Source organism: Oncorhynchus masou, chromosome 12 (genome assembly GCF_036934945.1).
Source record: "Oncorhynchus masou masou isolate Uvic2021 chromosome 12, UVic_Omas_1.1, whole genome shotgun sequence".
NCBI classification, from domain to species: Eukaryota; Metazoa; Chordata; class Actinopteri; order Salmoniformes; family Salmonidae; genus Oncorhynchus; species Oncorhynchus masou.
In genome coordinates, this window is record NC_088223.1 from 2,060,482 (window position 1) to 2,132,570 (window position 72,089).

Here is a 72,089-nt window from a genome sequence, read left to right on the forward strand (position 1 = left end):
ATGTTGGTCACTGTTAAGGAAGCAGAGGGTGACTGAGTAGTCAACTAGGGCTGTATGTATGTTGGTCACTGTTAAGGAAGCAGAGGGTGACTGAGTAGTCAACTAGGGCTGTATGTATGTTGGTCACTGTTAAGGAAGCAGAGGGTGACTGAGTAGTCAACTAGGGCTGTATGTATGTTGGTCACTGTTAAGGAAGCAGAGGGTGACTGAGTAGTCAACTAGGGCTGTATGTATGTTGGTCACTGTTAAGGAAGCAGAGGGTGACTGAGTAGTCAACTAGGGCTGTATGTATGTTGGTCACTGTTAAGGAAGCAGAGGGTGACTGAGTAGTCAACTAGGGCTGTATGTATGTTGGTCACTGTTAAGGAAGCAGAGGGTGACTGAGTAGTCAACTAGGGCTGTATGTATGTTGGTCACTGTTAAGGAAGCAGAGGGTGACTGAGTAGTCAACTAGGGCTGTATGTATGTTGGTCACTGTTAAGGAAGCAGAGGGTGACTGAGTAGTCAACTAGGGCTGTATGTATGTTGGTCACTGTTAAGGAAGCAGAGGGTGACTGAGTAGTCAACTAGGGCTGTATGTATGTTGGTCACTGTTAAGGAAGCAGAGGGTGACTGAGTAGTCAACTAGGGCTGTATGTATGTTGGTCACTGTTAAGGAAGCAGAGGGTGACTGAGTAGTCAACTAGGGCTGTATGTATGTTGGTCACTGTTAAGGAAGCAGAGGGTGACTGAGTAGTCAACTAGGGCTGTATGTATGTTGGTCACTGTTAAGGAAGCAGAGGGTGACTGAGTAGTCAACTAGGGCTGTATGTATGTTGGTCACTGTTAAGGAAGCAGAGGGTGACTGAGTAGTCAACTAGGGCTGTATGTATGTTGGTCACTGTTAAGGAAGCAGAGGGTGACTGAGTAGTCAACTAGGGCTGTATGTATGTTGGTCACTGTTAAGGAAGCAGAGGGTGACTGAGTAGTCAACTAGGGCTGTATGTATGTTGGTCACTGTTAAGGAAGCAGAGGGTGACTGAGTAGTCAACTAGAGCTGTATGTATGTTGGTCACTGTTAAGGAAGCAGAGGGTGACTGAGTAGTCAACTAGGGCTGTATGTATGTTGGTCACTGTTAAGGAAGCAGAGGGTGACTGAGTAGTCAACTAGGGCTGTATGTATGTTGGTCACTGTTAAGGAAGCAGAGGGTGACTGAGTAATCAACTAGGGCTGTATGTATGTTGGTCACTGTTAAGGAAGCAGAGGGTGACTGAGTAGTCAACTAGGGCTGTATGTATGTTGGTCACTGTTAAGGAAGCAGAGGGTGACTGAGTAGTCAACTAGGGCTGTATGTATGTTGGTCACTGTTAAGGAAGCAAAGGGTGACTGAGTAGTCAACTAGGGCTGTATGTATGTTGGTCACTGTTAAGGAAGCAGAGGGTGACTGAGTAGTCAACTAGGGCTGTATGTATGTTGGTCACTGTTAAGGAAGCAGAGGGTGACTGAGTAGTCAACTAGGGCTGTATGTATATTGGTCACTGTTAAGGAAGCAGAGGGTGACTGAGTAATCAACTAGAGCTGTATGTATGTTGGTCACTGTTAAGGAAGCAGAGGGTGACTGAGTAGTCAACTAGGGCTGTATGTATGTTGGTCACTGTTAAGGAAGCAGAGGGTGACTGAGTAGTCAACTAGGGCTGTATGTATGTTGGTCACTGTTAAGGAAGCAGAGGGTGACTGAGTAGTCAACTAGGGCTGTATGTATGTTGGTCACTGTTAAGGAAGCAGAGGGTGACTGAGTAGTCAACTAGGGCTGTATGTATGTTGGTCACTGTTAAGGAAGCAGAGGGTGACTGAGTAGTCAACTAGGGCTGTATGTATGTTGGTCACTGTTAAGGAAGCAGAGGGTGACTGAGTAGTCAACTAGGGCTGTATGTATGTTGGTCACTGTTAAGGAAGCAGAGGGTGACTGAGTAGTCAACTAGGGCTGTATGTATGTTGGTCACTGTTAAGGAAGCAGAGGGTGACTGAGTAGTCAACTAGGGCTGTATGTATGTTGGTCACTGTTAAGGAAGCAGAGGGTGACTGAGTAGTCAACTAGGGCTGTATGTATGTTGGTCACTGTTAAGGAAGTAGTGAACGCGGTGACTGAGTAGTTGTGCTTGTTTTGTGGCTTCATGCCCGTCTATGGAAATCACCCAGTGTAGGATGAAGTGTGTAGCTGGTTCTGGGTACTTCATAGTGATCTAAAGAAGTAGCCCAGTGTAGGGTGGAGTGTGTAGCTGGTTCTGTGTACTTCATAGTGGTCTAAAGAAGTAGCCCAGTGTAGGGTGGAGTGTGGAGCTGGTTCTGTGTACTTCATAGTGGTCTAAAGAAGTAGCCCAGTGTAGGGTGGAGTGTGGAGCTGGTTCTGGGTACTTCATAGTGGTCTAAAGAAGTAGCCCAGTGTAGGGTGGAGTGTGTAGCTGGTTCTGTGTACTTCTTAGTGGTCTAAAGAAGTAGCCCAGCGTAGGGTGGAGTGTGGAGCTGGTTCTGTGTACTTCATAGTGGTCTAAAGAAGTAGCCCAGTGTAGGGTGGAGTGTGGAGCTGGTTCTGTGTACTTCATAGTGGTCTAAAGAAGTAGCCCAGTGTAGGGGTAAGTGTGTTACTTCTGTATATTATTGAGGTCAAGAAGAAGAGGCTGAGTGTGTTGCCTACGTGCTGTTGGTTTTGTTCTTCGTTGTGGTTGGAGGAACTACTGTGGAGGGTGTGCGAGTGTACCATTGGTGTTTCTGGTTCTGTTTGTCCTTCACGGCGGTCCATAGGGCTCTGAGGAAGTACTGTATTTGTCCTTTACCATCAGCCCTCCAGAACTCTCAGTCCTTCTTCAGAAGCAGCTTCAGACGTTAAAGCCCTGAGACTGAAGAACTGTGGTTAACGGGAGAGCAGAAAGCAGGATGGAGTTAATGAGAGAGTAGAAAGCAGGATGGAGTTAATGAGAGAGTAGAAAGCAGGATGGAGTTAATGAGAGAGTAGAAAGCAGGATGGAGTTAATGAGAGAGTAGAAAGCAGGATGGAGTTAATGAGAGAGTAGAAAGCAGGATGGAGTTAATGAGAGAGCAGAAAGCAGGATGGAGTTAATGAGAGAGCAGAAAGCAGGATGGAGTTAATGAGAGAGTAGAAAGCAGGATGGAGTTAATGAGAGAGTAGAAAGCAGGATGGAGTTAATGAGAGAGCAGAAAGCAGGATGGAGTTAATGAGAGAGTAGAAAGCAGGATGTGGTTAACGAGAGAGCAGATAGCAGGATGGAGTTAATGAGAGAGCAGAAAGCAGGATGGAGTTAATGAGAGAGCAGATAGCAGGATGGAGTTAATGAGAGAGCAGAAAGCAGGATGGAGTTAATGAGAGAGCAGAAAGCAGGATGGAGTTAATGAGAGAGCAGATAGCAGGATGGAGTTAATGAGAGAGCAGAAAGCAGGATGGAGTTAATGAGAGCAGAAAGCAGGATGGAGTTAATGAGAGAGCAGATAGCAGGATGGAGCAGAAAGCAGGATGGAGTTAATGAGAGAGCAGATAGCAGGATGGAGTTAATGAGAGAGCAGAAAGCAGGATGGAGTTAATGAGAGAGCAGATAGCAGGATGGAGTTAATGAGAGAGCAGAAAGCAGGATGGAGTTAATGAGAGAGCAGAAAGCAGGATGGAGTTAATGAGAGAGCAGAAAGCAGGATGGAGTTAATGAGAGAGCAGAAAGCAGGATGGAGTTAATGAGAGAGCAGATAGCAGGATGGAGTTAATGAGAGAGCAGAAAGCAGGATGTGGTTAACGAGAGAGCAGAAAGCAGGATGTGGTTAACGAGAGAGCAGAAAGCAGGATGGAGTTAATGAGAGAGCAGAAAGCAGGATGTGGTTAACGGGAGAGCAGAAAGCAGGATGGAGTTAATGAGAGAGCAGAAAGCAGGATGGAGTTAATGAGAGAGCAGAAAGCAGGATGTGGTTAACGGGAGAGCAGAAAGCAGGATGGAGTTAATGAGAGAGCAGAAAGCAGGATGTGGTTAACGGGAGAGCAGAAAGCAGGATGGAGTTAATGAGAGAGCAGAAAGCAGGATGGAGCAGAAAGCAGGATGTGGTTAACGAGAGAGCAGAAAGCAGGATGGAGTTAATGAGAGAGCAGAAAGCAGGATGTGGTTAACGGGAGAGCAGAAAGCAGGATGGAGTTAATGAGAGAGCAGAAAGCAGGATGTGGTTAACGGGAGAGCAGAAAGCAGGATGGAGTTAATGAGAGAGCAGAAAGCAGGATGTGGTTAACGGGAGAGCAGAAAGCAGGATGGAGTTAATGAGAGAGCAGAAAGCAGGATGGAGTTAATGAGAGAGTAGATAGCAGGATGGAGTTAATGAGAGAGCAGAAAGCAGGATGGAGTTAATGAGAGAGCAGAAAGCAGGATGGAGTTAATGAGAGAGCAGAAAGCAGGATGTGGTTAATGAGAGAGCAGAAAGCAGGATGGAGTTAATGAGAGAGCAGATAGCAGGATGTGGTTAACGAGAGAGCAGAAAGCAGGATGTGGTTAACGAGAGAGCAGAAAGCAGGATGTGGTTAACGAGAGAGCAGAAAGCAGGATGGAGTTAATGAGAGAGCAGAAAGCAGGATGGAGTTAATGAGAGAGTAGAAAGCAGGATGGAGTTAATGAGAGAGCAGAAAGCAGGATGGAGTTAATGAGAGAGCAGATAGCAGGATGAAGCAGAAAGCAGGATGGAGTTAATGAGAGAGCAGAAAGCAGGATGTGGTTAACGAGAGAGCAGAAAGCAGGATGGAGTTAATGAGAGAGTAGAAAGCAGGATGGAGTTAATGAGAGAGCAGAAAGCAGGATGGAGTTAATGAGAGAGCAGAAAGCAGGATGGAGTTAATGAGAGAGCAGAAAGCAGGATGTGGTTAATGAGAGAGCAGAAAGCAGGATGTGGTTAACGAGAGAGCAGAAAGCAGGATGGAGTTAATGAGAGAGCAGAAAGCAGGATGTGGTTACTGAGAGAGCAGAAAGCAGGATGGAGTTAATGAGAGAGCAGATAGCAGGATGTGGTTAACGAGAGAGCAGAAAGCAGGATGGAGCAGAAAGCAGGATGTGGTTAACGAGAGAGCAGAAAGCAGGATGTGGTTAATGAGAGAGCAGAAAGCAGGATGGAGTTAATGAGAGAGCAGATAGCAGGATGTGGTTAACGAGAGAGCAGAAAGCAGGATGTGGTTAACGAGAGAGCAGAAAGCAGGATGTGGTTAACGAGAGAGCAGAAAGCAGGATGGAGTTAATGAGAGAGCAGAAAGCAGGATGGAGTTAATGAGAGAGTAGAAAGCAGGATGGAGTTAATGAGAGAGCAGAAAGCAGGATGGAGTTAATGAGAGAGCAGATAGCAGGATGAAGCAGAAAGCAGGATGGAGTTAATGAGAGAGCAGAAAGCAGGATGTGGTTAACGAGAGAGCAGAAAGCAGGATGGAGTTAATGAGAGAGTAGAAAGCAGGATGGAGTTAATGAGAGAGCAGAAAGCAGGATGGAGTTAATGAGAGAGCAGAAAGCAGGATGGAGTTAATGAGAGAGCAGAAAGCAGGATGTGGTTAATGAGAGAGCAGAAAGCAGGATGTGGTTAACGAGAGAGCAGAAAGCAGGATGGAGTTAATGAGAGAGCAGAAAGCAGGATGTGGTTAATGAGAGAGCAGAAAGCAGGATGGAGTTAATGAGAGAGCAGATAGCAGGATGTGGTTAACGAGAGAGCAGAAAGCAGGATGGAGCAGAAAGCAGGATGTGGTTAACGAGAGAGCAGAAAGCAGGATGGAGCAGAAAGCAGGATGTGGTTAACGAGAGAGCAGAAAGCAGGATGGAGTTAATGAGAGAGCAGAAAGCAGGATGGAGTTAATGAGAGAGCAGAAAGCAGGATGTGGTTAATGAGAGAGCAGAAAGCAGGATGGAGTTAATGAGAGAGCAGAAAGCAGGATGTGGTTAACGAGAGAGCAGAAAGCAGGATGGAGTTAATGAGAGAGCAGAAAGCAGGATGGAGTTAATGAGAGAGCAGAAAGCAGGATGGAGTTAACGAGAGAGCAGAAAGCAGGATGGAGTTAATGAGAGAGCAGAAAGCAGGATGGAGTTAATGAGAGAGCAGAAAGCAGGATGGAGTTAATGAGAGAGCAGAAAGCAGGATGTGGTTAATGAGAGAGCAGAAAGCAGGATGTGGTTAACGAGAGAGCAGAAAGCAGGATGGAGTTAATGAGAGAGCAGATAGCAGGATGGAGATAATGAGAGAGCAGAAAGCAGTGTGGAGCAGATAGCAGGATGGAGTTAATGAGAGAGCAGAAAGCAGGATGGAGTTAAGGAGAGAGCAGAATGCAGGATGGAGTTAATGAGAGAGCAGAAAGCAGTGTGGAGCAGATAGCAGGATGGAGTTAATGAGAGAGCAGAAAGCAGGATGGAGTTAATGAGAGAGCAGAAAGCAGGATGGAGCAGAAAGCAGGATGGAGTTAATGAGAGAGCAGAAAGCAGGATGGAGTTAATGAGAGAGCAGAAAGCAGTGTGGAGCAGATAGCAGGATGGAGTTAATGAGAGAGCAGAAAGCAGGATGTGGTTAACAGGATGATATTTATAATCTACACCTCCATTTGGATGATAGATGTAATCTACAGGATGATATATATAATCTACACCTCCATTAGGATGATAGATGTAATCTACAGGATGATATATATAATCTACGCCTCCATTAGGATGATAGATGTAATCTACAGGCATGATAGATGTAATCTACAGGATGATAGATGTAATCTACAGGATGATATATATAATCTACAGGCATGATAGATGTAATCTACAGGATGATATATATAATCTACAGGATGATAAATGTAATCTACAGGATGATAGATGTAATCTACAGGATGATAGATGTAATCTACAGGATGATAGATGTAATCTACACCTCCATTAGGATGATAGATGTAATCTACAGGATGATATATATAATCTACACCTCCATTAGGATGATAGATGTAATCTCCTACACTCCAACACTCAGACATCATTTACAGATCGATGGGGGAAGACTCAAACACTCAGACATCATTTACAGATAGCCAGGGGCACAATCAATCCCTATCTCAGTCTGCTGTTCCCACATGCTTCAAGAGGGCCACCATTGTTCCTGTTCCCAAGAAAGCTAAGGTAACTGAGCTAAACGACTACCGCCCCGTAGCACTCACTTCCATCATCATGAAGTGCTTTGAGACACTAGTCAAGGACCATATCACCTCCACCCTACCTGACACCCTAGACCCACTCCAATTTGCTTACTGCTCAAATAGGTCCACAGACGATGCAATCTCAACCACACTGCCCTAACCCATCTGGACAAGAGGAATACCTACGTGAGAATGCTGTTCATCGACTACAGCTCGGCATTTAACACCATAGTACCCTCCAAGCTCGTCATCAAGCCTGAGACCCTGGGTCTCGACCCCGCCCTGTGTAACTGGGTACTGGACTTCCTGACGGGCCGCCCCCAGGTGGTGAGGGTAGGCAACACATCTCCACCCCGCTGATCCTCAACACTGGGGCCCCACAAGGGTGCGTTCTGAGCCCTCTCCTGTACTCCCTGTTCACCCACGTGGCCACGCACGCCTCCAACTCAATCATCAAGTTTGCGGACGACACAACAGTGGTAGGCTTGATTACCAACAACGACGAGACGGCCTACAGGGAGGAGGTGAGGACCAACACTCCAGCACTCAGACATAATTTACAGACAGCCAGTGGAACACTCAGACATCATTTACAGACAGCCAGGGGAACACTCAGACATCATTTACAGACAGCCAGGGGAACACTCAGACATCATTTACAGACAGCCAGGGGAACACTCAGACATCATTTACAGACAGCCAGGGGAACACTCAGACATCATTTACAGATAGCCAGGGGAACACTCCAACACTCAGACATCATTTACAGACAGCCAGGGGAACACTCAGACATCATTTACAGACAGCCAGGGGAACACTCAGACATAATTTACAGATAGCCAGGGGAACACTCCAACACTCAGTCAGGAAGTTAAAGCTTAGTCGCAAATGGGTCTTCCAAATGGACAATGACCCCAAGCATACTTCCAAGTTGTGGTATATGGCTTAAGGACAACAAAGTCAAGCTATTGGAGTGGCCATCACAAAGCCCCGACCTCAATCCTATAGAACATTTGTGGGCAGAACTGAGGAAGCGTGTGCGAGCAAGGAGGCCTACAAACCTGACTCAGTTCCACCAGCTCTGTCAGGAGGAATGGGCCAAAATTCACCCATAGGAAGCTTGTGGAAGGCTACCCGAAACGTTTGACCTAAGTTAAACAATTTTAAGGCAATGCTACCAAATACTAATTGAGTGTATGTAAACTTCTGACCCCCTGGGAATGTGATGAAAGAAATAAAATCTGAAATAAATAATTCTCTCTGCTATTAGTCTGACATTTCACATTCTTAAAATAAAGTGGTGATCCTAACTGACCTAATACAGGGAATTTTTACTAGGATTAAATGTCAGGAATTGTGAAAAACGGAGTTTAAATGTATTTGGCTAAGGTGTATGTAAACTTCCGGCTTAAACTGTATAGAAACACATAGAGACACCAATCAACATCTATTCAGGTTGATAATAGTTATATTATAAATAAAGGTTAGAATCATCATCATCACCAGCGACCATAAGAGCAGTATGATTGAAGTACATCATCGAGGCTTTTCTCCTCATCCTCTCATCCTCATCTCTACTCTCCCCTCTCCTCCCCTCTCCTCCTCTCCTCCTTCTCTACTCTCCTCCTCTCCTCCTCCTCTCCTCCTTCTCTCCTCCTCCTCTCCTCATCTCTCCTCCTCTCCTCCTTTTCTCCTCTTCCTCTCCCATCTCTCCTCTTCTTCTATTCTTCCTGTCCTCCTCCTTTCCTCATCCTTCTCTGCTCTCTCTTCTACTCTCCACCTACTCTTCTCCTTCTCATCTCCTCCTTCTCCTCTCCTCCTTCTCCCTGTCCTCCTTCTCTCCCCATATCTCCCCCTTTCTCCTCCTCCTCTTTCTTCTCTCCTCCTTCTCTCCTCCTTCCCTCCTCTACTTTCCTACTCTCCTCTCCTTCTCCCCTCCTTCTCTGCTCCACCTCTCCTTCATCTCCTTCTCTCCTCCTCCCCTCCATCTCTACTCTCCTCCTCTCCTTCTCCCCTCCTTCTCTACTCTCCTCCTCTCCTCTCCTGTCATCCTTCTCTCCTCCTCTTGTCCTTTCCTCATATTTCTCTCATCCTCCTCTCCACCTACCCTTCTTCTCATCTCCTCTTCTCCTCCTTCTCTACTCCTCCTCTCCTCCTCCCCAACCCAATCTTTCTCTCCTTTCCTCCTCCCCTCCTCTTTCTATTTTCCTCCTCTCCTCCATCTTCTCTCCCAGTCTCTTCTCTTCCTGTCCTTCTTCTCTCCTCCTCTTCTCCTTTCCTCATCATTCTCTCCTCCTCTCCTCCTTCTCTCTGTACTTCTCTCCTCCTCTTCAGCTCCTCTTCTCCTTCTCTCCTCCAGTCCTCCTTCTCCCTTGTCCTCTCCTCTCTTTCTCTCCTCTTCCTGTCTTCCTCCTCTCCTCCTCCATCTCTCATCCTCCTCTCCTCCACTCCTACTTCTCTACTCTCCTTCTCTCCCCCATCTCTCCCTTCTTCCTTCTCATCTCCTCTTTTCCTCATCTCCTCCTCCACTCCTCCTTCTCTCCTCATATCCTCCTTCTCTTCTCTGTCTCCCTGTCCTCCTTTTCTCCTCCTTGTTCTCTCCGTGTCTCTCCTGTTCCTGTCCTCCTTCTCTCCATTCCTCTTCCTCTCCTCCTCTGTCTCTCCTCATCCTCTCCTCCGTTCCTCCTTCTCTCCCATCTCTCCTCCTCTTCCTCTCCTCCTCCTTCTTCTCCTCTTATCCTTCTCTCCGTCTCCTATTCTCCTCGTGTTCTCTTCCTCTCCTCCTTCTCTCATCCTCCTCTCCACTTTCTCTCATTTTCTTCTCCTCCTCCTTCTCTCATCTCTTTTTCTTCTTCTCTCTTCCTCTCCTCCTCTCCTCCTTTCCTCCTCCTCTCCTCTTTCTCTCCTCCTCTCTTCCTTTCTCTCTCTCTCCATCCAACTCCACATGTAGATAGTTAATTTATTCTCGGTCACATCGCTCCCTTGTTTCTGGTACAAGAAACCCTTCAGGCTAAGAGTTCTCACAGAGACAAATTTGAAACAGCTTTATAAAATAGTACACACGTCTTCAATTCATTAAAGGTGCACTATGCAGGAATCGCTCTGCCATTTCCTGGTTGCTAAAATTCTAATAGTTCTCATAATTTCAGTTTGTGTCAAAACAAGCGAGTATAGTGTAGAGAATCATTGTACCATCTAAACTGCTGTGAAATATATATTTTCCGTAACAAAAAATATAGTATTTTCATCTGTTTGAAGCTGGTGGACAAAACCTAAAGTAAAAGATACAAAAACTAAACTGAAGAACGGGAAGCATAGAAACAGAGCACATTAGAACAGATAAGATAGAACACATAGAACATACCACTTCTTAGATTTGCTTTCAATGAGAATGACAGATCTATAACTCACATTTCTATGTGCATTTGTTCAGGTCGCCCAAAAAGTTACATAGCTTTAAATACTATTTCTCAACATGGTTAATCCTAGGAAATTGCTACGGTAAATATTGATACTCTTTGGCAGTCAGGCATGGTTACCGGCTGCCGTTCCAAAGTTAATGTGATCGATTCACTGCAGCAGCTCCCTAAGAATCATTAGAAATTCAAATTAGGCTACGCTAACTAAATCTCTAGCTAGCAGCATATAGAAGGTAGTTATATCTCCAGGACATGCACTATCTATCTCCACCACCCAGAAAGAGACACTTTATTCATGCTACAAATTGAGTCTGAGACTACCAATAATATCCCAGCCTGAGAAGTAAGTACCTTTTAATCCTATGGCACGGTAACATTCCCTGGTTCCAGACCCTTGGTCTCTTCTGTGATGCAGAGAATGCTTCCCAAATGGAACTCTGTTCCCTAGATTAAACACATTCCATGGAGAGTTTTCACTCCACTCCTTTAAATTATTGATTGAAATTTGTATATAGGGAATAGGGGGCCGTATGACCATGGCCCATAGACACTATAATAATAATATAATAATAATATATCCCATTTAGCAGACGCTTTTGTCCAAAGCGACTTACAAGTCGGCTGGGGCCACTACTTTTTACATATGGGTGGTCCCAGCGGGAATCGAACCCACGACGCTTGGCGTTGCAAGCGCCATGCTCTACCGACTGAGCCACACAGGACCCTATATAGGGAATAGGGGGGCATTCGACCCTGGCCCATAGACACTATTATAGGGAATAGGGGGGCATTTGTAGCACAAAATAGACTGCATTGCACTCTTTTAATCAGTCAGGAGCCCCGACATCTTTTCATTACCAATACCCATGAATTACATCTTCAGTATTTCCCCCTAATCATAGCCAAACTGAATCTCTGCCACGCAGCAGGAGTTGGGAGATATCCTGGTCAGACCTGGTGGAGTCAGGAGTTATCCTGGTCAGACCTGGTGGAGTCAGGAGATATCCTGGTCAGACCTGGTGGAGTCAGGAGTTATCCTGGGCAGACCTGGTGGAGTTATCCTGGTCAGACCTGGTGGAGTTATCCTGGTCAGACCTGGTGGAGTTATCCTGGTCAGACCTGGTGGAGTTATCCTGGTCAGACCTGGTGGAGTTATCCTGCTCAGACCTGGTGGAGTTATCCTGGTCAGACCTGGTGGAGATATCCTGGTCAGATCTGGTGGAGTTATCCTAGTCAGACCTGGTGGAGTCAGGAGTTATCCTGGTCAGACCTGGTGGAGTTATCCTGGTCAGACCTGGTGGAGTTATCCTGGTCAGACCTGGTGGAGTCGGGAGTTATCCTGGTCAGACCTGGTGGAGTCAGGAGTTATCCTGGTCAGACCTGGTGGAGTCAGGAGTTATCCTGGTCAGACCTGGTGGAGTTATCCTGGTCAGACCTGGTGGAGTTATCCTGGTCAGACCTAGTGGAGTTATCCTGGTCAGACCTGGTGGAGCCAGGAGTTATCCTGGTCAGACCTGGTGGAGTTATCCTGGTCAGACCTGGTGGAGTTATCCTGGTCAGACCTGGTGGAGATATCCTGGTCAGATCTGTGGAGTTATCCTAGTCAGACCTGGTGGAGTCAGGAGTTATCCTGGTCAGACCTGGTGGAGTCAGGAGTTATCCTGGTCAGACCTGGTGGAGTCAGGAGTTATCCTGGTCAGACCTGGTGGAGTTATCCTGGTCAGACCTGGTGGAGATATCCTGGTCAGATCTGGTGGAGTTATCCTAGTCAGACCTGGTGGAGTCAGGAGTTATCCTGGTCAGACCTGGTGGAGTTATCCTGGTCAGACCTGGTGGAGTTATCCTGGTCAGACCTGGTGGAGTTATCCTGGTCAGACCTGGTGGAGTCGGGAGTTATCCTGGTCAGACCTGGTGGAGTCAGGAGTTATCCTGGTCAGACCTGGTGGAGTCAGGAGTTATCCTGGTCAGACCTGGTGGAGTTATCCTGGTCAGACCTGGTGGAGTTATCCTGGTCAGACCTAGTTGAGTTATCCTGGTCAGACCCGGGACTTATCCTGGTCAGACCTGGTGGAGCCAGGAGTTATCCTGGTCAGACCTGGTGGAGTTATCCTGGTCAGACCTGGTGGAGTTATCCTGGTCAGACCTGGTGGAGTTATCCTGCTCAGACCTGGTGGAGTTATCCTGGTCAGACCTGGTGGAGATATCCTGGTCAGACCTGGTGGAGTCGGGAGATATCCTGGTCAGATCTGGTGGAGTTATCCTGGTCAGACCTGGTGGAGTCAGGAGTTATCCTGGTCAGACCTGGTGGAGTTATCCTGGTCAGACCTGGTGGAGTTATCCTGGTCAGACCTGGTGGAGTCGGGAGTTATCCTGGTCAGACCTGGTGGAGTCAGGAGTTATCCTGGTCAGACCTGGTGGAGTCAGGAGTTATCCTGGTCAGACCTGGTGGATTTATCCTGGTCAGACCTGGTGGAGCCAGGAGTTATCCTGGTCAGACCAGGTGGAGCCAGGAGTTATCCTGGTCAGACCTGGTGGAGTCGGGAGTTATCCTGGTCAGACCTGGTGGAGTTATCCTGGTCAGACCTGGTGGAGTTATCCTGGTCAGACCTGGTGGAGTTATCCTGGTCAGACCTGGTGGAGTCGGGAGTTATCCTGGTCAGACCTGGTGGAGTTATCCTGGTCAGACCTGGTGGAGTCAGGAGTTATCCTGGTCAGACCTGGTGGAGTCGGGAGATATCCTGGTCAGACCTGGTGGAGTCGGGAGTTATCCTGGTCAGACCTGGTGGAGTCAGGAGATATCCTGGTCAGACCTGGTGGAGTCAGGAGATATCCTGGTCAGACCTGGTGGAGTCAGGAGATATCCTGGTCAGACCTGGTGGAGTTATCCTGGTCAGACCTGGTGGAGTTATCCTGGTCAGACCTGGTGGAGTTTTCCTGGTCAGACCTGGTGGAGTTATCCTGGTCAGACCTGGTGGAGTCGGGAGTTATCCTGGTCAGACCTGGTGGAGTCGGGAAAGAGAAGAGACAGAGAAGAAGCAGGCTTGGGCAGGTCAATGGCAGGTCAGTCACAAGAACACAAACAGAGTATTGATGGACTGAATTTGGACTTTTATGTATCAAAATTGTGAACAATTGGTGCTGAGGTCATGGTGAAGACTATTAAAGGTTACATTCAGGGTAAATGAAAGAATTCACTCTGAAACTCAACTATGGAAAATCCTTACATTTACATTAAAATTATAATTTTCACATGACGAAATTATTTTACTCCCGGCCCCCAGTTCTCCGGGTTCCCCCAGTTCCCCCGGTTCACCTGGTTCCCCCGGTTCCCCCAGTTCCCCCGGTTCACCTGGTTCCCCGGGTTCCCCCGGTTCCCCCAGTTCCCCCAGTTCCCCCGGTTCCCCCAGTTCCCCCGGTTCCCCCAGTTCCCCCGGTTCTCCCGGGTTCCACCAGTTCCCCCGGTTCACCCGGTTCCCCCCCTGATTCCATTCTGTAATAATGTGTAGATGCAGTTCTAGTTCACACCGGGAAACAATAAAAATAAATAATAATTAAAATATAATCATATTATTAATCATTAATAATTATTATATTTATTATTTATAATATTATAATATATATATAATTATAATAAATAATAAAAAAGAATAGCAACGTGTGTGTGTGTGTGTGATGGTTTTGTTTGGTCTGGAGGGAACAGAACACAGTCTCTCCCTCTCCCTCCAAGGGGCTTTATAGGCATGGGAAACACATGTTAACATTGCTCTTTATAGGCATGGGAAACACATGTTAACATTGCTCTTTATTGGCATGGGAAACACATGTTAACATTGCTCTTTATAGGCATGGGAAACACATGTTAACATTGCTCTTTATAGGCATGGGAAACACATGTTAACATTGCTCTTTATTGGCATGGGAAACACATTTTAACATTGCTCTTTATTGGCATGGGAAACACATGTTAACATTGCTCTTTATTGGCATGGGAAACACATGTTAACATTGCTCTTTATAGGCATGGGAAACACATGTTAACATTGCTCTTTATTGGCATGGGAAACACATGTTAACATTGCTCTTTATTGGCATGGGAAACACATGTTAACATTGCTCTTTATTGGCATGGGAAACACATGTTAACATTGCTCTTTATAGGCATGGGAAACACATGTTAACATTGCTCTTTATTGGCATGGGAAACACATGTTAACATTGATCTTTATTGGCATGGGAAACACATGTTAACATTGCTCTTTATAGGCATGGGAAACACATGTTAACATTGCTCTTTATAGGCATGGGAAACACATGTTAACATTGCTCTTTATTGGCATGGGAAACACATTTTAACATTGCTCTTTATTGGCATGGGAAACACATGTTAACATTGCTCTTTATAGGCATGGGAAACACATGTTAACATTGCTCTTTATTGGCATGGGAAACACATGTTAACATTGATCTTTATTGGCATGGGAAACACATGTTAACATTGCTCTTTATAGGCATGGGAAACACATGTTAACATTGCTCTTTATAGGCATGGGAAACACATGTTAACATTGCTCTTTATTGGCATGGGAAACACATTTTAACATTGCTCTTTATTGGCATGGGAAACACATGTTAACATTGCTCTTTATTGGCACGTGAAACACATGTTAACATTGCTCTTTATAGGCATGGGAAACACATGTTAACATTGCTCTTTATTGGCATGGGAAACACATGTTAACATTGCTCTTTATTGGCATGGGAAACACATGTTAACATTGCTCTTTATTGGCATGGGAAACACATGTTAACATTGCTCTTTATAGGCATGGGAAACACATGTTAACATTGCTCTTTATTGGCATGGGAAACACATGTTAACATTGATCTTTATTGGCATGGGAAACACATGTTAACATTGCTCTTTATAGGCATGGGAAACACATGTTAACATTGATCTTTATTGGCATGGGAAACACATGTTAACATTGCTCTTTATTGGCATGGGAAACACATGTTAACATTGATCTTTATTGGCATGGGAAACACATGTTAACATTGCTCTTTATAGGCATGGGAAACACATGTTAACATTGCTCTTTATTGGCATGGGAAACACATGTTAACATTGCTCTTTATTGGCATTGGAAACATATGTTAACATTGCTCTTTATAGGCATGGGAAACACATGTTAACATTGATGAAAAACGAGTTTTAATGACTCCAACCTAAGTGTATGTAAACTTACAAATTCAATTGTATACAGTGTTGCAACTATGTTCAAATGCTTAAAGTACAAAAGGTCAAATAAATAAGCATAAATAAGCTGCTCTTTAAGCCAAAGGCAGATGACCTCAGGCCTTAGATACTCCAGGATGAGATGTACAATGTTGTTAGTCGTGTGGTTTCAGGCCAGTAAGAGTCTCTCTCTCTCTCTCTCTCTCTCTCTCTCTCTCTCTCTCTCTCTCTCTCTCTCTCTCTCTCTCTCTCTCTCTCTCTCTCTCTCTGCCTCTCTCTCTCTCTCTGCAACTCTCTCTAATTTGCTTTATTGTCATGAGAAAACAATGTAATAATAATATTAATCAGTATTGTCAGCGGGACAACAGTAACAACAATAATCAAATGTCAAAATAACCATATGTTGAACAATAACAATAAGCATAGAGGACATGTAGTGCGCTCCCAACCCACAGCTCTATACTCTTTCCTGAATTCCAGAGTGCCTTGTCCAATGAGAGTGAATTAATAATGTTACATGTGGTGTGACTTTACAGAGGCTTATTTGGATCAACTGCTACGCCTCGGCTCTACGCCTCGGCTCTACGCCTCGCCTCTATGCCTCAACTCTACGTCTCGGCTCTACGACTCGGCTCTACGCCTCAACTCTACGTCTCGGCTCTACGCCTCGGCTCTACGTCTCGGCTCTACGCCTCAACTCTACGCCTCAACTCTACGTCTCGGCTCTACGCCTCAACTCTACGTCTCGGCTCTACGTCTCGGCTCTACGTCTCGGCTCTACGTCTCGGCTCTACGCCTCGGCTCTACGTCTCGGCTCTACGCCTCGGCTCTACGTCTCGGCTCTACGCCTCAACTCTACGTCTCGGCTCTACGTCTCGGCTCTACACCTCAACTCTACGTCTCGGCTCTACGCCTCAACTCTACGTCTCGGCTCTACGCCTCAACTCTACGTCTCGGCTCTACGTCTCGGCTCTACGTCTCGGCTCTACGCCTCAACTCTACGTCTCGGCTCTACGTCTCGGCTCTACGCCTCAACTCTACGTCTCGGCTCTACGCCTCACCTCTACGTCTCGGCTCTACGCCTCACCTCTACGTCTCGGCTCTACGTCTCGGCTCTACGCCTCAACTCTACGTCTCGGCTCTACGCCTCAACTCTACGTCTCGGCTCTACGCCTCAACTCTACGTCTCGGCTCTACGTCTCGGCTCTACGTCTCGGCTCTACGCCTCAGCTCTACGTCTCGGCTCTACGTCTCGGCTCTACGTCTCGGCTCTACGTCTCGGCTCTACGCCTCGGCTCTACGTCTCGGCTCTACGCCTCAACTCTACGCCTCGGCTCTACGCCTCGGCTCTACGTCTCAACCCTACGCCTCGGCTCTACGCCTCAACTCTACGCCTCAACTCTACGCCACGGCTCTACGTCTCGGCTCTACGCCTCGGCTCTACGCCTCGGCTCTACGCCTCAACTCTACGCCTCAACTCTACGCCTCGGCTCTACGTCTCGGCTCTACGCCTCGGCTCTACGCCTCGGCTCTACGTCTCGGCTCTACGTCTCGGCTCTACGTCTCGGCTCTACGCCTCAACTCTACGCCTCGGCTCTACGCCTCAGCTCTACGTCTCGGCTCTCATTGTATTGTTCACATACACATGGTTAGCAGATGTTACTGTGAGTGTAGCGAAATGCTTGTGCTTCTCATTCCGACAGTGCAGTAATATCTAACAATTCCACAAGAAATACCTAATACACACACATGTATAAATAAAGGAATGGAAAAGGGATATGTACACACAAAGATGTGGATGAGCGATGACTGAGCAGCATAGATGGAACAGATGGTATAGAATACAGTATATAAATATGAGATGAGGAATGTAAGATATGTAAACATTAATAAAGTGACTAGTGATGCATTTATTAAAGTTGCCAATGATTTCAAGTCTGTATGTAGGCATGGTTAGCAGATGTTAATGTGAGTGTAGCGAAATGCTTGTGCTTCTAGTTCCGACAGTGGAGTAATAACTAACTAAGTAATCTAACAATTCCCCAACAACTACCTTATACACACAAATCTAAATGGGTGAATGAGAACATGTACATATAAATATAGGGCCGAGCGGTGTAGGCAAGGTGCAATAGGTGGTATAAAATACAGTGTATACAGTTGATATGAGTAATGTAGGGTATGTAACATTATTAAAGTGGCATTATTTGGTGTCATTTGTTTAAAGTGACTAGTGTTCCATTTATTAAAGTGGCCAGTGATTGGGTCTCCATGTAGGCAGCAGCCTCTCTGTGTTAGTGATGACTGTTTAACAGTCTGATGGCCTTGAGATAGAAGCTGTTTTTCAGTCTCTCGGTCCCAGCTTTGATGCACCTGTACTGACCTCGCCTTCTGGATGATAGCGGGGTGAACAGGCAGTGGCTCGGGTGGTTGTTGTCCTTGATGATCTTTATGGCCTTCATGTGACATCAGGTACTGTAGGTGTCCTGGAGGGCAGGTAGTGATGCAGTGTGCAAACCTCACTACCCTCTGGAGAGCCCTGCGGTTGAGGGCGGTGCAGTTGCTGTACCAGACGGTGATCCAGCCCGACAGGATGTGCTCAATGGTGCATCTAAAAAAGTTTGAGGGTTTTAGGTAACAAGCCACATTTATTCAGCCTCCTGTTGTTGAAAAGGTGCTTTTGCACCTTCTGTTCCACACTGTTTGTGGAACTTAAAACTTTCCACCTTCTCCACTGCTGACCCTTCGATGTGGTGCTCCTTTTGCTGTTTCCTAAAGTCCACGATCTTCTCCTTTGTTTTGTTGACATTGAGTGAGAGGTTATTTTACTGACACCACACTCCGAGGGCCCTCACCTCCTCTCTAGGGTGGAGGTGATATGATCCTTGACTAGTGTCTCAAAGCACTTCATGATGACAGAAGTGAGTGCTACAGGGTGGTGGTCATTTAGTTCAGTTATCTTTGCCTTCTTGGGTACATGAACCATGGTGGCCATCTTGAAGCATGTGGGGACAGCAGACAGGGATAGGGAGAGATTGAATATGGTCTGCACCATGCTCTGAGGACGCGGCTAGGGATGCCGTCTGGGCCGGCCGCCTTGCGAGGGTTAAGACATTTAAATGTCTTACTCAAATCAGCCACGGAGAAGGAGAGGGGGGGCTCCTTGGAAGCGGGCCGCGTCGGGGGCACTGTGTTATCTTCAAAGTGGGTGAAGAAGGTGTTTAGTTTGTCTGGAAACAAGACGTCGGTGTCCGTGACGTGGCTGGTTTTCTTTTTGCATTTTGGCACTGTACAGGTGCTCAGCACTATGCCAAGACTGAAGGAAAATACAGGAAATATAGTCATTGAGCCTAATCATGTTGCCAGTTGTGAAGAGAAAGAATCCTGCTTAATGCCATGATTCAGAGAGGGCACAGGGCCAGATAGGATGGGTCTTTTGTTAGTGTCTAGCCCGAAAGTCAATAAGTTCTTTTAAATTCAGTTTCAACTGTTCAGAGCTGCCCTTCCTAATGTCATTAAAACCCATATGGACTAAGTTAGAATCGATTTCCATGGCCTGACCAGTGGTGGAAAAAGTACCCAATTGTCCTACTTGAGTTAAAGTAAAGAAAATAGAAAATGAAAAATAGAAAATGACTCAAGTAAAAGTGAAAGTCACCCACTTAAATCCTGCTTGAGTAAAAGTCTAAAAGTATTTGGTTTTAAATATACTTAAGTATCAAAAGTAAATGTAATTGCTAAAATACGCTTAAGTATCAAAAGTACAAGTATAAATAATTTCAAATTCATTGTATAAAGCAAACCAGATGGAATAATTTTCTTGTTTTTAAAATATTTATGGATAGGGGTCATAGAGCTAAACGAAGAACGCCATCGTGTTTGTGAGAGTCTCGTCTTTCCATAGAGTTCAGACGCTTTAGACGTTTTCACGAGAAGAACCATTTTCGGGATGTTTTATGGTCTGACTAACATCGCTCCAGCTATGCCACCTTTTACCACAGATGCAAAAGGGCGATATCGGCGGATGTGGTGGATTCAGCCGATGCAAAAAACAGATATCAGATATCTGAGACAGACATATTTTTAATGGGGATTTTGCAAAGACATTAATTCCCCAAAAAATTCTGGAGCTGCGGAAATTGTAGGAGGCTTCAATTTGAATCACACTGTGAAGCTGAACTTCTGTGATGTGGATTGAATAGAGTCCTTATTGTGCATGAAGTTTGTAATGCATTCTGTTATTACTAAATGTGGAATATCAGGTATTTTAACATTACTAACACAAAAAACAAACATTTGATTAATAAAATATTTAATCAGTCTTCTTCCTTAAATGAAGGGGATAATGACGCAATCTTGTAGTTTGTGAGAGGGAGGGAATCAGATTTTATTGGTCCTCAACTCGCAGCTCAGACAGGATAAATGGAGTTAACCCTCAATTAGCCTGCCCCGGAACAAGCCGGTTCTGAAGGATTCGTTGCAATATATATTTACCTTGCTAAATGGTGAGCCCCTTTTGTGGTACCACTTATCCCTAGTTAAATTCAGAGTTGAATAAAGTTTCATGATACCTAGTAGAGGGTTAGGGCTAAGTTACTTAGTAGAGGGTTAGGGCTAAGTTATCTTGTTGAGGGTTAGGGTTAAGTTACCTTGTTGAGGGTTAGGGCTAAGTTACCTTGTAGAGGGTTAGGGCTAAGTTACCTTGTTGAGGGTTAGGGCTAAGTTACTTGGTAGAGGGTTAGGGCTAAGTTACTTGGTAGAGGGTTAGGGCTAAGTTACTTGGTAGAGGGTTAGGGTTAAGTTACCTTGTTGAGGGTTAGGGCTAAGTTACCTTGTAGAGGGTTAGGGCTAAGTTACCTTGTTGAGTGTTAGGGCTAAGTTACCTTGTAGAGGGTTAGGGTTAAGTTACCTTGTTGAGGGTTAGTTTAAGTTACCTTGTAGAGGGTTAGGGCTAAGTTACCTTGTTGAGGGTTAGGGTTAAGTTACCTTGTAGAGGGTTAGGGTTAAGTTACCTTGTTGAGGGTTAGGGCTAAGTTACCTTGTAGAGGGTTAGGGCTAAGTTACCTTGTTGAGGGTTAGGGCTAAGTTACTTGGTAGAGGGTTAGGGCTAAGTTACTTAGTAGAGGGTTAGGGCTAAGTTACTTGGTAGAGGGTTAGGGCTAAGTTATCTTGTTGAGGGTTAGGGTTAAGTTACCTTGTTGAGGGTTAGGGCTAAGTTACCTTGTAGAGGGTTAGGGCTAAGTTACCTTGTTGAGGGTTAGGGCTAAGTTACTTGGTAGAGGGTTAGGGCTAAGTTACCTTGTTGAGGGTTAGGGCTAAGTTACTTGGTAGAGGGTTAGGGCTAAGTTACTTGGTAGAGGGTTAGGGCTAAGTTACCTTGTAGAGGGTTAGGGCTAAGTTACTTAGTAGAGGGTTAGGGCTAAGTTACTTGGTAGAGGGTTAGGGCTAAGTTATCTTGTTGAGGGTTAGGGTTAAGTTACCTTGTTGAGGGTTAGGGCTAAGTTACCTTGTAGAGGGTTAGGGCTAAGTTACCTTGTTGAGGGTTAGGGCTAAGTTACTTGGTAGAGGGTTAGGGCTAAGTTACCTTGTTGAGGGTTAGGGCTAAGTTACTTGGTAGAGGGTTAGGGCTAAGTTACTTGGTAGAGGGTTAGGGCTAAGTTACTTGGTAGAGGGTTAGGGTTAAGTTACCTTGTTGAGGGTTAGGGCTAAGTTACCTTGTAGAGGGTTAGGGCTAAGTTACTTAGTAGAGGGTTAGGGCTAAGTTACCTTGTTGAGGGTTAGGGCTAAGTTACTTGGTAGAGGGTTAGGGCTAAGTTACTTGGTAGAGGGTTAGGGTTAAGTTACTTGGTAGAGGGTTAGGGCTAAGTTACTTGGTAGAGGGTTAGGGCTAAGTTACTTGGTAGAGGGTTAGGGCTAAGTTACTTGGTAGAGGGTTAGGGCTAAGTTACTTGGTAGAGGGTTAGGGCTAAGTTACTTGGTAGAGGGTTAGGGCTAAGTTACCTGGTAGAGGGTTAGGGCTAAGTTACCTGGTAGAGGGTTAGGGCTAAGTTACCTGGTAGAGGGTTAGGGTTGAGTTACCTGGTAGAGGGTTAGGGCTAAGTTACTTGGTAGAGGGTTAGGGCTAAGTTACCTGGTAGAGGGTTAGGGCTAAGTTACCTGGTAGAGGGTTAGGGTTGAGTTACTTGGTAGAGGGTTAGGGTTAAGTTACTTGGTAGAGGGTTAGGGCTAAGTTACCTGGTAGAGGGTTAGGGTTAAGTTACTTGGTAGAGGGTTAGAGTTAAGTTACTTGGTAGAGGGTTAGGGCTAAGTTACCTGGTAGAGGGTTAGGGCTAAGTTACCTGGTAGAGGGTTAGGGTTAAGTTACTTGGTAGAGGGTTAGAGTTAAGTTACTTGGTAGAGGGTTAGGGCTAAGATACCTGGTAGAGGGTTAGGGCTAAGTTACCTGGTAAAGGGTTAGGGTTAAGTTGCCTGGTAGAGGGTTAGGGCTATGTTACTTGGTGGAGGGTTAGGGTTGAGTTACCTTGTTGAGGGTTAGGGCTATGTTACCTGGTAGAGGGTTAGGGTTAAGTTGCCTGGTAGAGGGTTAGGACTATGTTACCTGGTAGAGGGTTAGGGTTAAGTTGCCTGGTAGAGGGTTAGGGCTATGTTACCTGGTAGAGGGTTAGGGTTAAGTTACCTTGTTGAGGGTTAGGGCTAAGTTACCTGTAGGGGGTTAGGGCTAAGATACCTGGTAGAGGGTTAGGACTATGTTACCTGGTAGAGGGTTAGGACTATGTTACCTGGTAGAGGGTTAGGGTTAAGTTACCTTGTTGAGGGTTAGGGCTAAGTTACCTGTAGGGGGTTAGGGCTAAGTTACCTGTAGGGCGTAGCATTTGGAATTGTGGATGAACAGCCCAAGTGAAACGGCCTTCTACTCAGGCCCAGAAGAAGATAGGATATGCATCCTTTTTTACCCTTATTTTACCAGGTCTGTGGACTGAGAACATATTCTCATTTGCAGCTACAACCTGGGGAATAGTTACAGGGGACAAATGAGCCAATTGGAAGCTGGCGATGATTAGGTGGTCATGATGGTATGTGGGCCAGATTGGGAATTTAGCCAGGACACCAGCTCTTACAATAAGTGCCAAGGGGTCTTTAGTGACCACAGAGAGTTAGGAGAGTTGGACTTCAGCACGTTATTCTCCCTGGTGGACTCCAGCTGGGTCGCGTGGGGGGAACAACAGCGTGGCTGAAGCTGTTGCAGGGACAACTGATCCGGGATTTAAACAGAGGTACAATGGGAGCTGTGTGTGTGTTTATCCAGAGGTACAATGGGGTCTATGTACTAAGAAGGCTGGGGGTCTGCTCTCACTAATGGGCTCTTACACAGGACAGAGCACTATATCATTATAGCCTGGACCAAGCACTACATCATTATAGCCAGGACCAAGCACTACATCATTATAGCCAGGACCAAGCACTACATCATTATAGCCAGGCCCAAGCACTACATCATTATAGCCAGGACCAAGCACTACATCATTATAGCCAGGACCAAGCACTACATCATTATAGCCAGGATCAAGCACTACATTGTTATAGACAGGACCAAGCACTACATCATTATAGCCAGGACCAAGCACTACATCATTATAGCCTGGCCCAAGCACTACATCATTATAGACAGGACCAAGCACTACATCATTATAGCCAGGACCAAGCACTACATTGTTATAGACAGGACCAAGCACTACATCATTATAGCCAGGACCAAGCACTACATCATTATAGCCTGGCCCAAGCACTACATCATTATAGCCTGGCCCAAGCACTACATCATTATAGCCAGGACCAAGCACTACATCGTTATAGACAGGACCAAGCACTACATCATTATAGCCAGGACCAAGCACTACATCGTTATAGACAGGACCAAGCACTACATCGTTATAGACAGGACCAAGCACTACATCATTATAGCCAGGACCAAGCACTACATCATTATAGCCTGGACCAAGCACTACATCATTATAGCCAGGACCAAGCACTACATCATTATAGCCTGGTCCAAGCACTACATCGTTATAGCCAGGACCAAGCACTACATCATTATAGCCTGGACCAAGCACTACATCATTATAGCCAGGACCAAGCACTACATCGTTATAGACAGGACCAAGCACTACATCATTAGCGCCAGGACCAAGCACTACATCGTTATAGCCAGGACCAAGCACTACATCGTTATAGCCAGGACCAAGCACTACATCATTATAGCCAGGACCAAGCACTATATCATTATAGCCAGGACCAAGCACTACATCATTATAGACAGGACCAAGCACTACATCGTTATAGACAGGACCAAGGACCACATCATTATAGCCAGGCCCAAGCACTACATCATTATAGCCAGGACCAAGCACTACATCATTATAGCCAGGACCAAGCACTACATCATTATAGACAGGACCAAGCACTACATCGTTATAGACAGGACCAAGGACCACATCATTATAGCCAGGCCCAAGCACTACATCATTATAGCCAGGACCAAGCACTACATCGTTATAGCCAGGACCAAGCACTACATCTTTATAGACAGGACCAAGCACTACATCATTATAGCCAGGACCAAGCACTACATCGTTATAGCCAGGACCAAGAACTACATCGTTATAGACAGGACCAAGCACTACATCATTATAGCCAGGACCAAGCACTACATCATTATAGCCAGGACCAAGGACCACATCATAAAATCACCATCATTGTAATTTTTCATTCCAATTTTGCAGATTAACACTGGAGTGATATATGATCAGATGGTCAAGTACAGGTAGAGATATTGGTGTGCAAAAGAGCAGAAAAGTAAATAAATAAAAACAGTATGGGGATGAGGTAGGTAAAATTGGGTGGGCTATTTACCGATAGACTATGTACAGCTGCAGCGATCGGTTAGCTGCTCAGATAGCACATGTTTGAAGTTGGTAAGGGAGATAAAAGTCTCCAACTTCAGTGATTTTTGCAATTCGTTCCAGTCACAGGCAGCAGAGAACTGGAACGAAAGGCGGCCAAATGAGGTGTTGGCTTTAGGGATGATCAGTGAGATACACCTGCTGGAGCGCGTGCTACGGATGGGTGTTGCCATCGTGACCAGTGAACTGAGATAAGGCGGAGCTTTACCTAGCATGGACTTGTAGATGACCTGGAGCTAGTGGGTCTGGCGACGAATATGTAGCGAGGGCCAGCCGACTAGAGCATACAGGTCGCAGTGGTGGGTGGTTTGATTTTCGATTGGAGATGTTTGATATGAGTCTGGAAGGAGAGTTTACAGTCAAGCCAGACACCTAGGTACTTATAGATGTCCACATATTCAAGGTCGGAACCATCCAGGGTGGTGATGCTAGTCAGGCGTGCGGGTGCAGGCAGCGAACGGTTGAAAAGCATGCATTTGGTTTTACTAGCGTTTAAGAGCAGTTGGAGGCCACGGAAGGAGTGTTGTATGGCATTGAAGCTCGTTTGGAGGTCAGATAGCAGTGTCCAAGGACGGGCCGGAAGTATAGTGTTCCTGGCCCATAGGGTGTAGTGAATATGGTTCAGGGCCCATAGAGTGTAGTGAATAGGGTTCAGGGCCCATAGGGTGTAGTGAATAGGGTTCAGGACCCATAGGGTATAGTGAATAGGGTTCAGGACCCATAGGGTGTAGTGAATAGGGTTCAGGACCCATAGGGTGTAGTGAATAGGGTTCAGGGCCCATAGTGTGTAGTGAATAGGGTTCAGGACCCATAGGGTGTAGTGAATAGGGTTCAGGACCCATAGGGTGTAGTGAATAGGGTTCAGGACCCATAGGGTGTAGTGAATAGAGTTCCTGGCCAATAGGGTGTAGTGAATGTGGTTCCGGGCCCATAGGGTGTAGTGAATAGAGTTCCTGGCCAATAGGGTGTAGTGAATATGGTTCCTGGCCAATAGGGTGTAGTGAATGTGGTTCCTGGCCAATAGGGTGTAGTGAATAGGGTTCCTGGCCAATAGGGTGTAGTGAATAGAGTTCCTGGCCAATAGGGTGTAGTGAATAGAGTTCCTGGCCAATAGGGTGTAGTGAATAGAGTTCCTGGCCAATAGGGTGTAGTGAATAGAGTTCCTGGCCAATAGGGTGTAGTGAATGTGGTTCCTGGCCAATAGGGTGTAGTGAATAGGGTTCCTGGCCAATAGGGTGTAGTGAATAGAGTTCCTGGCCAATAGGGTGTAGTGAATAGAGTTCCTGGCCAATAGGGTGTAGTGAATAGAGTTCCTGGCCAATAGGGTGTAGTGAATAGAGTTCCTGGCCAATAGGGTGTAGTGAATGTGGTTCCTGGCCAATAGGGTGTAGTGAATAGGGTTCCTGGCCAATAGGGTGTAGTGAATGTGGTTCCGGGCCCATAGGGTGTAGTGAATGTGGTTCCGGGCCCATAGGGTGTAGTGAATAGGGTTCAGGACCCATAGGGTGTAGTGAATAGAGTTCCTGGCCAATAGGGTGTAGTGAATAGAGTTCCTGGCCAATAGGGTGTAGTGAATGTGGTTCCGGGCCCATAGGGTGTAGTGAATAGAGTTCCTGGCCAATAGGGTGTAGTGAATAGAGTTCCTGGCCAATAGGGTGTAGTGAATAGAGTTCCTGGCCAATAGGGTGTAGTGAATGTGGTTCCTGGCCAATAGGGTGTAGTGAATAGAGTTCCTGGCCCATAGGGTGTAGTGAATGTGGTTCCGGGCCCATAGGGTGTAGTGAATAGAGTTCCTGGCCCATAGGGTGTAGTGAATGTGGTTCCGGGCCCATAGGGTGTAGTGAATAGGGTTCAGGGCCAATAGGGTGTAGTGAATGTGGTTCAGGACCCATAGGGTGTAGTGAATAGGGTTCAGGGCCAATAGGGTGTAGTGAATGTGGTTCAGGACCCATAGGGTGTAGTGAATGTGGTTCAGGGCCCTTATGTTGTAGACTTCCATTTCAGAAGCAGAGATGCAATTGTCATCTGGAGGTCACCGGATATCATGATCTAATGAAATCAGCATGTTTTTCTTCCCTCTCATATCTATAGTATGTAGAATTGTAACATTGTTTATTTGTAATATAGAGGTCAAAGGTACTCGACATGATTCGGTGTTGATGACTCTTGTGGAATTGTAACTGCCAATCTCTAAATGTCCAACAGATGGCAGCAGAGGTATTCCTGCAACAGTGTGATTTGTGGTCGTCTGTGAGGTATATACCATCCATCCTTATTCCTCCACAAAGCCTGGAAAATTAATGCCAATATGGAACCCAGATCAATGTTTTACCTCAGATTCCTCTGGGGATTGATATAAATCAGGCCATAGTGACAATTAAACACACATTTAAACAGACTACCCAATTTCCATTATGTCAATGGAGCACCTGTGTGAGTCCAACCATCTCAGCTTCCAGGAACACACTAGACTAGCTACAGAGACACATTCCCTATGTACTGCACTACTACACTACCAGGGCCCTGTGTACTGCACTACCAGGGCCTTGTGTACTGCACTACCAGGGCCCCGTGTACTGCACTACCAGTGCCCCGTGTACTGCACTACAACACTACCAGGGCCCTGTGTACAGCTCTACCACACCACCAGGGCCCTGTGTACTGCACTACAACACTACCAGGGCCCCGTGTACTGCACTACAACACTACCAGGGCCCCGTGTACTGCACTACAACACTACCAGGGCCCTGTGTACTGCACTACAACACTACCAGGGCCCCGTGTACTGCACTACCACACTACCAGGTCCCTGTGTACTGCACTACCTGGGCCTTGTGTACTGCACTACCAGGGCCTTGTGTACTGCACTACCAGGGCCCCGTGTACTGCACTACCACACTACCAGGGCCCTGTGTACTGCACTACCAGGGCCTTGTGTACTACACTACCAGGGTCCCGTGTACTGCACTACCAGGGCCCCGTGTACTGCACTACAACACTACCAGGGCCCCGTGTACTGCACTACCACACCACCAGGGCCCTGTGTACTGCACTACAACACTACCAGGGCCCTGTGTACTGCACTACAACACTACCACGGCCCTGTGTACTGCACTACAACACTACCAGGGCCCTGTGTACTGCACTACCAGGGCCCTGTGTACTGCACTACAGCACTACCAGGGCCCTGTGTACTGCACTACAGCACTACCAGGGCCCTGTGTACTGCACTACTACACTACCAGGGCCCCGTGTACTGCACTACAACACTACCAGGGCCCTGTGTACTGCACTACTACACTACCAGGGCCTTGTGTACTGCACTACCAGTGCCCTGTGTACTGCACTACAACACTACCAGGGCCCTGTGTACTGCACTACCACACTACCAGGGCCCTGTGTACTGCACTACCACGCTACCAGGGCCCTGTGTACTGCACTACAACACTACCAGGGCCCTGTGTACTGCACTACCACACTACCAGGGCCCTGTGTACTGCACTACCACACTACCAGGGCCCTGTGTACTGCACTACAACAATACCAGGGCCCTATGTACTGCACTACAACACTACCAGGGCCCTGTGCACTGCACTACAACACTACCCCAACACACAGACTCACTCCCCCACCCCACCCCAACATACAGACACACTCATTTCACATTCCTTATATTAAGCAAAGTAGACGCCATAATATATTTGTATGTTTTATTTACGCATAGTCAGGGGCTCCAAAGCTTAGACAATTATTTATATTTAAAAAAAATGGTGTTTCGTGAGTCTGCCAAGTCAGAGGCAATATGGAGAACCTGGGATTTTCTCTTGATAAGTGGTTCTCATAGGTTAAACTACTGTACACACAGCAGATATACCTGGTGGTTCTCATAGGTTAAACTACTGTACACACAGCAGATATATCTGGTGGTTCTCATAGGTTAAACTACTGTACACACAGCAGATATATCTGGTGGTTCTCGTAGGTTAAACTACTGTACACACAGCAGATAACCCTGGTGGTTCTCATAGGTTAAACTACTGTACACACAGCAGATATACCTGGTGGTTCTCATAGGTTAACCTACTGTACACACAGCAGATATACCTGGTGGTTCTCATAGGTTAAACTACTGTACACACAGCAGATATACCTGGTGGTTCTCATAGGTTAAACTACTGTACACACAGCAGATATATCTGGTGGTTCTCATAGGTTAAACTACTGTACACACAGCAGATATACCTGGTGGTTCTCATAGGTTAAACTACTGTACACACAGCAGATATATCTGGTGGTTCTCGTAGGTTAAACTACTGTACACACAGCAGATATACCTGGTGGTTCTCATAGGTTAAACTACTGTACACACAGCAGATATACCTGGCTGCTCTTAGAGGAATGACTGACACTTTCACACCTACCAACGTGTTGAGGTCACTGAGGGTGTTTTGAGGAGTGGATGTAAAGGTCACTAGGGTGGTTTGAGGAGTGGATGTAGAGGTCACTAGGGTGTTTTGAGGAGTGGATGTAAAGGTCACTAGGGTGTTTTGAGGAGTGGATGTAAAGGTCACTAGGGTGGTTTGAGGAGTGGATGTAGAGGTCACTAGGGTGTTTTGAGGAGTGGATGTAAAGGTCACTAGGGTGGTTTGAGGAGTGGATGTGAAGGTCACTAGGGTGTTTTGAGGAGTGGATGTAAAGGTCACTAGGGTGGTTTGAGGAGTGGATGTGAAGGTCACTAGGGTGGTTTGAGGAGTGGATGTAGAGGTCACTAGGGTGGTTTGAGGAGTGGATGTAAAGGTCACTAGGGTGTTTTGAGGAGTGGATGTGAAGGTCACTAGGGTGTTTTGAGGTGGGGATGTGAAGGTCACTAGGGTGTTTTGAGGAGTGGATGTAAAGGTCACTAGGGTGTTTTGAGGAGTGGATGTAGAGGTCACTAGGGTGTTTTGAGGAGTGGATGTAAAGGTCACTAGGGTGGTTTGAGGAGTGGATGTAGAGGTCACTAGGGTGTTTTGAGGAGTGGATGTAAAGGTCACTAGGGTGGTTTGAGGAGTGGATGTAAAGGTCACTAGGGTGTTTTGAGGAGTGGATGTAAAGGTCACTAGGGTGTTTTGAGGAGTGGATGTAGAGGTCACTAGGGTGTTTTGAGGAGTGGATGTAAAGGTCACTAGGGTGGTTTGAGGAGTGGATGTAAAGGTCACTAGGGTGTTTTGAGGAGTGGATGTAAAGGTCACTAGGGTGGATTGAGGAGTGGATGTAAAGGTCACTAGGGTGTTTTGAGGAGTGGATGTAAAGGTCACTAGGGTGGATTGAGGAGTGGATGTAAAGGTCACTAGGGTGGTTTGAGGAGTGGATGTAGAGGTCACTAGGGTGGTTTGAGGAGTGGATGTAAAGGTCACTAGGGTGTTTTGAGGAATGGATGTAAAGGTCACTAGGGTGTTTTGAGGAGTGGATGTACAGTTGAATCACAGTCACAGGAGGGAGACTGTTATTGCATTTATGGGTCCTGGTAAAGACTAGGGCACTATGTAGGGAACAGGATGCCATTTGGTATGAACACTTTGAGAGAGAGAGAGAGAGAGAGAGAGAGAGAGAGAGAGAGAGAGAGAGAGAGAGAGAGAGAGAGAGAGAGAGAGAGAGAGAGAGAGAGAGAGAGAGAGAGAGAGAGAGAGAGAGAGAGAGAGAGAGAGAGAGAGAGAGAGAGAGAGAGAGAGAGAGAGAGAGAGAGAGAGAGAGAGAGAGAGAGAGAGAGAGAGAGAGAGAGAGAGAGAGAGAGAGAGAGAGAGAGAGAGAGAGAGAGAGAGAGAGAGAGAGAGAGAGAGAGAGAGAGTGTTTGTGGGTGTGCATATGTGTGAGGGGGAGAGTGTGTATGTGAATCTGTGTGTGTGGACAAAGTAGAGCTGGACATTAATTGCAAATTATTTTTTTTCACCTTTATTTAACCAGGTAGGCTAGTTGAGAACACCTTTATTTAACCAGGTAGGCTAGTTGAGAACAAGTTCTCATTTACAACTGCGACCTGGCCAAGATAAAGCATAGCAGCGTGACACAAACACCAACACAGAGTTACACGTGGAATAAACAAGCGTACAGTCAATAACACAATAGAAAGAAAGAAAGTCTACATACAGTAAAGTCTATGTACAGTGTGTGCAAATGGCGTGAGGAGGTAGGCAATAAATAGGCCATAGTAGCGAAGTAATTACAGTTTAGCAGATTAACACTGGAGTGATAGATGAGCAGACGATGATGTGCAAGTTGAAATACTGGTGTACAAAAGAGCAGAAAAGTAGATAAATAAAAACAGTATGGGGATGAGGTAGGTAGTTGGATGGGCTATTTACAGAAGGGCTATGTACAGCTGCAGCGATCGGTTAGCTGCTCAGATAGCACATGTTTAAAGTCAGTGAGGGAAATGTAAGTCTCCAGCTTCAGCAATTTTATTTCAGTTTGTTCCAGTCACTGGCAGCAGAGAACTGGAAGGTAAGGCGGACAAAGAGGTGTTGGCTTTGGTGATGACCAGTGAGATATACCTGCTGGAGCGTGTGCTACGGGTGGGTGTTGCCATCGTGACTAGTGAGCTGAGATAAGGCAGAGCTTTACCTAGCATAGACTTATAGATGACCCTGAGCCAGTGGGTCTGGCGACGAATATGTAGCGAGGGCCAGCCGACTAGAGCATACAGGTCGCAGTGGTGGGTGGTATAAGGTGCTTTAGTAACAAAATGGATGGCACTGTGATAAACTGCATCCAGTTTGCTGAGTAGAGTATTGGAAGCTATTTTGTAGATGACATCGCCGAAGTCGAGGATCGGTAGGATAGTCAGTTTTACTAGGGTATGTTTGTCGGCGTGAGTGAAGGAGGCTTTGTTGCGAAATAGAAAGACGATTCTAGATTTGATTATGGATTGGAGATGTTTGATATGAGTCTGGAAGGAGAGTTTACAGTCAACCCAATCCCGAGCCCTACCCATGCCCGCAAAGTTCAAAGCACTACCATACCCAGGCCTGATTTCTTCTGAGACATTGTAGCCTCAGCCCTGCCTGAAACCCGAAACCTCAGTTAGTAAATCCATTAGCTGCTCCTCTGTGCCTGTCACTCCTGCACACAGCTCGCTCTGCATGCGCTCTTCTCGTGAGTATCCATAGCAACGGATCCCCTTGAGATGTTTTGTTCAATGACGAGACATTAGGGAGCAGTTAGTTGTGGATTATTTTTATTATACATTATTATTTTCTGTGAAATAATCTATCCTGTTTTATATTTGAAGCACTACTAGCACTATGTTATGATCTTAGTCAGATATGACTGTACTGAGCAGCAGAGCACGAGCAAATGGCTTTAAAATGTTAGTGATCAATTTAGTGATACCCTGCATAGCAGTAACTCGATGTATAAGGTCGGGGTCAGGTTGGAGAGGTCTAAGACAAATATACAATACACAACAGAATATGAAACAAATTCGATATTTATTCAATTTTTCCACACATTTACAATATACATATTTACATGTTTTTATATGAACTAATATATTTTCTTTTATCGATGTGGCCAAACCTTCAGGTCGTGTCACAAATACAGAATTCAGAGTGGAATATAAATGTTGTTCACTCATGCCAGTTCAAGTCTATTTGCTTGTACATGTGGCTCACCCTGTGGCGAACTGCGTTTCAAAGGAAATAGAAAACATCAGAGATCTTCTAATTCAAATAGAAAAACAAAACATAAATCTTATCACTCAAATCCTAATAAAACCAACAGTTGATTGTAGATTAATTTGTCTAAACGGTTTTGAGGACACACTAGCTGGGCCACAACAGACAAGAGGAGAATGAATGGTAGACAGAGCACTAAGGAGAGGGAACTTCACTGTCATAGGAGAATGAATGGTAGACAGAGCACTAAGGAGAGAGAACTTCACTGTCATAGGAGAATGAATGGTAGACTGAGCACTAAGGAGAGGGAACTTCACTGTCATAGGAGAATGAATGGTAGACTGAGCACTAAGGAGAGGGAACTTCACTGTCATAGGAGAATGAATGGTAGACAGAGCACTAAGGAGAGGGAACTTCACTGTCATAGGAGAATGAATGGTAGACTGAGCACTAAGGAGAGGGAACTTCACTGTCATAGGAGAATGAATGGTAGACAGAGCACTAAGGAGAGGGAACTTCACTGTCATAGGAGAATGAATGGTAGACTGAGCACTAAGGAGAGAGAACATCACTGTCATAGGAGAATGAATGCCAGACAGAGCACTAAGGAGAGGGAACTTCACTGTCATAGGAGAATGAATGCCAGACAGAGCACTAAGGAGAGGGAACTTCACTGTCATAGGAGAATGAATGGTAGACTGAGCACTAAGGAGAGGGAACTTCACTGTCATAGGAGAATGAATGGTAGACTGAGCACTAAGGAGAGGGAACATCACTGTCATAGGAGAATGAATGGTAGACTGAGCACTAAGGAGAGGGAACTTCACTGTCATAGGAGAATGAATGGTAGACTGAGCACTAAGGAGAGAGAACTTCACTGTCATAGGAGAATGAATGGTAGACTGAGCACTAAGGAGAGGGAACTTCACTGTCATAGGAGAATGAATGGTAGACTGAGCACTAAGGAGAGAGAACTTCACTGTCATAGGAGAATGAATGGTAGACAGAGCACTAAGGAGAGGGAACTTCACTGTCATAGGAGAATGAATGGTAGACTGAGCACTAAGGAGAGAGAACTTCACTGTCATAGGAGAATGAATGGTAGACAGAGCACTAAGGAGAGGGAACTTCACTGTCATAGGAGAATGAATGGTAGACTGAGCACTAAGGAGAGAGAACTTCACTGTCATAGGAGAATGAATGGTAGACAGAGCACTAAGGAGAGGGAACTTCACTGTCATAGGAGAATGAATGGTAGACTGAGCACTAACCTCCTAACATGGCTACAGTTTCATCTGCCTCCCCTGAAGCCCATTCTGGTGGGAAGCTGCTATAGACCACCAAGTGCTAACAGTCAGTATCTGGATAATATGTGTGAAATGCTTCATAATCTACGTGATATCAACAGAGAGGAATATTTACGGGGGATTTAAATATTGACTTGCTTTCATCAAACTGCCCACACAAGAAAACACTTCAAACTGTAACCAGTGCCTGCAAACTGGTTGTCAGTCAACCTACCAGGGTAGTTACAAACAGCACAGGAAGGGAATCATCAACATGTATTGATCACGTCTTTACTAATGCTGCAGAAACCTGCTGTAAAGCAGTATCCAGATCCATTGGCTGTAGTGATCACAATATAGTAGCCTAATATAGTGTATAAGAGGTCAGGCTGGGCCTAATATAGTGTATAAGAGGTCAGGCTGGGCCTAATATAGTGTATAAGAGGTCAGGCTGGGCCTAATATAGTGTATAAGAGGTCAGGCTGGGCCTAATATAGTGTATAAGAGGTCAGGCTGGGCCTAATATAGTGTATAAGAGGTCAGGCTGGGCCTAATATAGTGTATAAGAGGTCAGGCTGGGCCTAATATAGTGTATAAGAGGTCAGGCTGGGCCTAATATAGTGTATAAGAGGTCAGGCTGGGCCTAATATAGTGTATAAGAGGTCAGGTTGGGCCTAATATAGTGTATAAGAGGTCAGGCTGGGCCTAACATAGTGTATAAGAGGTCAGGCTGGGCCTAATATAGTGTATAAGAGGTCAGGCTGGGCCTAATATAGTGTATAAGAGGTCAGGCTGGGCCTAATATAGTGTATAAGAGGTCAGGTTGGGCCTAATATAGTGTATAATAGGTCAGGCTGGGCCTAATATAGTGTATAATAGGTCAAGCTGGGCCTAATATAGTGTATAAGAGGTCAGGCTGGGCCTAATATAGTGTATAAGAGGTCGGGCTGGGCCTAATATAGTGTATAAGAGGTCATACAATAAGTTTCGTAGTGATTCATATGTTGATGAAAGAATATCTGTTGGTCCGTGGTGTAATGAGGAGCAACCAGACGCTGTTGGTCTGTGGTGTGTAATGAGGAGCAACCAGACGCTGTTGGTCTGTGGTGTGTAATGAGGAGCAACCAGATGTTGTTGGTCTGTGGTGTGTAATGAGGAGCAACCAGACGCTGCTGGTCTGTGGTGTGTAATGAGGAGCAACCAGACGCTGCTGGTCTGTGGTGTGTAATGAGGAGCAACCAGACGCTGCTGGTCTGTGGTGTGTAATGAGGAGCAACCAGACGCTGCTGGTCTGTGGTGTGTAATGAGGAGCAACCAGAAGCTGCTGGTCTGTGGTGTGAAATGAGGAGCAAACAGACGCTGCTGGTCTGTGGTGTGTAATGAGGAGCAACCAGACACTGCACTTGACACATTTATGAAATTGCTTATTCCAGTTACTAATAAACATGAAAGGGACTATAAAAACGATTAAATTCCCTTGGATTGGCGAGGAATTAAAAAATGGTTGAGATACAGCAAAGTATACAACCAAAATAACCTTCTCAAATGTGCCACAAAAGAAAAGAAAAAAAATCTGTCTTGAACATATTTTTGGTCCGATTCCCCTCGAGGGGTTGAGTGAGTCACAGTGATTCATCCCATCGATCAACAGAACATATCATCCTCCTCTTCCGTGTCACAGGAAGGCACTTCCTGTTCACTGACACCTGTTTCCTGTGTGTTGGCGGTGGTGGTGTGGAACCACGGATGGATAAGCACCTCGGCGGCGGTCAGTCTGTCCCATGGTTCTTTCCTCAGCAGTGAGCGCAGCAGACACTTGGCCTGGGGAGAAAGGCCCTCGGGAAGGCAGCACTGGCCCCACCGGATCTTGGAGAAGAGGGTAGCTCGGTCTGGGTGGTGGAAAGGGTAGCGTCCCACCAGCATAGTGTAGAGCATCACCCCTAGGGACCAGACGTCCGCCTGCTTCCCGGAGTAGGAGCTGGAGACGTTCAGGATCTCTGGGCTGACGTAGGCTGGGCAGCCGTGGGTGTCTGACATGGAGTCGTCTTCTCCTTCGAGAACCCTGCAGTTCTCCAGGCCTTCCAGCTTCACATGGGTCCTACAGGACAACAAAGAGCATATTAGCAGAGAGGAAGAGGCAAAGCAAGAGGCTCCACTCCCTTAAAGCATGGTTTGGTCATTAGAGACAAGACAACACAGCATGGTTTGGTCATTAGAGACAGGACAACACAGCATGGTTTGGTCATTAGAGACAGGACAACACAGCATGGTTTGGTCATTAGAGACAAGACAACACAGCATGGTTTGGTCATTAGAGACAAGACAACACAGCATGGTTTGGTCATTAGAGACAAGACAACACAGCACGGTTTGGTCATTAGAGACAAGACAACACAGCATGGTTTGGTCATTAGAGACAGGACAACACAGCACGGTTTGGTCATTAGAGACAGGACAACACAGCATGGTTTGGTCATTAGAGACAGGACAACACAGCACGGTTTGGTCATTAGAGACAAGACAACACAGCATGGTTTGGTCATTAGAGACAGGACAACACAGCATGGTTTGGTCATTAGAGACAGGAAAACACAGCACGGTTTGGTCATTAGAGACAAGACAACACAGCATGGTTTGGTCATTAGAGACAAGACAACACAGCATGGTTTGGTCATTAGAGATAGGACAACACAGCATGGTTTGGTCATTAGAGACAAGACAACACAGCACGGTTTGGTCATTAGAGACAGGACAACACAGCACGGTTTGGTCATTAGAGACAGGACAACACAGCATGGTTTGGTCATTAGAGACAGGACAACACAGCATGGTTTGGTCATTAGAGACAGAACAACACAGCACGGTTTGGTCATTAGAGACAGGACAACACAGCATGGTTTGGTCATTAGAGACAAGACAACACAGCATGGTTTGGTCATTAGAGACAGGACAACACAGCATGGTTTGGTCATTAGAGACAAGACAACACAGCATGGTTTGGTCATTAGAGATAGGACAACACAGCATGGTTTGGTCATTAGAGACAGGACAAGACAGCATGGTTTGGTCATTAGAGACAGGACAAGACAGCATGGTTTGGTCATTAGAGACAAGACAACACAGCACGGTTTGGTCATTAGAGACAAGACAACACAGCATGGTTTGGTCATTAGAGACAGGACAAGACAGCATGGTTTGGTCATTAGAGACAGGACAACACAGCATGGTTTGGTCATTAGAGACAAGACAACACAGCATGGTTTGGTCATTAGAGATAGGACAACACAGCATGGTTTGGTCATTAGAGACAGGACAAGACAGCATGGTTTGGTCATTAGAGACAGGACAAGACAGCATGGTTTGGTCATTAGAGACAAGACAACACAGCACGGTTTGGTCATTAGCGACAAGACAACACAGCATGGTTTGGTCATTAGAGACAGGACAAGACAGCATGGTTTGGTCATTAGAGATAGGACAACACACATTGATGCACTACAGTATCACCTCACAGCCAGACACAACCAGTCAAACACCCATTCACTCACTGTGCTACAGCCATATTAATAGCAGAGCTTAAGTCCATGGGTTTGTTTGTTGGGGGGTGTCCCTTAACAGAGTCTGGATAGGACAAGATAATGATCGGAGACTGGATGGGATGTGTCCCAAATGGAGCCCTATTCCCTACACAGGCCTTTAGGGCTCTGGTCAAATGTAGTGCACAATAAACATTGAGTGCACAAAATATTATATCCTTCAGGGCATCAAAGCAAATTTTATTGGTCACATGCACGTGTTTAGCAGATGTTACTGCTGGTGTAGCGAAATGCTTGGGCCCCCCCCACTATGGGAAAAGGAGGTGGTAATAGAAGACTATGGGAAAAGGAGGTGGTAATAGAGGACTATGGGAAAAGGAGGTGCTAATAGAGGACTATGGGAAAAGGAGGTGGTAATAGAGGACTACGGGAAAAGGAGGTGCTAATAGAGGAATATGGGAAAAGGAGGTGCTAATAGAGGACTATGGGAAAAGGAGGTGGTAATAGAGGACTATGGGAAAAGGAGGTGGTAATAGAGGACAATGGGAAAAGGAGGTGGTAATAGAGGACTATGGGAAAAGGAGGTGGTAATAGAGGACTACGGGAAAAGGAGGTGGTAATAGAGGACTACGGGAAAAGGAGGTGGTAATAGAGGACTATGGGAAAAGGAGGTGGTAATAGAGGACTACGGGAAAAGGAGGTGGTAATAGAGGACTACGGGAAAAGGAGGTGGTAATAGAGGACTATGGGAAAAATAGGTGCTAATAGAGGACTATGGGAAAAGGAGGTGGTAATAGAAGACAATGGGAAAAGGAGGTGGTAATAGAAGACAATGGGAAAAGGAGGTGTTCTACAGGAAGACATTGAAGCTGTCTGTAGGGGGTAGGAGGTGTTCTACAGGAAGACATTGAGGCTGTCTGTAGGGGGAGGAGGGGGAGGAGGGAGGTGTCCTACAGGAAGACATTGAGGCTGTCTGTAGGGGGAGGAGTGGGAGGAGGTGTTCTACAGGAAGACATTGAGGCTGTCTGTAGGGGGAGGAGGTGTTCTACAGGAAGACATTGAGGCTGTCTGTAGGGGGAGGAGTGGTTCTACAGGAAGACATTGAGGCTGTCTGTAGGGGGAGGAGGGGGGAGGAGTGGTTCTACAGGAAGACACTGAGGCTGTCTGTAGGGGGAGGAGGGTGAGGAGGTGTTCTACAGGAAGACATTGAGGCTGTCTGTAGGGGGGAGGGGGGGTGTTCTACAGGAAGACATTGAGGCTGTCTGTAGGGGGTAGGAGGTGTTCTACAGGAAGACATTGAGGCTGTCTGTAGGGGGAGGAGGGTGAGGAGGTGTTCTACAGGAAGACATTGAGGCTGTCTGTAGGGGGGAGGGGGGGTGTTCTACAGGAAGACATTGAGGCTGTCTGTAGGGGGTAGGAGGTGTTCTACAGGAAGACATTGAGGCTGTCTGTAGGGGGAGGGGGGAGGTGTTCTACAGGAAGACATTGAGGCTGCCTGTAGGGGGAGGAGGTGTTCTACAGGAAGACATTGAGGCTGTCTGTAGGGGGAGGGGGGAGGTGTTCTACAGGAAGACATTGAGACTGTTTGTAGGGGGAGGAGGGGGAGGAGTGGTTCTACAGGAAGACATTGAGACTGTCTGTAGGGGGGAGGAGTGGTTCTACAGGAAGACACTGAGGCTGTCTGTAGGGGGAGGAGGTGTTCTACAGGAAGACATTGAGGCTGTCTGGAGGGGGAGGAGGTGTTCTACAGGAAGACATTGAGGCTGTCTGTAGGGGGAGGAGGGGGAGGAGTGGTTCTACAGGAAGACATTGAGACTGTCTGTAGGGGGGAGGAGTGGTTCTACAGGAAGACACTGAGGCTGTCTGTAGGGGGAGGAGGTGTTCTACAGGAAGACATTGAGGCTGTCTGTAGGGGGAGGAGGTGTTCTACAGGAAGACATTGAGGCTGTCTGGAGGGGGAGGAGGTGTTCTACAGGAAGACATTGAGGCTGTCTGTAGGGGGAGGGGGGAGGTGTTCTACAGGAAGACATTGAAGCTGTCTGTAGGGGGTAGGACGTGTTCTACAGGAAGACATTGAGGCTGTCTGTAGGGGGAGGGGGGAGGTGTTCTACAGGAAGACATTGAGGCTGTCTGTAGGGGGAGGGGGGTGGAGGTGTTCTACAGGAAGACATTGAGGCTGTCTGTAGAGGGAGGAGGTGTTCTACAGGAAGACATTGAGGCTGTCTGTAGGGGGAGGGGGAATGTTCTACAGGAAGACATTGAGGCCGTCTGTAGGGGGAGGAGGAGGTGTTCTACAGGAAGACATTGAGGCTGTCTGTAGGGGGAGGGGGAATGTTCTACAGGAAGACATTGAGGCTGTCAGTAGGGGGAGGGGGTGTCCTACAGGAAGACATTGAGGCTGTCTGTAGGGGGAGGGGGAATGTTCTACAGGAAGACATTGAGGCTGTCTGTAGGGGGAGGAGGTGTTCTACAGGAAGACATTGAGGCTGTCTGTAGGGGGAGGAGGAGGGAGGTGTCCTACAGGAAGACATTGAGGCTGTCTGTAGGGGGAGGGGGGTGGAGGTGTTCTACAGGAAGACATTGAGGCTGTCTGTAGGGGGAGGAGGTGTTCTACAGGAAGACATTGAGGCTGTCTGTAGGGGGAGGAGGTGTTCTACAGGAAGACATTAAGGCTGTCTGTAGGGGGAGGACTTGTTCTACAGGAAGACATTGAGGCTGTCTGTAGGGGGGAGGGGGGAGGTGTTCTACAGGAAGACATTGAGGATGTCTGTAGGGGGAGGAGGTGTTCTACAGGAAGACATTAAGGCTGTCTGTAGGGGGAGGACTTGTTCTACAGGAAGACATTGAGGCTGTCTGTAGGGGGGAGGGGGGGTGTTCTACAGGAAGACATTGAGGCTGTCTGTAGGGGGAGGAGGGGGAGGTGTTCTACAGGAAGACATTGAGGCTGTCTGTAAGGGGGTGGAGGGGGGAGGTGTTCTACAGGAAGACATTGAGGCTGTCTGTAGGGGGAGGAGGAGGTGTTCTACAGGAAGACATAGAGGCTGTCTGTAGGGGGAGGAGGGGGAGGTGTTCTACAGGAAGACATTGAGGCTGTCTTTAGGGGGAGGAGGGGGGAGGTGTTCTACAGGAAGACATTGAGGCTGTCTGTAGGGGGAGGGGGTGTTCTACAGGAAGACATTGAGGCTGTCTGTAGGGGGAGGACGTGTTCTACAGGAAGACATTTAGGCTGTCTGTAGGGGGGAGGAGGGAGGTGTTCTATAGGAAGACATTGAGGCTGTCTGTAGGGGGGAGGAGGGAGGTGTTCTACAGGAAGACATTGAGGCTGTCTGTAAGGGGAAGAGGGGGAGGAGGTGTTCTACAGGAAGACATTGAGGCTGTCTGTAAGGGGAAGAGGGGAGGAGGTGTTCTACAGGAAGACATTGAGGCTGTCTGTAGGGGGAGGAGGGGGAAGGTGTTCTACAGGAAGACATTGAGGCTGTCTGTAGGGGGAGGGGGAGGAGGTGTTCTACAGGAAGACATTGAGGCTGTCTGTAGGGGGAGGAGGGGGAAGGTGTTCTACAGGAAGACATTGAGGCTGTCTGTAGGGGGAGGGGGAGGAGGTGTCCTACAGGAAGACATTGAGGCTGTCTGTAGTGGGAGGGGGAGGAGTGATTCTACAGGAAGACATTGAGAATGTCTGTAGGGGGAGGAGGTGTTCTACAGGAAGACATTGAGGCTGTCTGTAGTGGGAGGGGGAGGAGTGATTCTACAGGAAGACATTGAGGCTGTCTGTAGGGGGAGGTGGTGTTCTACAGGAAGACATTGAGGCTGTCTGTAGGGGGAGGAGGTGTTCTACAGGAAGACATTGAGGCTGTCTGTAGGGGGAGGAGGTGTTCTACAGGAAGACATTGAGGCTGTCTGTAGGGGGAGGAGGTGTCCTATAGGGAGACATTGAGGCTGTCTGTAGGGGGAGGACTTGTTCTACAGGAAGACGTTGAGGCTGTCTGTAGGGGGTGGAGGTGTTCTACAGGAAGACATTGAGGCTGTCTGTAGGGGGAGGAGGGTGAGGAGCTGTTCTACAGGAAGACATTGAGGCTGTCTGTAGGGGTGGGGGGGTGTTCTACAGGAAGACATTGAGGCCGTCTGTAGGGGGGAGGGTGGGAGGTGTTCTACAGGAAGACATTGAGGCTGTCTGTAGGGGGAGGAGGGGGGAGGTGTTCTACAGGAAGACATTGAGGCTGTCTGTAAGGGGGTGGAGGGGGGAGGTGTTCTACAGGAAGACATTGAGGCTGTCTGTAGGGGGAGGAGGGGGGAGGTGTTCTACAGGAAGACATTGAGGCTGTCTGTAGGGGGGAGGTGTTCTACAGGAAGACATTGAGGCTGTCTGTAGGGGGAGGAGGGGGAGGTGTTCTACAGGAAGACATTGAGGCTGTCTGTAGGGGGAGGAGGGGGGAGGTGTTCTACAGGAAGACATTGAGGCTGTCTGTAGGGGGAGGGGGAGGGGGATGTTCTACAGGAAGACATTGAGGCTGTCTGTAGGGGGGAGGTGTTCTACAGGAAGACATTGAGGCTGTCTGTAGGGGGGAGGTGTTCTACAGGAAGACATTGAGGCTGTCTGTAGGGGGAGGGGGAGGGGGATGTTCTACAGGAAGACATTGAGGCTGTCTGTAGGGGGAAGGAGGTGTTCTACAGGAAGACATTGAGGCTGTCTGTAGGGGGAGGAGGTGTTCTACAGGAAGACATTGAGGCTGTCTGTAGGGGGAGGGGGTGGAGGTGTTCTACAGGAAGACATTGAGGCTGTCTGTAGGGGGAGGAGGTGTTCTACAGGAAGACATTGAGGCTGTCTGTAGGGGGGAGGGGGGTGGAGGTGTTCTACAGGAAGACATTGAGGCTGTCTGTAGGGGGAGGAGGTGTTCTACAGGAAGACATTGAGGCTGTCTGTAGGGGGGAGGGGGGTGGAGGTGTTCTATAGGAAGACATTGAGGCTGTCTGTAGGGGGAGGGGGGTGGAGGTGTTCTACAGGAAGACATTGAGGCTGTCTGTAGGAGGGAGGGGGGTGGAGGTGTTCTACAGGAAGACATTGAGGCTGTCTGTAGGGGGTGGAGGTGTTCTACAGGAAGACATTGAGGCTGTCTGTAGGGGGAGGAGGTGTTCTACAGGAAGACATTGAGGCTGTCTGTAGGGGGAGGAGGTGTTCTACAGGAAGACATTGAGGCTGTCTGTAGGGGGAGGAGGTGTTCTACAGGAAGACATTGAGGCTGTCTGTAGGGGGTGGAGGTGTTCTATAGGAAGACATTGAGGCTGTCTGTAGGGGGTGGAGGTGTTCTATAGGAAGACATTGAGGCTGTCTGTAGGGGGAGGAGGTGTTCTATAGGAAGACATTGAGGCTGTCTGTAGGGGGGAGGGGGGTGGAGGTGTTCTACAGGAAGACATTGAGGCTGTCTGTAGGGGGTGGAGGTGTTCTACAGGAAGACATTGAGGCTGTCTGTAGTGGGAGGAGGGAGGTGTTCTACAGGAAGACATTGAGGCCGTCTGTAGGGGGGTGGGAGGGGGAGGAGGTGTTCTACAGGAAGACATTGAGGCTGTCTGTAGGGGAGGAGGTGTTCTACAGGAAGACATTGAGGCTGTCTGTAGGGGGAGGAGGGGGGGTGTTCTACAGGAAGACATTGAGGCCGTCTGTAGGGGGAGGGAGAGGGGGATGTCCTACAGGAAGACATTGAGGCTGTCTGTAGGGGGAGGAGGGAGGTGTCCTACAGGAAGACATTGAGGCTGTCTGTAGGGGGAGGAGGGAGGTGTCCTACAGGAAGACATTGAGGCTGTCTGTAGGGGGAAGGAGGTGTTCTACAGGAAGACATTGAGGCTGTCTGTAGGGGGAGGAGGTGTTCTACAGGAAGACATTGAGGCTGTCTGTAGGGGGAGGAGGTGTCCTATAGGGAGACATTGAGGCTGTCTGTAGGGGGGGAGGGGGAGGAGGTGGTAATAGCATTTTACCAGTAAACTCTGATATGAAGGAATTTTGAGTGTAGTAGAAAATAGTACTGTGAATAGGTGACCATGAAAAACAACAAACATTTTATTTGGCCAATAACCCGAATTACACCTTGAAACCAAAGTCTTCTTCCTCATTCGACTAAGGTTCAGAGTTGGGTAACACTACTTAAATGCTTGCTGTTAATAAATTATCACAAATATGTCTCTTCCTGTTTAACTTCTGTGGGGAATGTGTTGTGAAGGAATCGAAGTCTCCTCCCTTGCAGAAGGAAACCAAAGACGGTACAGTATGAAGATAGACTGAAACTGCCTCTCCAATAGAAATCACCCATCACACTTGTAGGTGATGTCATGGCGACTTTGGCTAGCTGAGCTTATGTGTAGAAACACATCATCAGGTCTAAAGGTCATCCAGTCCGAACTGAGCATGTGCAGGCTGTCAAATCAAAGGAACTCCTTCATTATAGAGTTGGTTACGTCGGGGAAAAAAAAACAAAAAAAACGTGTCAGTTTGTCACTTTCACAAGGTTGGAGTAGTAACATGTTCAACTACTGAAGACTTTAGCTCAAATCTAGGTTGTGCCTTTAGATTTGAAGAAAACGAAGGATATAATGTTTTCCTTCTCTCATTGACTTGTCAAATCCCAAACCCCCGGCCTGCTCTGTTTGGTCTGTTTCGTAAGCGTTCCCTGAAGTCTCATCATGTTGCTCCTCTGTTTCGTAAGTGTTCCCTGAAGTCTCATCATGTTGCTCCTCTGGGTTTAGACAATTTGTGAAGAAACTCTTGGCCCTCCCTCCCATCCCGCATATTAAAATGTGTGATCGACAATATACCATAGAAGAAGAACACCTCCCTTCCGCTAATTTACATTTTTACATTCTAGTCATTTAGCAGACGCTCTTATCCAGAGTGACTTACAGGAGCAATTAGGGTTAAGTGCCTTGCTCAAGGGCACATCGGCAGATTTTTCACCTCGTCGGATCTGGGATTCAAACCAGCGACCTTTCGGTTACTGGCCGACCGCTCTTAACTCTAGTGACTCCCCATCCCGAGTGCGGGAGCGTAATCATCGACTGACACCAATTAGCATAACGCAACGGACATCAATATTCCTAGAAAATATTCCTATTCATGAAAATCACAAGTGAAATATATTGAGACACAGCTTATTAGCCTTTTGTTAATCACCCTGTCATCTCAGATTTTCAAAATATGCTTTACAGCCAAAGCTAGACAAGCATTTGTGTAAGTTTATCTATAGCATTAGCATTTTGTCCAGCTAGCACTAGGTAACTTGGTCACGGAAATCAGAAAAGCAATCAAATTAAATCGTTTACCTTTGATGAGCTTCAGATGTTTTCACTCACGAGACTCCCAGTTAGATAGCCAATGTTCCTTTTTTCCAAAAATATTAATTTGGAGGCGAAATAGCTCCGTTTGTTCTTCACGTTTGGCTGAGAAATCGCCCAGAAATTGCAGTCACGAAAACTCAGAAAAATATTCAAAATTAGCTCCATAATATCGACAGAAACATGGCAAACGTTGTTTATAATCAATCCTCAAGGTGTTTTTCAAATATCTATTTGATAATATATCCACCTATCACCGGGACAATAGGTTTTTCAGTAGGACCGATTGGAATAATGGCTCCCTCTGTATTTTACACGGGAATCACTCTGAGAGCCATCAGGTGACCAGTTGCGCAATGTAGCCGCTTACGGGTATTCTTCAACATAAAGGCGTAAAACTACGTCACAATGCTGTAGACACCCTGGGGAATACGGAGAAAGAGTAATCTAGTTGATAGCCCATTCACTGCTCAATAGGGACACATTGGAACGCAGAGCTTTCAAAAGATTAGTCACTTCCGGATTGGATTTTTCTCAGGCTTTCGCCTGCAACATCAGTTCTGTTATTCTCACAGACGATATTTCTACAGTTTTGGCAACTTTAGAGTGTTTTCTATCCCAAGCTGTCAATTATATGCATATTCTAGCATCTTGTCCTGACAAAATATCCCGTTTACTAAGGGAACGTTAAAATACTGCCCCCTAGTCACAAAAGGTACTGCGGGACTACCTGACTCCCGTGTTCATGATCCAGTTGGACGTGCATGAAGCAGTCAACATGGACGATGTCAGTGAGGATGTTTTCAACACAGTTATTTAAAATCGTAGCAGTGTCCATTCCATACCACACTGCAACAGTTGCGCTTAAAAAAATTGACTGGCAAAGGGAATTGTTTTGCATGATTGCCAACTGGCTATGGCAAAGGGAATTGTTTTGCATGCTTGCCAACTGGCTATAGCAAAGGGAATTGTTTTGCATGCTTGCCAACTGGCTACAGCAAAGGGAATTGTTTTGCATGCTTGCCAACTGGCTATGGCAAAGGGAATTGTTTTGCATGCTTGCCAACTGGCTATGGCAAAAGGAACATTTTATACAGTTGGCTTATACAGATGCGAGGGAAAACAAATGTATTTGCTAGCTATTCATTTGATTGAGAATGCCATTAACTATGTCGCTAGATTGAAACTGCTGGAGGAAATATACTTTTAGTCATGTAGTGTATGTGGAAACCTGTATGGGGTCAATTTCGCGCCATATGTATTGAATTCAAAATACAGTGGGGCAAAAAAGTATTTAGTCAGCCACCAAATTTGTGCAAGTTCTCCCACTTAAAAAGATGAGAGAGGCCTGTGATTTTCATCATAGGTACACTTAAACTATGACAGACAAAATGGGGAAAAACTCCACAAAATCACATTGTAGGATTTTTTATGAATTTATTTGCAAAATATGTTGGAAAATAAGTATTTGGTCAATAACAAAAGTTTATCACAATACTTTGTTATATACCCTTTGTTGGCAATGACAGAGGTCAAACGTTTTCTGGAAATCTTCACAAGGTTTTCACACACTGTTGCTGGTATTTTGGCCCATTCCTCCATGCAGATGTCCTCTAGAGCAGTGATGTTTTGGGGCTGTTGCTGGGCAACACAGACTTTCAACTCCCTCCAAAGATTTTCTATGGGGTTGAGATCTGGAGACTGGCGAGGCCACTCCAGGACCTTGAAGTGCTTCTTACGAAACCATTCCTTCGTTGCCCGGGCGGTGTGTTTGGGATCATTGTCATGCTGAAAGACCCAGCCACGTTTCATCTTCAATGCCCTTGCTGATGGAAGGAGGTTTTCACTCAAAATCTCACAATACATGGCCCCATTCATATTTTCCTTTACACGGATCAGTCGTTCTGGTCCCTTTGCAGAAAAACAGCCCCAAAGCATGATGTTTCCACCCCCATGCTTCACAGTAGGTATGGTGTTCTTTGGATGCATCTCAGCATTCTTTGTCCTCCAAACACGACGAGTTGAGTTTTCACCAAAAAGTTATATTTTGGTTTCATCTGACCATATGACATTCTCCCAATCTTCTTCTGGATCATCTAAATGCTCTCTAGCAAACTTCAGACGGGCCTGGACATGTACTAGCTTAAGCAGGGGGACATGTCTGGCACTGCAGGATTTGAGTCCCTGGCGGCGTAGTGTGTTACTGATGGTAGGCTTTGTTACTTTGGTCCCAGCTCTCTACAGGTCATTCACTAGGTCCCCCCGTGTGGTCCTGGGATTTTTGCTCACCGTTCTTGTGATCATTTTGACCCCACGGGGTGAGATCTTGCATGGAGCCCCAGATCGAGGGAGATTATCAGTGGTCTTGTATGTCTTCCATTTCCTAATAATTGCTCCCACAGTAGATTACTTCAAACCAAGCTGCTTACCTATTGCAGATTCAGTCTTCCCAGCCTGGTGCAGGTCTACAATTTTGTTTCTGGTGTTCTTTGACAGCTCTTTGGTCTTGGCCATAGTGGAGTTTGGAGTGTGACTGTTTGAGGTTGTGGACAGGTGTCTTTTATACTGATAACAAGTTCAAACAGGTGCCATTAATACAGGTAACGAGTGGAGGACAGTGGAGCCTCTTAAAGAAGAAGTAACAGTCTGTGAGAGCCAGAAATCTTGCTTGTTTGTAGGTGACAAGAGCATTAGTGAGGTCGGGCACTGAAGTTGGGTGATTAGGTCTGGCTCGAGCCTTCACAAAACTGTTGCCACAAAGTTGGAAGCACAGAATCGTCTAGAATATCATTGTATATTGTAGCGTTAAGTTTTCCCTTCACTGGAACTAAGGGGCTTGTCCCAAAGCATAAAACACAGCCCTATATACTGTCTATATAGTCTACAGTACATGCACTAATGTGAAACATGGCATTTAATGAAAATATCAATGTAGAATGAACGGTCCACCTACAGTGTTCGCCTAGGAGTACAATAACTACTGCACCCAGGGCTTGATATCACTGCCCCCGTTTAAGGACCACTTTCGCCTAATCCTGATTCGTCGAAATAGTCAATGAAGAAAAGCCAAACCAGAAACTACTGCTGATCACAATCACATAATTCTACATGAGTCTTGACAGATTCTCACTGTTTACATGTGAATCTGTCCACAAGAGATTACCACAATTATAATCCATTATGAGACTTTCAAAAGCATGTAGAACCCCTTATATTGCATCAATTATCCCCTGCTCCTACGCTCACCCTGTCTTGCTGCGTATACTGCGTGTCTCTACAAAAATGCCAATGGCATCAATCAAGGGCCCTTTCAGCGCTACATAGCTAAGCCAAGCTGAGTCGAGCCGAGTCAGGCTGAGCCAAGCTATGTTGTGATGGCCTGGTTACATATCCACCATAAGTGCTGAAACAGTGGGGTCAAAAAAAAGGCAATATCTGACCCAGCTTGGTACGGGTTGGGTTGACAGGATAGTGTGTGAAAACGGTACGCGCGTCATCTCAAGTCTCTCTCTACCTTTTCCTGTCGGAGAAGACAAACTTGCGTAGCTTCAGGTCTCCTAATACGACGCCATGCTGGTGACAGTGTGACACGGCCGACGTCACCTGGTGAAAGAGCTGTGCCGCCCGCACCTCGTCCAAACGCTTGAGGCTCTTAACGAAGGTGTGCATGTCCCCGTGGTCCTTCTCTAGGAAGACGTATGCCCAACGCTCCCCCAGGACAATGTCTCGGATACAGCTGATGTTCCTGTGGACCGGCAGGATGCGGTAGGCCCGGATCTTCTCCTGGTACAGACCCATGTCAAACACCTGTGAGAACAGAGAGAGGAGACGGGGATCTATCGATCTGGATTCAGATGTATTAGCTTAGAGTTTGGCCCCATTGGTGTGAGTCAATACGTATTATAATCGTCTAACAAATCCAATCCATTGAAAACAACTGATTTCAAATGTTTAGTATTTAAACTTGTAGGCTATCAGTGTGGACTGAGCTTATTTATGAGAGTTATGCCCCCAAGGGGTGGAGAAAGTGGATTTACACCAATGATAAAATTAGATAGTTATTTAATGTGTTAAAATTTAGGAGACGCAAGTCTCCCAAACTACACCTGGCTTTAATCTCATCTGTGACCAAGGTTGGTCTTTATTTAAGCACCTGGAACAGGAGAACGACAGCTCTACATCTCCACTCTGATGTTGACATATCATATTTCAGCCATGGCTTAGTCTACTGACTTGAACACAAATGAGAGGAGTTGATAGACAGGGGAGAGGGTGGGAAGTGTGACGGCATCCGTTACATAACATAAACTTGAATAATAGGTGGTCCAGGTGAAGTAGGCATTTACCATATTATTAGGCTAGTATCTTATTTAGCTATTATCTTATTATTAGGCTATTATCTTATTATTAGGCTAGTATCTTATTAGTAGGCTAGTATCTTATTATTAAGCTATTACCTTATTATTAGGCTATTATCTTATTATTGAACTATTACCTCATTATTAGGCTAGTATCTTATTAGTAGGCTAGTATCTTATTATTAAGCTATTACCTTATTATTAGGCTAGTATTTTATTAAGCTATTACCTTATTATTAAGCTATTACCTTATTATTAGGCTATTACCTTATTATTAGGCTAGTAGCTTATTAAGCTATTACCTTATTGTTAGGCTATTATCTTATTCTTCTGCTATTATACTATTATTAGGGATTTACCTTATTATTAGGCTAGGATCTTATTAAGCTATTACCTCATTATTGAGCTATTACCTCATTATTAGGCTATTATCTTACTATTATGCTATTACCTTATTATTAGTCTATTACATTATTATTGAGCTATTACCCCATTACTAGGCTATTATCTTATTACTAAGCTATTACCCCATTACTAGGCTATTATCTTATTACTAAGCTATTACCTCATTATTAGGCTATTATTTATTATTAAGCTATTATCTTATTCTGCTATAATCTTATTATTAGGCTATTATCTTATTATTAAGCTATTATCTTATTCTGCTATTATCTTATTATTAGGCTATTATCTTATTATTAAGCTATTATCTTATTCTGCTATTATCTTATTATTAAGCTATTACCTCATTATTGAGCTATTACCTCATTATTAGGCTATTATCTTACTATTATGCTATTACCTTATTATTAGTCTATTACATTATTATTGAGCTATTACCCCATTACTAGGCTATTATCTTATTATTAAGCTATTACCTTATTATTGAGCTATTACCTCATTATTAGGCTATTATCTTACTATTATGCTATTACCTTATTATTAGTCTATTACATTATTATTGAGCTATTACCCCATTACTAGGCTATTATCTTATTACTAAGCTATTACCTCATTATTAGGCTATTATCTTATTACTAAGCTATTACCTCATTATTAGGCTATTATCTTATTATTAGGCTATTATCTTATTATTAAGCTATTATCTTATTCTGCTATAATCTTATTATTAGGCTATTATCTTATTATTAAGCTATTATCTTATTCTGCTATTATCTTATTATTAGGCTATTATCTTATTATTAAGCTATTATCTTATTCTGCTATTATCTTATTATTAAGCTATTACCTTATTATTAGGCTAATATCTTATTCTTCTGCTATTATCTTATTATTAGGCTAGTATCTTATTAGGTTATTATCTTATTATTAGGCTAGTATCTTATTAAGCTATTACCTTATTATTAGGCTAGTATCTTATTAAACTATTACCTTATTGTTAGGCTATTATCTTATTCTTCTGCTATTATATTATTATTAGGCATTTACCATATTATTAGGCTATTATCTTATTACTAAGCTATTACCTCATTATTAACCTATTACCGTATTATTAGGCTATTACCTTATTATTACTTAATGCACAATAGGCGCATGAGGTATTGGATCATTGGCCACTGCTCATCAATTCATTGGTTGAACATAATGGATAAATGAATGATTTCCGATGATTTAAATAGGCTACTGTCACATTCCTCTCAGTTAAAACATTGTATAATGACACCAAAGGGTTCATGAAGATCAGGATATGCATCATGTGAGATTGGTGCTGTTGAGCAACACATGACATCTCAGAAACAGTCATTCATTCAAAGGAATTGCACAATGAATGGGTATAGTCTTTGCGCTTACCTTGCACACCATCGCGTCTCCCGTGTCAATGTTGAGTGCGCTGTGCATCCTGTCCCTGGCAGCCATATGTTGGATCAGAAATTGGCCTATCCGAGACGGACCTTGATTGTTCGGGGAGGCGCTCAAGAGGACCGGGGAAACAGTGGAATCCGGCGAGCTATCGAGAACCCCCACGTCGCCCATACACTCGATCAGCCGAGCGCATTTGGACACCGGCTCGTTTCCTGTTTCTGAGTTCACACGTTTCTGTCCGACTTGTCCACTGCGGATGCATTGGACCGGGTTACTCCACTGAACGTTCATCATTCTAATAGAGCGCGAGTTGTTATGATGAATTGTTGTTTATTGTAGTTTATGAGCACGGAGCAACTGCAGTCCTAATGGTTTTCATCCAACTGCAAATCTAACTTCTCAGGCTAAAATATATATTTGCATGCTGATCAGAAAACTGGTTTTGGAATGGATCCTTCAAATATGACAAATTCTTTCCTTCATCCAGGTTCTGTGTCAAGCACTGTCGTCGGGTTTGGAAGACATTCCCAGTCAGTCCACAAAATGTCTCCCAACGGTGCGTCTGGACTGGAGACAGAAGTCCGGGGCGAGAGCGCTGTACTTTTTGGTGTGAAATTCTCAGCGCTGTATCGAGGAGTAAGAGACTGTCTTGCTCAAGCAGAGAGAGAGAGAGATCTCCATAGCCCTGTTGATTGCAAAGCTCTGTGCTCAGTCAATCATTGGACCGCTGGACCTCCGCCGGGTTCAGCCTCTTGAAAAGCACTGTACCGCCCCAGCGACGAAGCAATCCACACACGCACGCACACAAGCCACTTGAAGCCGCCGCACGGGGAGAGTAAAATCAGCATGGTTGGTTCCGCCATCCGCTGTAAAAACATCACACCAACAGGTGAAAGGTTACGTATTGTTATGATATGTCAATAACAAAACGTGACGCAAATGCAAATACTGTTTGATTCATCAAAACAAGTGACCCGGACAATGATTCACTTTTTATTTCGACAGTTCTGGCTCTTCTGATAAACTCGGCACACTAGCCTAGGCTACATTTCAGTGATGATATAACCCCTAATCATAATATAATGTCAGTCATATCATGTGACAAGGCCGCAATAAACAGCGCATATAGTCCTACTGTGAACATTGTTAATACTGCAGTAGGGATTTTCCACAGTAGAAGCACTAGCATTATCTAAAGTACTAGTATTTAACAGCTGAACGTGTTTTCCTTGCCGTGCATGTTAGCTGTGTTCATGAATCAACCTCCATAAATGTTGAGTGGTGGTAGAGTAGCCTATAGTCTATAGTCTATAGTCTGGCTCAAACATTCACATAAACTGCAGACCTTCTTGTCCTTGGTGTAAGGCACTTCCGTAAAAATACTTTAAATGACTACTTCATATTTTTTAGGGTCTCTGTACTTTACTATTTATATTTGTTGACTACTTTTTTGTTTTAACTTCACTACATTCCTAAAGAAAATAATGCACTTTTACTCCATACATTTTCTTTGACACCCGAATGAACTCGTTCCATTTTGACAAGGAAAATAGTCCTATTCAAGAGGACATCCCTGGTCATCTCTATCGCCTCTGAGCTGGCGGACTCATTAAACTCACATTATTAGTTTGTAAACAACGTCTGAATGCTTTTGTGTGCCCCTGGCTATCCAGAAATGAAAAATACAAGAAAATGGTTCCATCTGTTACTTTTGATACTTATTAATTATATTTAAAACCAAATTATTTTAGACTTTTACTAAAGTAGCATTTTACTGGGTGACTTTTACTTTTACTTGAGTCATTTTCTTTGAAGGCATCTTTATTCAGGTTGAACAGTTGGGTACTTTTCCACCAGTGCTTGTGAACAAGACTATAGCAGGATCACAGAAAGATTAACAAGGTCTTCCCATGAAGTCAAAGCTCCATGTATCTCAACCAAAAATAACAAGGAACATAATCGTTCTATAGCAATACAGTACAGTCAGATATCTTCATACTAGTCAGATTGCAAAGGGAACAGTCAGCATCCTCTTTCTGTTGACTACAAAGTTCACGTGAGAGTTCGAGTCTCCTAAATGACACTCTGTTTCCTATAAAGTACACTACTTTCAGGCAAACAGTGGACTAGCTTAGGTCAAACAGGGCACTACATTAGGTCAAACAGGGCACTACTTTAGGTCAAACAGGGCACTACATTAGGTCAAACAGGGCACTACATTAGGTCAAACAGGGCACTACATTAGGTCAAGCAGGGCACTACTTTAGGTCAAACGGGGCACTACTTTAGGTCAAACGGGGCACTACTTTAGGTCAAACGGGGCACTACTTTAGGTCAAACAGGGCACTACTTTAGGTCAAACAGGGCACTACATTAGGTCAAACAGGGCACTACATTAGGTCAAACAGGGCACTACTTTAGGTCAAACAGGGCACTACATTAGGTCAAACAGGGCACTACATTAGGTCAAACAGGGCTCTACATTAGGTCAAACAGGGCACTACATTAGGTCAAACAGGGCACTACTTTAGGTCAAACAGGGCACTACATTAGGTCAAACAGGGCACTACATTAGGTCAAACAGGGCACTACATTAGGTCAAACAGGGCACTACATTAGGTCAAACAGGGCACTACTTTAGGTCAAACAGGGAACTACATTAGGTCAAACAGGGCACTACTTTAGGTCAAACAGGGCACTACATTAGGTCAAACAGGGCACTACATTAGGTCAAACAGGGCACTACATTAGGTCAAACAGGGCACTACATTAGGTCAAACAGGGCACTACTTTAGGTCAAACAGGGCACTACTTTAGGTCAAACAGGGCACTACTTTAGGTCAAACAGGGCACTACATTAGGTCAAACAGGGCACTACTTTAGGTCAAACAGGGCACTACTTTAGGTCAAACAGGGCACTACTTTAGGTCAAACAGGGCACTACATTAGGTCAAACAGGGCACTACATTAGGTCAAACAGGGCACTACATTAGGTCAAACAGGGCACTACATTAGGTCAAACAGGGCACTACATTAGGTCAAACAGGGCACTACTTTAGGTCAAACAGGGCACTACTTTAGGTCAAACAGGGCACTACTTTAGGTCAAACAGGGCACTACATTAGGTCAAACAGGGCACTACTTTAGGTCAAACAGGGCACTACTTTAGGTCAAACAGGGCACTACTTTAGGTGAAACAGGGCACTACTTTAGGTCAAACAGGGCACTACTTTAGGTCAAACAGGGCACTACATTAGGTCAAACAGGGCACTACTTTAGGTCAAACAGGGCACTACATTATGTCAAACATAGGACACTACTTCTGTTGGTGAGTTAGTCTCTGTGCAGTGGTCTCCCTGTTGTTGAGTCACCATGAAGCTGGCTGACTGACGTGTGTGTTTGTCATGCAGTGTTAAAGGACTGACTGACTGTAACAGGACTGACTGACTGTAACAGGACTGACTGACAGTAACAGGACTGACTGACTGTAACAGGACTGACTGACTGTAACAGGACTGACTGACTGTAACAGGACTGACTGACAGTAACAGGACTGACTGACAGTAACAGGACTGACTGACTGTAACAGGACTGACTGACAGTAACAGGACTGACTGACTGTAACAGGACTGACTGACTGTAACAGGACTGACTGACTGTAACAGGACTGACTGACAGTAACAGGACTGACTGACAGTAACAGGACTGACTGACTGTAACAGGACTGACTGACTGTAACAGGACTGACTGACTGTAACAGGACTGACTGACTGTAACAGGACTGACTGACTGTAACAGGACTGACTGACTGTAACAGGACTGACTGACTGTAACAGGACTGACTGACAGTAACAGGACTGACTGACTGTAACAGGACTGACTGACTGTAACAGGACTGACTGACAGTAACAGGACTGACTGACTGTAACAGGACTGACTGACTGTAACAGGACTGACTGACAGTAACAGGACTGACTGACTGTAACAGGACTGACTGACTGTAACAGGACTGACTGACTGTAACAGGACTGACTGACAGTAACAGGACTGACTGACAGTAACAGGACTGACTGACTGTAACAGGACTGACTGACTGTAACAGGACTGACTGACTGTAACAGGACTGACTGACAGTAACAGGACTGACTGACTGTAACAGGACTGACTGACTGTAACAGGACTGACTGACTGTAACAGGACTGACTGACTGTAACAGGACTGACTGACAGTAACAGGACTGACTGACAGTAACAGGACTGACTGACTGTAACAGGACTGACTGACAGTAACAGGACTGACTGACTGTAACAGGACTGACTGACTGTAACAGGACTGACTGACAGTAACAGGACTGACTGACTGTAACAGGACTGACTGACTGTAACAGGACTGACTGACTGTAACAGGACTGACTGACTGTAACAGGACTGACTGACTGTAACAGGACTGACTGTAACAGGACTGACTGACTGTAACAGGACTGACTGACAGTAACAGGACTGACTGACTGTAACAGGACTGACTGACTGTAACAGGACTGACTGACAGTAACAGGACTAACTGACAGTAACAGGACTGACTGACTGTAACAGGACTGACTGACAGTAACAGGACTGACTGACTGTAACAGGACTGACTGACTGTAACAGGACTGACTGACAGTAACAGGACTGACTGACTGTAACAGGACTGACTGACTGTAACAGGACTGACTGACTGTAACAGGACTGACTGACAGTAACAGGACTGACTGACAGTAACAGGACTGACTGACTGTAACAGGACTGACTGACTGTAACAGGACTGACTGTAACAGGACTGACTGACTGTAACAGGACTGACTGACTGTAACAGGACTGACTGACTGTAACAGGACTGACTGTTAAAGAACTGGATGCAGCGAAAGCTGAGCGGCGGGATCATGAGGTAAGGCAGTGCAACAGGCACGAGAGGCAGGGTGGAACACGGGGAGATTGGCGGAGTCAGGCGATAGACCTAAGCCAACTCCCCGTGCTTACCGGAAGAAGCGCAGTACTGGTCAGGCACCGTGTTATGCGGTCAAGCTCACTGTGTCGCCAGTAGCCCGCAAGTGCCATGCGAGAGTGGGCATCCAGGCAGGGCGTATTGTGCCCGCACAGCGTGTTTGGTCTCCGGTATGTCGTTTCGGCCCAGGGTATCCTGCACCGGCACTGCGTGCTGTGTCTCCAGGGCGCTGGGAGGGTGCAGTGCGTCCTATGCCTGCGCTCTGCCCATGCCGGTTGAATGTGGGCATTGAGCCTAAGGGAGAGGTGCGAGTGGTATGCACCAGATCTCCAGTGCTCCCCCACAGCCCGGTTCAACCTCTGCCTGCACTCTGGATGGTCCGGGCTAAAATGGTCATCCAGCCTGGAGGAGTGGTGCCAAGGCTGCGCACCAGACCTCCAGTGCTCCCCCACAGCCCGGTCCATCCGGTGCCTCCTCCACGCACCAGGCCTCCTGTAGGTCTCCCCAGCCTGGTGGGTCCTGTGGTAGCCCCACGCACCCGGCTGTCTCTCCGTCTCCTCCCTCCAGGTTCTCCTGTCTGTCAGTAGCTGCCAGAGCCGCCCGTCAGTCAGGAGCTGCCAGTGTCGCCCTTCATTTACATCTCTTGTTCTTTTGTTTTTTTTTGTGTTCAATTTAATAAATATATTATGGACACTTAACACGCTGCACATTGGTCCGATATTTTATACTCCTCTTCATGAGGAAGAAGAAAATCGTTACAATAGAGTGCCATTTGGAACTTAACCGAGGAGACTTTGGGAATTTGTTTCCACGACCATAGAATAGTCTAATCTGATCTGGCAGGCTTCCAGAAGCAGAGTAAATGATTCTCTACTTGGGTTGTTGATCACACACATTCTCCCATCACTTGTGTGTGTGTGGCTGACTGGCTCCTGCCTAATGTAATGAAATTACACACTGGCATAGCCATCTTTCACAACACAAACATGCATGTATGCGCGCACACACACACACACACACACACACACACACACACACACACACACACACACACACACACACACACACACACACACACACACACACACACACACACACACACACACACACACACACACACACACACACACACGTGGCGTAGAGCAGTTTGCACTCCCCCGGAAAAAACATTTACCATTTAAAAAACGAAAAGTGCAATATTATAGCTAGTCCTTTTTGTGGACATTTTGTCGTGAGGCTGAGAGAAAACGTTGCTGTTTTAGAGCTCAGGGATTCTTGAACAAAGGGACAATCAACTTTTTTCCCGCAAATATTTGTCTTTAATATTAAGAAAATTTGAACTATATATTTTGATAGACCAAAGAATCAGCTACCACGCATGTTAAGGAACAAAGTCCTACATTTTTTATATATTGTTTTGAAAATGCAACTAATTGGATTCATGTCAACTCTGCCATAAAAGGAATTTTATTTGTACAATTATTGTCCAATGAGTGTTTAAAGGCTTAATGGTTACTTAATTCTAACATTAGTTTATTAAAATATGCAATCCAAATCTCCAAATGTATTTTTGTTGTTTTGTTTATAGCACCCCGGGTTTAATTTCCTTAGCATTCTGTCATCTTCTAGATTTAGAACATAAAACATTTATAAAGCAAACATTATCCATCAAAAAGGAACAGTTTGGAGATAATTGGAATAATTATTAGACTAAAGGAGAAGACAAAATACTTCATCTGACAGAAGACCGTATTTGCTATATTTGCCAGATGGCCAATTCACCGCTGCATAGTGAACATTGACACTATTATACTACATGAGCTTTATGATATGGAAAAGTGAAGTGCAAATCTGGACTAATGGGTGTTTGGCTTTGCTTGTATGTCAAAACAGTATTTATTAAAATCCTCAATGTCGCATCTTTGAAAATACATTGAATCCACTTTACAACATTTCTGTAACGTAGATACAGGGAGTCAGGAGGCAGGTGCAGATGGCTTATTAATAACGAACATGGAGAGTCACAAAACAAGAGCTACATCTGGACATCAACTGAACCAATACTGCCTGAAGAGTCATGCTAGAGAGTGCCAGATAAAGGGGGAGTAATCAGGGTAGTGATGGAGTTCAGGTGTGCCTCACGATGGGTTCCCAGGTGTGCGTAATGAGGGTTGCCAGGTGTGCCTCACGATGGGTTGCCAGGTGTGCATAATGAGGGTTGCCAGGTGTGCCTCACGATGGGTTGCCAGGTGTGCGTAATGAGGGTTGCCAGGTGTGCCTCACGATGGGTTGCCAGGTGTGCGTAATGAGGGTTGCCAGGTGTGCCTCACGATGGGTTCCCAGGTGTGCATAATGAGGGTTGCCAGGTGTGCGTAATGATGGGTACCAGGACCGGAGGTTAGTAGACCGGCAATGTCGAGCGCCGGCAAGGGGGAAGAGACGTGGCAGTACACCCCCCCCCCCCCCCCCGACGTACAACTCCAGCCACGGGACGGCCCCGAGGGCAAGAAGCGGGCCGAACGGCAAAATCCTCGGATGATGTTAGGATCTATAATGTTGCCCACCGGAACCCAGCACCACTCCTCTGGACCGGATCCCTCCCTGTCCACCAGGTACTGAAACCATCAGAGGAGGGGAGATCAGTGACAAAATGGTGGTGAAACCATCAGAGGAGGGGAGATCAGTGACAAAATGGTGGTGAAACCATCAGAGGAGGGGAGATCAGTGACAAAATGGTGGTGAAACCATCAGAGGAGGGGAGATCAGTGACAAAATGGTGGTGAAACCATCATAGGAAGGGAGATCAGTGACAAAATGGTGGTGAAACCATCAGAGGAGGGGAGATCAGTGACAAAATGGTGGTGAAACCATCATAGGAAGGGAGATCAGTGACAAAATGGTGGTGAAACCATCATAGGAAGGGAGATCAGTGACAAAATGGTGGTGAAACCATCAGAGGAGGGGAGATCAGTGACAAAATGGTGGTGAAACCATCATAGGAAGGGAGATCAGTGACAAAATGGTGGTGAAACCATCAGAGGAGGGGAGATCAGTGACAAAATGGTGGTGAAACCATCAGAGGAGGGGAGATCAGTGACAAAATGGTGGTGAAACCATCAGAGGAGGGGAGATCAGTGACAAAATGGTGGTGAAACCATCAGAGGAGGGGAGATCAGTGACAAAATGGTGGTGAAACCATCAGAGGAAGGGAGATCAGTGACAAAATGGTGGTGAAACCATCAGAGGAAGGGAGATCAGTGACAAAATGGTGGTGAAACCATCATAGGAAGGGAGATCAGTGACAAAATGGTGGTGAAACCATCAGAGGAGGGGAGATCAGTGACAAAATGGTGGTGAAACCATCAGAGGAGGGGAGATCAGTGACAAAATGGTGGTGAAACCATCAGAGGAGGGGAGATCAGTGACAAAATGGTGGTGAAACCATCATAGGAAGGGAGATCAGTGACAAAATGGATGGACAGCTGAGACCAGGCACGGTGAGGGGAAGGAGGATACCTGCTGGTGCGTTACTGGGGAGATTTAGATTGAGTACACACTGAGTATGAGATGACATATTGTGCAATATCCTGCGCCACAGCGGCGAGGGATGTGTGTGCCCAGGTCAACAACTGACCTCTCACCCCCGTGGGGACGTAGATACACTGTGGAGAGCAGGTGGCAGGAGTTGAGCAGATGTCCACATCTACGTCCCAAAACAGGAGAACAACGATCCGGGAGGACCGATTGATAGGCTGGAGGGCACTCACAGTACCCTCCACCAACATGGAACCACAGGGTCCTCCGACATCCTGGTCCCACAGCTCTGTTTTTACGTTTATGTAGTTCAGTCCTTGAGCTGTTCTTCATTGACACTCGAATCACAAAGAAAGATGAATTATGACCACTTCCTTCCATTTGAATATTTGAGAAGTGATGTTGATGCAATTAAAAACAATGTTTCCTCTGCTATCTTAGCAAATAATGAGGGAAAGCTAACTACACTGGGCAAGGAGGAAGTGAACCGAAGCCTACTGGATGACAACCTGTTTTTAACCAAGACAAAGCACTTCATCAGTTACTTTGATGTGCATAATATATAGGTAGAGGTATAGCAGATCGTATGGGACACTTTTAAACGAGCCCTTAGAACAAAATCAAAAATAAGGTTTAGGTATTAGGTATTTACAAAGGAAATACAAGAAATAACAGTACAGATGGATAGAAACTGTACCATAGAGGCAGAGAATAAGTTATAGGCGAAGCTAAATTAAATCAAGGAACTTATTCGGGAACGATCAAGTAGATTTACATTTACATTACATTACATTTACATTACATTTACATTACATTTACATTTACACTACATTTACATTTACATTACATTTACATTTAAGTCATTTAGCAGACGCTCTTATCCAGAGCGACTTACAAATTGGTGAAGTCACCTTCTGACATCCAGTGGAACAGCCACTTTACAATAGTGCATCTAAATCATTTAAGGGGGGTGAGAAGGATTACTTTATCCTATCCTAGGTATTCCTTGAAGAGGTGGGGTTTCAGGTGTCTCCGGAAGGTGGTGATTGACTCCGCTGTCCTGGCGTCGTGAGGGAGTTTGTTCCACCATTGGGGGGCCAGAGCAGCGAACAGTTTTGACTGGGCTGAGCGGGAACTGTACTTCCTCAGTGGTAGGGAGGCGAGCAGGCCAGAGATGGATGAACGCAGTGCCCTTGTTTGGGTGTAGGGCCTGATCAGAGCCTGGAGGTACTGGGGTGCCGTTCCCCTCACAGCTCCGTAGGCAAGCACCATGGTCTTGTAGCGGATGCGAGCTTCAACTGGAAGCCAGTGGAGAGAGCGGAGGAGCGGGGTGACGTGAGAGAATGTATTGTAAAAATCAAACGAACTGAATTGGAAATTGTGAAAAATGCCCCCAATTCTTTTTGAATCGTCAACATAGAAATGAAAAATAATTTACAGAAACTTGTTACAAATGACTCATCCATGATGGTCAATACCTAATGGTATTTTGAAAGAGGAAGCAAAGTACTGTACTTTAAGCAACAGTGTTGTGAAAAAGTATTTGCCCTGTTTCTGATTTTCTCTATTTTTTTATATGGAACGTTATTAGATCTTCAACCAAATATTAAGTGGAACATGAGTTTACAAATAGCATAAAAAATGGATACTTGTTTTATTTATTTATTTAACAAAGTAATTGTCACGACTTCTGCCGAAGCCGTTGCCTCTCGTTGTTCGGGCGGTGCTCGGCGGTCGACGTCACCGGTCTTCTAGCCATCATTGATCCATTTTTCATTTTCCATTGGTTTTGTCTTGTCTTCCCACACACCTGTTTTCAATCCCACTTATTACCTGTTGTGTATTTAACCCTCTGTTTCCCCCCCATGTCTTTGTCAGAGATTGTTTTATTGTCAGTGTAGTTTTATGTTGTATAGGTGCGCGTCGGGTCCTCGTTCCCTTGTTTGTTTATGTCTGTACATTTTAGTGTTATGGAGAATGTTACGTGGTCAATTATTAAAAGACTCCATTTACACTCTGTTTGACTCTCCTGCACCTGACTTCCCTATCACCTATACACACGACGCTTATGCAACACCCAAATCCTCCGTGTGAAAAAACAATTGCCCCCTAACACTCAATAAATGGTTGCGCCACCTTTAGCTGCAATGACTCCAACCAACCACTTCCTGTAGTTGTTGATCAGTCTCTCACATCCTGTAGTTGTTTATCAGTCTCTCACATCCTATAGTTGTTGATCAGTCTCTCACATCACTGTGGAGGAATTTTGGCCCAATCTTCCAGCTTTAACTCAGCGACATTTGTGGGTTTTCAAGCATGCTGCCACAACATCTCAATTGGGATTAGGTTTACTACTACACAGGATTAGGTCTACTACTACACAGGATTAGGTCTACTACACAGGATTAGGTCTACTACTACACAGGATTAGGTCTACTACTACACAGGATTAGGTCTACTACTACACAGGATTAGGTCTACTACACAGGATTAGGTCTACTACTACACAGGATTAGGTCTACTACTACACAGGATTAGGTCTACTACTACACAGGATTAGGTCTACTACTACACAGGATTAGGTCTACTACACAGGATTAGGTCTACTACTACACAGGATTAGGTCTACTACACAGGATTAGGTCTACTACTACACAGGATTAGGTCTACTACTACACAGGATTAGGTCTACTACTACACAGGATTAGGTTTACTACTACACAGGATTAGGTTTACTACTACACAGGATTAGGTCTACTACTACACAGGATTAGGTCTACTACTACACAGGATTAGGTTTACTACTACACAGGATTAGGTCTACTACTACACAGGATTAGGTCTACTACTACACAGGATTAGGTCTACTACTACACAGGATTAGGTCTACTACTACACAGGATTAGGTTTACTACTACACAGGATTAGGTTTACTACTACACAGGATTAGGTCTACTACTACACAGGATTAGGTCTACTACTACACAGGATTAGGTTTACTACTACATTTACATTTAAGTCATTTAGCAGACGCTCTTATCCAGAGCGACTTACAAATTGGTGAATTCACCTTCTGACATCCAGTGGAACAGCCACTTTACAATAGTGCATCTAAATCATTAAGGGGGGGTGAGAAGGATTACTTATCCTATCCTAGGTATTCCTTGAAGAGGTGGGGTTTCAGGTGTCTCCGGAAGGTGGTGATTGACTCCGCTGTCCTGGCTTCGTGAGGGAGTTTGTTCCACCATTGGGGGGCCAGAGCAGCGAACAGTTTTGACTGGGCTGAGCGGGAACTGTACTTCCTCAATGGTAGGGAGGCGAGCAGGCCAGAGGTGGATGAACGCAGTGCCCTTGCTTGGGTGTAGGGCCTGATCAGAGCCTGGAGGTACTGCGGTGCCGTTCCCCTCACAGCTCCGTAGGCAAGCACCATGGTCTTGTAGCGGATGCGAGCTTCAACTGGAAGCCAGTGGAGAGAGCGGAGGAGCGGGGTGACGTGAGAGAACTTGGGAAGGTTGAACACCAGACGGGCTGCGGCGTTCTGGATGAGTTGTAGGGGTTTAATGGCACAGGCAGGGAGCCCAGCCAACAGCGAGTTGCAGTAATCCAGACGGGAGATGACAAGTGCCTGGATTAGGACCTGTGCCGCTTCCTGTGTGAGGCAGGGTCGTACTCTGCGGATGTTGTAGAGCATGAACCTACAGGAACGGGCCACCGCCATGATGTTGGTTGAGAACGACAGGGTGTTGTCCAGGATCACGCCAAGGTTCTTAGCGCTCTGGGAGGAGGACACAATGGAGTTGTCAACCGTGATGGCGAGATCATGGAACGGGCAGTCCTTCCCCGGGAGGAAGAGCAGCTCCGTCTTGCCGAGGTTCAGCTTGAGGTGGTGATCCGTCATCCACACTGATATGTCTGCCAGACATGCAGAGATGCGATTCGCCACCTGGTCATCAGAAGGGGGAAAGGAGAAGATTAATTGTGTGTCGTCTGCATAGCAATGATAGGAGAGACCATGTGAGGTTATGACAGAGCCAAGTGACTTGGTGTATAGCGAGAATAGGAGAGGGCCTAGAACAGAGCCCTGGGGGACACCAGTGGTGAGAGCGCGTGGCGAGGAGACAGATTCTCGCCACGCCACCTGGTAGGAGCGACCTGTCAGGTAGGACGCAATCCAAGCGTGGGCCGCGCCGGAGATGCCCAACTCGGAGAGGGTGGAGAGGAGGATCTGATGGTTCACAGTATCGAAGGCAGCCGATAGGTCTAGAAGGATGAGAGCAGAGGAGAGAGAGTTAGCTTTAGCAGTGCGGAGCGCCTCCGTGATGCAGAGAAGAGCAGTCTCAGTTGAATGACTAGTCTTGTAACCTGACTGATTTGGATCAAGAAGGTCATTCTGAGAGAGATAGCGGGAGAGCTGGCCAAGGACGGCACGTTCAAGAGTTTTGGAGAGAAAAGAAAGAAGGGATACTGGTCTGTAGTTGTTGACATCGGAGGGATCGAGTGTAGGTTTTTTCAGAAGGGGTGCAACTCTCGCTCTCTTGAAGACGGAAGGGACGTAGCCAGCGGTCAGGGATGAGGTGATGAGCGAGGTGAGGTAAGGGAGAAGGTCCCCGGAAATGGTCTGGAGAAGAGAGGAGGGGATAGGGTCAAGCGGGCAGGTTGTTGGGCGGCCGGCCGTCACAAGAAGCGAGATTTCATCTGGAGAGAGAGGGGAGAAAGAGGTCAGAGCACAGGGTAGGGCAGTGTGAGCAGAACCAGCGGTGTCGTTTGACTTAGCAAACGAGGATCGGATGTCGTCGACCTTCTTTTCAAAATGGTTGACGAAGTCATCTGCAGAGAGGGAGGGGGGGGGAGGGGGAGGAGGATTCAGGAGGGAGGAGAAGGTGGCAAAGAGCTTCCTAGGGTTAGAGGCAGATGCTTGGAATTTAGAGTGGTAGAAAGTGGCTTTAGCAGCAGAGACAGAGGAGGAAAATGTAGAGAGGAGGGAGTGAAAGGATGCCAGGTCCGCAGGGAGGCGAGTTTTCCTCCATTTCCGCTCGGCTGCCCGGAGCTCTGTTCTGTGAGCTCGCAATGAGTCATCGAGCCACGGAGCGGGAGGGGAGGACCGAGCCGGCCTGGAGGATAGGGGACATAGAGAGTCAAAGGATGCAGAAAGGGAAGAGAGGAGGGTTGAGGAGGCAGAATCAGGAGAAAGTTTGGAGAAGGTATGAGCAGAGGGAAGAGATGATAGGATGGAAGAGGAGAGAGTAGCGGGGGAGAGAGAGCGAAGGTTGGGACGGCGCGATACCATCCGAGTAGGGGCAGTGTGGGAAGTGTTGGATGAGAGGGAAAAGGATACAAGGTAGTGGTCGGAGACTTGGAGGGGAGTTGCAATGAGGTTAGTGGAAGAACAGCATCTAGTAAAGATGAGGTCGAGCGTATTGCCTGCCTTGTGAGTAGGGGGGAAGGTGAGAGGGTGAGGTCAAAGAGGAGAGGAGTGGAAAGAAGGAGGCAGAGAGGAATGAGTCAAAGGTAGACGTGGGGAGGTTAAAGTCGCCCAGGACTGTGAGAGGTGAGCCGTCCTCAGGAAAGGAGCTTATCAAGGCATCAAGCTCATTGATGAACTCTCCGAGGGAACCTGGAGGGCGATAAATGATAAGGATGTTAAGCTTGAAAGGGCTGGTAACTGTGACAGCATGGAATTCAAAGGAGGCGATAGATAGATGGGTAAGGGAGAGAGAGAGAATGACCACTTGGGAGAGATGAGGATCCCGGTGCCACCACCCCGCTGACCGGAAGCTCTCGGGGTGTGCGAGAACACGTGGGCGGACGAAGAGAGAGCAGTAGGAGTAGCAGTGTTATCTGTGGTGATCCATGTTTCCGTCAGTGCCAGGAAGTCGAGGGACTGGAGGGAGGCATAGGCTGAGATGAACTCTGCCTTGTTGGCCGCAGATCGGCAGTTCCAGAGGCTACCGGAGACCAGGAACTCCACGTGGGTCGTGCGCGCTGGGACCACCAGATTAGGGTGACCGCGGCCACGCGGTGTGGAGCGTTTGTATGGTCTGTGCAGAGAGGAGAGAACAGGGATAGATAGACACATAGTTGACAGGGTACAGAAGAGGCTACGCTAATGCAAAGGAGATTGGAATGACAAGTGGACTACACGTCTCGAATGTTCAGAAAGTTAAGCTTACGTAGCAAGAATCTTATTGACTAAAATGATTGAAATGATACAGTACTGCTGGAGTAGGCTAGCTGGTAGTGGCTGCGATGTTGACACTACACTAATCAAGTCGTTCCGTCGAGTGTAATAGTTTCTACAGTGCTGCTATTCGGGGCTAGCTGGCTAGCTAGCAGGTTGATTGCGTTACGTTACCTTAAAAGAACGACAATAGCTGGCTAGCTAACCTAGAAAATCGCTCTAGGCTACACAATTGTCTTAGATACAAAGACGGCTATGTAGCTAGCTAGCTACGATCAAACAAAACAAACCGTTGTACTGTAATAGTTACTACAGTGCTGCTATTCGGGGGCTAGCTGGCTAGCTACGTTAAAAGAACGACAATAGCTGGCCAGCTAACCTAGAAAATCGCTCTAGGCTACACAATTGTCTTAGATACAAAGACGGCTATGTAGCTAGCTAGCTACGATCAAACAAAACAAACCGTTGTACTGTAATAGTTACTACAGTGCTGCTATTCGGGGGCTAGCTGGCTAGCTACGTTAAAAGAACGACAATAGCTGGCCAGCTAACCTAGAAAATCGCTCTAGACTACACAATTGTCTTAGATACAAAGACGGCTATGTAGCTGGCTAGCTACGATCAAACAAATCAAACCGTTGTACTGTAATGAAGTGAAATGAAAATGTGATACTACCTGTGGAGCGACGCGGAATGTTGACCGGGTAGTTGGAGTTCAATTCGGTAGAGGTTGGCTAGCTGTTGGCTAGCTAGCTAGCAGCATTTCCTACGTTAAGGACGACAAATAGCTGGCTAGCTAACCTCGGTAAATTAAGATAATCACTCTAAGTCTACACACTCTAAACTGCACAATTATCTTGGATACGAAGACAGCGAAGACAACTATGTAGCTAGCTGACACTACGCTAATCGAGTCGTTCAGTTGAGTGTAATAGTTTCTACAGTGCTAGTGGACAGTGGATGTTAGCTAGCTGCTTAGCTAGCTGCTGGGCAGATACGTTAGGACGACGAAATACGATGATTATGCAATTGTCGTTGATACAAAGACGGCTATGTAGCTAGCTAAGAAGAAATTGCTAAGATTAGACAAATCAAACCGTTGTACTATAACGAAATGTAATGAAAAGTTATACTACCTGCGGACCGAAGTGTAGATGCGACCGCTCGCTCCAACCGGAACCGGTTGGAGCGAGGTCTACTACTACACAGGATTAGGTTTACTACTACACAGGATTAGGTCTACTACTACACAGGATTAGGTCTACTACTACACAGGATTAGGTCTACTACTACACAGGATTAGGTCTACTACTACTACACAGGATTAGGTCTACTACTACACAGGATTAGGTCTACTACTACACAGGATTAGGTCTACTACTACACAGGATTAGGTCTACTACTACACAGGATTAGGTCTACTACTACACAGGATTAGGTCTACTACTACACAGGATTAGGTCTACTACTACACAGGATTAGGTCTACTACTACACAGGATTAGGTCTACTACTACACAGGATTAGGTCTACTACTACACAGGATTAGGTTTACTACTACACAGGATTAGGTCTACTACTACACAGGATTAGGTCTACTACTACACAGGATTAGGTTTACTACTACACAGGATTAGGTCTACTACTACACAGGATTAGGTTTACTACTACACAGGATTAGGTCTACTACTACACAGCTATGAATCCATTTCTCCTGCCTCTCTCTCTGTTCTTCCACAGCTATGAAATCATTAAGAGCAGAGATTGGCAGCTGCAGTATGGATATCAATATATCAACTCCTGGTTGCCCTAAATGGCACCTTATTCCCACTTTAAAAGTAGAACACCACACTGCCTTCTCAGCGGCTTTTTATACGCTGTCATAGCTGAAGTTATTTGATCTGACGAGGCTGGTCACACATTTAAAAGGAAATGAGAAGGTAGATTGTGCTTCGTTCTCACTGTTTATCAAGCAGTAGATTGTGCTTCGTTCTCACTGTTTATCAAGCAGTAGATTGCGCTTCGTTCTCATCTCATAAACTGAGACCCACTCAGAAGATTTGCAACCTTGTGTGAAAAAACGGTTATTAAAATTAAATTAGAAACGGTACCCATTAGGTGATTTTTGAGTTTAACTTTGACAGGAATACAGAACAAGCTACTGTAACTGACAGGAATACAGAACAAGCCACTGTAACTGACAGGTATACAGAACAACCCACTGTAACTGACAGGAATACAGAACAACCCACTGTAACTGACAGGAATACAGAACAAGCTACTGTAACTGACAGGAATACAGAACAAGCTACTGTAACTGACAGGAATACAGAACAAGCTACTGTAACTACGACAGGAATACAGAACAAGCTACTGTAACTGACAGGAATACAGAACAAGCTACTGTAACTGACAGGAATACACAACAAGCTACTGTAACTGTGACAGGAATACAGAACAAGCTACTGTAACTGACAGGAATACAGAACAAGCTACTGTAACTTTGACAGGAATACAGAACAAGCTACTGTAGCTGTGACAGGAATACAGAACAAGCTACTGTAACTGTGACAGGAATACAGAACAAGCTACTGTAATTGACAGGAATACAGAACAAGCTACTGTAACTTTGACAGGAATACAGAACAAGCTACTGTAATTGACAGGAATACAGAACAAGCTACTGTAACTTTGACAGGAATACAGTACAAGCTACTGTAACTGACAGGAATACAGAACAAGCTACTGTAACTGACAGGAATACAGAACAAGCTACTGTAACTGTGACCTAGGAATACAGAACAAGCTACTGTATCTGTGACAGGAATACAGAACAAGTTAATGTAACTGTAACAGGAATACAGAACAAGCTACTGTAACTGACAGGAGTACAGAACAAGCTACTGTAACTGACAGGAATACACAACAAGCTACTGTAACTGACAGGAATACAGAACAAGCTACTGTAACTGACAGGAATACAGAACAAGCTACTGTAACTGACAGGAATACACAACAAGCTACTGTAACTGACAGGAATACAGAACAAGCTACTGTAACTGACAGGAATACACAACAAGCTACTGTGGCTGACAGGAATACAGAACAAGCTACTGTAACTGACAGGAATACACAACAAGCTACTGTAACTGACAGGAATACAGAACAAGCTACTGTAACTGACAGGAATACACAACAAGCTACTGTGGCTGACAGGAATACAGAACAAGCTACTGTAACTGACAGGAATACAGAACAAGCTACTGTAACTGACAGGAATACAGAACAAGCTACTGTAGCTGTGACAGGAATACATAACAAGCTACTGTAGCTGACAGGAATACAGAACAAGCTACTGTAACTGACAGGAATACACAACAAGCTACTGTGGCTGACAGGAATACAGAACAAGCTACTGTAACTTTGACAGGAATACAGAACAAGCTACTGTAATTGACAGGAATACAGAACAAGCTACTGTAACTTTGACAGGAATACAGAACAAGCTACTGTAATTGACAGGAATACAGAACAAGCTACTGTAACTGTGACAGGAATACAGAACAAGCTACTGTAACTGTGGCAGGAATACAGAACAAGCTACTGTAATTGACAGAAATACAGAACAAGCTACTGTAATTGACAGGAATACAGGACAAGCTACTGTAACTGACAGGAATACAGAACAAGCTACTGTAACTGACAGGAATACAGAACAAGCTACTGTAACTGACAGGACTACAGAACAAGCTACTGTAACTGTAACAGGAATACAGAACAAGCTACTGTAACTGTGACCTAGGAATACAGAACAAGCTACTGTAACTGACAGGAATACAGAACAGGCTACTGTAACTGTGACAGGAATACAGAACAAGCTACTGTAACTGACAGGAATACAGAACAGGCTACTGTAACTTTGACAGGAATACAGAACAAGCTACTGTAACTGACAGGAATACAGAACAAGCTACTGTAACTGACAGGAATACAGAACAAGCTACTGTAATTGACAGGAATACAGAACAAGCTACTGTAACTTTGACAGGAATACAGAACAAGCTACTGTAACTGACAGGAATACAGAACAAGCTACTGTAACTGACAGGAATACAGAACAAGCTACTGTAACTGTGACAGGAATACAGAACAAGCTACTGTAACTGACAGGAATACAGAACAAGCTACTGTAACTGTAACCGGAATACAGAACAAGCTACTGTAACTGTGACCTAGGAATACAGAACAAGCTACTGTAACTGACAGGAATACAGAACAGGCTACTGTAACTGTGACAGGAATACAGAACAATCTACTGTAACTGTTACAGGAATACAGAACAAGCTACTGTAACTGACATGAATACAGAACAACCCACTGTAACTGTGACAGGAATACAGAACAAGCTACTGTAACTGTTACAGGAATACAGAACAAGCTAATATAACTGACAGGAATACAGAACAAGCTACTGTAACTGTGACAGGAATACAGAACAAGCTACTGTAACTGTTACAGGAATACAGAACAAGCTAATATAACTGACAGGAATACAGAACAAGCTACTGTAACTGACAGGAATACAGAACAAGCTACTGTAACTGACAGGAATACAGAACAAGCTACTGTAACTGACAGGAATACAGAACAAGCTACTGTAACTGTGACAGGAATACAGAACAACCCACTGTAACTGTGACAGGAATACAGAACAAGCTACTGTAACTGTGACAGGAATACAGAACAAGCTACTGTAACTTTGACAGGAATACAGAACAAGCTACTGTAATTGACAGGAATACAGAACAAGCTACTGTAACTGACAGGAATACAGAACAAGCTATTGTAACTGACAGGAATACAGAACAAGCTACTGTAACTGAAAGGAATACAGAACAAGCTACTGTAACTGACAGGAATACAGAACAAGCTACTGTAACTGACAGGAATACAGAACAAGCTACTGTAACTGTGACAGGAATACAGAACAAGCTACTGTAGCTGTGACAGGAATACAGAACAAGCTACTGTAGCTGTGACAGGAATAGAGAACAAGCTACTGTAACTGACAGGAATACACAACAAGCTACTGTATCTGTGATAGAAGTACAGAACAAGCTACTGTAACTGTGACAGAAGTACAGAACAAGCTACTGTAACTGACAGAAATACAGAACAAGCTACTGTAGCTGTGACCTATGAATACAGAACAAGCTACTGTAACTGACAGGAATACAGAACAAGCTACTGTAATTGTGACAGGAATACAGAACAAGCTACTGTAACTGTGACCTAGGAATACAGAACAAGCTACTGTAACTGTGACCTAGGAAAATAGAACAAGCTACTGTAACTGACAGGAATACAGAACAACCCACTGTAACTGAGTTCTTATAAATGTGTAACTGACACAAAAATCGAAAGAATTTTGAAAAACGGTCCAGAAAGCACTTTTTTAGGGGTGTGTGAAGTTTTTTTATGAAATTTTGCAAATTTTGACTTTTGACTTCCTATGAAAGCATATTGCAAATGGACAAAACATATGCCTTATGTGCATGTAATTTAAAAAAAAAAATTATGATCATAAAATTGGACAAAAGTATATTCATACAGTTCTGACACATGTGTAATTCACAAAAAAAGCGAAAGAATTTCGAAACGCATCGCGCCGACAGAAACAAACACCTTTCAGAAACAAACACCTTTCTGGTAAGAAGAGGGGTGGGGGTATATGCCTTATGGCTAACGAGGCATGGTGCGATGAAAGAAACATACAGGAACTCAAATCCTTCTGTTCACCTGATTTAGAATTCCTCACAATCAAATGTAGACCGCATTACCTACCAAGAGAATTCTCTTCGATTATAATCACAGCCGTATATATCCCCCCCCAAGCAGACACATCGATGGCTCTGAACGAACTTTATTTAACTCTTTGCAAACTGGAAACCATTTATCCGGAGGCTGCATTCATCGTTGTTGGGGATTTTAACAAGGCTAATCTGAAAACAAGACTCCCTAAATTTTATCAGCATATCGATTGCGCAACCAGGGGCGGAAAAACCTTGGATCACTGTTACTCTAACTTCCGCGACGCATATAAGGCCCTGGCCCGCCCCCTTTCGGAAAAGCTGACCACAACTCCATTTTGCTGATACCTGCCTACAGACAAAAGCTAAAAAAGAAGCTCCCACGCTGAGGTCTGTCCAACGCTGGTCCGACCAAGCTAACTCCACACTCCAAGACTGCTTCCATCACGTGGACTGGGACATGTTTCGTATTGCGTCAAATAACAACATTGACGAATACGCTGATTCGGTGTGCGAGTTCATTAGAACGTGCGTTGAAGATGTCGTTCCCATAGCAACGATTAAAACATTCCCTAACCAGAAACCTTGGATTGATGGCAGCATTCGTGTGAAACTGAAAGCGCGAACCACTGCTTTCAATCAGGGCAAGGTGTCTGGTAACATGACTGAATACAAACAATGCAGCTATTCCCTCCATAAGGCTATCAAACAAGCTAAGCGTCAGTACAGAGACAAAGTAGAATCCCAATTCAACGGCTCAGACACAAGAGGCATGTGGCAGGGTCTACAGTCAATCACGGACTACAGGAAGAAATCCAGCCCAGTCAC

The 72,089-nt window shown here is 45.7% G+C and overlaps 1 protein-coding gene across 1 annotated transcript; it reads right to left on the bottom strand.

Annotated features, from left to right (window-relative positions):
- Positions 1–32,228: 32,228 nt before the first annotated feature.
- trib1 (tribbles pseudokinase 1) lies at positions 32,229–51,839 on the bottom strand. The gene is made up of 3 exons (XM_064979461.1): positions 50,746–51,839; positions 48,090–48,382; positions 32,229–35,817 (listed from the first exon to the last, which is right to left on the bottom strand). The coding sequence occupies exons 1-3, from the start codon at positions 51,049–51,051 to the stop codon at positions 35,364–35,366; spliced, it is 1,053 nt and encodes a 350-aa protein (XP_064835533.1). The 5' UTR covers positions 51,052–51,839; the 3' UTR covers positions 32,229–35,363.
- Between the last annotated feature and the right edge of the window lie 20,250 nt (positions 51,840–72,089).

Coding starts and splice junctions, on each gene's coding strand:
- trib1 (XM_064979461.1), bottom strand. CDS start 51,051: ATGATGAACGTTCAGTGGAGTAACCCGGTCCAATGCATCCGCAGTGGA. Junction 48,383..50,745: donor GAGACGCGATGGTGTGCAAG/GTAAGCGCAAAG, acceptor CTGTTCTCACAG/GTGTTTGACATGGGTCTGTA. Junction 35,818..48,089: donor GTCTTCTCCGACAGGAAAAG/GTAGAGAGAGAC, acceptor GTTGTCCTGTAG/GACCCATGTGAAGCTGGAAG.